The following is a 72089-nucleotide window of genomic DNA, read 5'->3' on the forward strand; positions in this document are numbered from 1 at the left end:
GCACTAACATTCGTTTCTTGATTGATCCTTTCATCTTAACGGCCATCTTGAATTTAGGTTTACAATATGCTACAGAGCAAGTAAATCCTTCATCTCAGATTGTGCACTACATCAAGATAAAATCATTCTGTGTAATCTCTAGACGGGGTCCAAAACTCAATCAAGTTGAACAGAAAATATTTCCTCGAATGCATTCTATCCCTAACCCCACACGGCCCCACACATGCTAGTGGACGACACAAGCTCAAACTGTCTTTTATCATGTCACTACAGTAATGTGAGGAAAACCCTGAAGCCCAACTATATTGGCTCAAAATATATAGAGATTGTGAATTCTCAAAGTGCAACGAATTGTAACAAAGTATATAATACTACATTTACCTAACATCCATTGTATGTTATACTTCTTTTCCTTTTTCATTATTATTATTATTATTGTTATTATTATTACTCTTTCTTCATGTACTCATCGCTACTTAGTAATATATAGTGCTGACAAAATATACCGCAACAACACACGGGGTATTATTTAGTTTACCCAAAAGTTGACAATCTTTTAGACAAATCTGCTGGATGGACGGCTCGTCGACGAGCTGCAGAGCAAGATCACCAAGAGATGGAGGAAATGGAGCATATTCAACATCCTCTCACTTCACCTAAGATCATGATCGAATCCGATCCGGGTATGTGCATTGAGAAAGATGTGAGAGATAGGGCCGTAAGAGGAAAGAAAGACACAATCTTTCATTCATTCATTTTCTCTGCCTGGTCATTCTTCAATTAAGATGTACTTTACCAACCAAACTGGCGCATCCGGTCACCTTTTAGAGCATCGACAACCAGACTTGGCAAATCCGACCCATCAAATGCCGGGCGCGTCCGCGGACAGTTACCAGTCACGCCTCAAAAAATGCATTCCACATTCGGATATCTCAAATTAGGAACTTCAAATCCATATTATTACATGCAATGTGAAACATAATCTAAGCGAAGCTCGTCCAGTTCCGCTCGCCACTCGCTCGGCTCCGCCCTGGCCATGTCTGGCGGCCGGCTGCGCTCCTCAGAGTGTTGGTCCAGTCGCCGGCAAGGTAGAGTAGGGCATGGGACACGAGCAGGCTCACGGGACTCAAGGCGCCGCCGTCTCCCATGCCCTACTCTTCCTCGATCATCAGATCCCGAAACCCGGACAGTGCCGGGGGACGTCAGATCAATAACAGATACGTCCGGAAACGAGTTGCCGGCGTCCACCACGATGCGGTTGCATCGTCCGGATGATGTCCCATACGGTGCACTTTGTACGAGCCAGTTGGTCTTCACGGTAGCAAAACCACCCACACCTAAGCCACTTAAGATGGTCCTGGAAAAATATAAGCATGAAAAGCCCAAAGCCCAAGAAAAGTGTTGAAGCATGATGTCTTTGTATTTATTTCCGACTGATTCTCCTATTATCTCTAGCCTTGTATAGGTTGATTTCTAGAGATATTGTAGGGTTAGTTGGCTTGTCATGCAAGACACCACATGTATATATTGTAACCGACTCCGATGGAATACAATGAGTTGCATCCTATAGTCTTCTACATGGTATCAGTTTTCTACCGATCTCTCTCGCTTCCGCTCTAGGCCGCCGCCGCGTCTAACGCCGCCGCCGCCCCTCTCTCCCTGCCGCCGCCGCTTGTTCCACACGCCGCCGCCGCACCAAACCCTAACCCTCCCGCGCCGCCGCCGCCGCTGCTACTTCTCCTATAGCCGTCGCCGCCGCCGCCACACCAAAACCCTAACCCTTTCACGCCGCCGCCGCTGCTACCTCTCTCATAGCCACCGCCGCCGCTGCTACCTCTCTCATAGCCGCCGCCGCCGCATCACACCCTAAACCCTAAGCCGCCACCGCTCCTCTTCTCCCCCTGCAGCCCTGTTGCCCCTTCCCATCACCCGATGCCACCATGTCCCGCTCCAAGGCCGACCCATCCGATGCCGGTTCCTTCGCCGGTGCCATGTTCACCTCTGACCGTCTCAACGAGCTTCACATCTCAAAGACCACGTACCCGTCGTCCTCGACCTCGACTCGCCATTGTACAATGCGTGGCGCATGTACTTCGCGCTGTTGTTCTGCTCTTACCGTCTCCTCGAGCATGTTGACGGGAGCGTTGACTTCCGCAACATGAAGGACGATGACGAGTGGCTGGCTGTGGATGCCTGCATCTTCAAGTGGCTCTTTCTCACCATCTCCGGCAGCCTCTTCAACATGGTGAACGCCCGTGACCCGTCGGCGTACGCTATGTGGACGCGGCTGTGTGACCTCTTCCTTGACAATCAACTTCAACGCCGCGTCTTCCTTCAAGGGGATTTCTTTACCATGCAGCAAAACGATCTTTCGATCTACGAGTACTACACGCGGATGAAGGTTCTCGCTGATGAGCTATGCGACGTCGGCATGATCATCGACGACTCCGTCCTCCTCACCAACCTCCTTCGCGGCCTCCACCCCGACCTCGGCCAATCCGCCGCCAACCTCTCCCTCATCATGCCGACATACGCCAAGGCGGTCACATATCTTCGCATGGAGGAGAAGCGTCTTCGTCACGCGGCTCGGCAAGCACCTCTCGCCGCGCTCCACGCCGGCACCGTGAAGGGCCCCTCCGCCCTCCCACAGCCTCCACGCGCGCCGGCTCCACAGCCGCCCGCCGCCCCTAACTTGGGGATACAGACGTTACTCTATGAGCTTGGGATCAAAGCTCCACAGGTTGCGAGATTATGGTGTGATAATGGTGCAACCTATCTCTCAGCCAATCCGGTCTTTCATGCACGCACAAAACACATTGAGGTTGATTTTCATTTTGTCAGAGAAAGAGTAGCTCGAAAGCTACTGGACATTAGGTTTATACCTACTGGAGATCAACTTGCCGATGGGTTTACAAAACCTCTCACCATGAGAAGGTTGGATGAGTTCAAGTACAATCTCAACCTTAGAAAAGTTTCATAAGGTTTAGATTGAGGGGGAGTGTTGAAATAGTTGGTTAGTTAGAGATAGAGTTGTATAGGGATATATATCTTGTTTAAATCTTGTACCCTTCTCTATCAGCTCTCCCTCGTAATCCTCCTGTAACGATCGATCTCTATCGATCTCATCTTGTAAGCCACGACATTGCCTCTATATGTACAAGTGCGGCCCGAGCAAAGGGTTCTACGCTTCCCATATCGTTTCACAGTACAAAACGCCAATATACATACAGGAACACTAAGAGCAGGTCCCCCCCCCCCCCCCCCCCCCCCCGCCCCCCCCCCCCCCCCCCCCGACCAATCCACGTTGGTAAGATGGAGACAGATAAGGAAACTGTTGTTTAACTGCATCATGATGAATGAAACAATAGTAAGAAAAAACAAATGTCTCGGTGTGCCAACAATTAAAAGAATTGGTGAAACATGAGTAAACATATCTTTGGTTATAAAACGGTATGCCCTGATGGCAGTCTCAGTGTCATCCTGTTGTATTCGTACTGAAACTCTTTTTGATGACCAAGCGAGCAATACTCTTGAATCGGATGCTCTAGAAATAGAAGAAATATTTCTTTGTGGTTAATTAAAGAAATTGAACGAGAGAGTATCTTGAGAAATTATTGACACGGTCAAAATTGGATGACCCGATTCTAAATTGGAGACCTCAATTGATTCTGAGGCCTTAAAAATGAGGGAGCATGGTGGATTTAGTAGGAGGGTTGAGCCCGCTTCATCGCAAATGGTGGTGTTGTTGGAATTTTATAATTTTTATTTGTTATTCGGCTTGGTGCATTGGAAAGATGATGCTTGCTATTTTTTTACAGTTCGGTGTTTTGGTTTGCTTTCTTGGCAATGTGATGCGGCATTATCTACTAATCAATTCATACTTATGTGGGTAAGTTTCTTACTCTGGTGGCCGCATGTATAATATTAATGTTAGAGTGCCACATGTTGATGCTTTTTTTCTAGGGGTGAGAAGATGTGATGTGTTTTTTAGGCTGGCTGCTGCCGATTAATTTGAGAAATTGTTGACCCTATCAAATCATGAATCAAATTCGAAATTGAATACCTTAACTGAATGAGAGAGCTCCTCGAGAAATTCTTGACCAATCAAAATCGCGAACCAAATCCAAAATTGAACACCTCAATTCAATGGGAATGCACCAAAATTAGGAAGTATAGTGCATTAGATGATATATTTGTGCCCTCCAAAACATTTAATCAAGTTTTTTTGTGATCACCAAGCAAATACACGTTAGCAAATTACTAGGACAACCACCAGGAGTAGGAGTAGTTGCCTTGGCTAAACTGCCACAATAAAGTAGCTTCTATTGGAAATGTTAGCCAACACGGTAAAGAGCAGGTGTGACTTGCCTTGGCGAAGAGGGGGGATAGGAAAAACATAGAATTGAAATCCTGTCAGTCATTCCTAAATTATAATTAGGGGGCAATTGCCCTGTGCCCCCTCCCACACATGATCTCTATTTGTTTCAATATATTTCTTTTGGAACACTTTTGTGTTGGGCTCTAAGTAGTTCCAGCGTTTCCTGCACTACACCTCCTCAGTTCCGCACTGCCCCTCCTCTGTTTGCTCGACACTTTCGAGTTTGCGACACTCGCGCCCGCAACATGGGTGCTGGATGCTCCTTGCTTAAGGTGGTCGAGGTCGTCCTCACGACAAGGTTTGGGGGCGCCGTCGTGGGAGGACTATGCTTCGGAGCGTACCATATGATCAGAAGTTGCCGGGAGGCGACGGCGACGACAGCCGCAGCTCGTCTGCTACGACCGTCGTCTACTCCGTTTTTCGCGGGAGCCGTCGCAGCTCCTCTGCTTCCACTCTACAGCCGTCACCTCCTCCCTTCTCTGCCGGAGCAGCCATCAGAACTCCTCTACTTCCACTCTACCGCCGTCAGCTCCTCTGCTTGATGCCTTGTTTTTTTAAGACCATGGGAGGGGGGGGGGGGGGGGGGGGCAAAGCCCCCCACCTAGCTTTGCTGCCTTGCTGCCTTGTAACAAATAGGACAGTTTCCACTATACACACTGCCGTAGTGGGAAATTAACAGCTGAGTTTAGGGCATGCTTGAGACTTACTTTGATGGTTGCAATGTTTGGTCTTGCTGATGTTTAGAATATAATGCAGGTCATGGGTTGCTGGCAGGAGATAAGAATTACAGGTATCAATCAGATCACCTAGCTTATGTTGCTTTGTGGATGTGCCCGGCTGTTGGCTTTTAGTAGTTTATAGGCTCTGGTCTGAGTGCCCGTCTTCCTTTCTTTTTCTCTGTTTTCGGTTGTTAACAAACTTTTCCTTGTTATAATACAATAAATGCAGCCTTTCTGCGTGTTCTAGGAAAATGGAGAGAAGGCAAAGCACTTCCGAAAGACCCCCTCGCCACGTATGAAATGCACAACCTCCCACGGGAAAATAGGTAGGAAGCTTCGTAAAGGCGCTGAAGGAATCGGAGATGCCTGGCCTGGCATAGACGCACTCAGTAAAGGTGCCGCTGGTTTCCTACAACTTGAAACAGCCGTATGTGCTTCATAGAAAGAAAGGCAGGCTGGCTTAATCCTGCTTCCTACTCTGAGTCCTGCTTTTTGAAGACAGTGGGATTTCACAAGTATAAGGATAACAACTTATACCAGACTAGTCTTCTGTGTTTGTTTCAAACTGTTTGGTTGCCTATTTCAATTGCTGTTGCAGTAGCTCCCTCTCTTCTTTCACCAGCAGAGCACCACTCTTGCTGCACTTCTCTCAATATGTTGGGGTATCAAAAAGTTGGGGTTAAATAGGACTAAGGGAAACAGCTGTTTTACAGGGTGAACGCTTACTTTTTCATTTGTCTGTCTTGCCGTCCTGCTGGGAGTATATGGTTTTTTGCCTTCACACAGTATACGCGTCATCGAGGATGTCGGTATTTGGCTCGCTTCGTCTATTCGTTAATGCTAGAGACACTCAGGAAAAAACATATGATTTAAGAGCAGGCGGCATCATCAATTTTGTATGCAACAAGGAGAAGGTAGCATCATGAGTTTAGCATAACAACAAGCAGCAGGTAGCATCATGAAGTTAAGATATGTTGGTATCATAGCTTTACACCTCGGTACAACGGCAAGCGGACAAAGCTGTGAGCTCACCCGGGACCAAGGTTGCTTCTTCCTGGAAGCTTCCCAGAAGCTGTGATGCTTGACTCATGTAGCTTGTTAGGCTCCCCTCCCTCACTCTCATCCAAGATAGTTAGCTTCATTTCTCTCCTCCTGCTCCTCCTCCTGCACTTTTGACAGTGAGCGTTCCTCCACGCCAAGCAGCACCGATCCAGGTGAGCAGCCCCCTCTTGAACCTTTTGCTTTCTTCTACTGGGTTCCACATACCATTTTTTGTTTTTGTTCCTGTGTGTTGTTAAAAGTAGAATCCATTGAGCTATTTTAGCTTACAACAAGCCTTCTTTTTTGAAGAGAAATATCCGGGGAAATTCAAGAAAGGTGAGGAAGACAGAACTAGAGCAGAGAGGAAGCGGAACAGGACACTATGTTATGAAGATGTGAAGTAGGTGGTGAGTATGATTTGGTCATTTCATGTACAGCTTCCAGAGTCGCGTAAATTCATAAAATTAGGGGCATCCCTTTCATGTTTCAGCTCCATCATATTGCACGTGTTCCATTTGTTCCTGCCCAGGCTATTTCTCTCAGATCCATATGTGAATAAATCTCACTTGATATCCTAGTGTATATGACTTCTAGTCAAAGTAAAGTATCTTTGTTAATAATTGTAAAAGACAAGTTTATTTCACTTCATGTAACTAATTTCATAGGAATTTTTGGTGGAAACGTATCTGCAGTAAACAATTACCTACGATAGTCGGTTTGTTGTATACAAATAGCCTGCTTGTTAAATACTTTGACTGTAAAATTTACTTACGCAGTGCTAATTGCGTATCACTGTTTGGTCGCAGGACGACACCATAACTCCAGCCACCATGAGCTTATCTTCTGCCATTGGGGCTATCAGTACCTTCAATGAGTGTGTCACTTTCTGGCAGTGGGCCAGATCTGCCATTTCATCACTGCACTCTCAATGGAGTGGCTCACAGGAGCAAGAACTCCAGGGCCGTGTATTGCAGTTGGAGAGTGGCCTACAAGTTCTGAGGGATACTCTTCCTGCAATGCACGACCTCATTAACAAAGCAGAATGGAGGAGCCACGATGATGCTGTGGCAAAACTCCTTCCCAGTCTCAAGGATGCAGTGTTTGATGCCGAGGACCTTATTGATGAGTTCAGATGGTATGAGAAGAAGGTGCAAGCGGAGGGCAATGCAAGCCAGTCTCCTTTCATTGACTTCTTTGACACCGTCATCCAAGGAAGCTTCAACAAACTGAGTGTTGTCCAATCAAGGTTGAATCATCTTTCGGTTCAGCTGGAGAAAATGGAGCTTCGTGGAGTCGCACAACGCTTTGACACATTAGTCAGGCCGGAGACCACCTCTTTGCTGATTGAAACAAAAATATTTGGTCGTGACAAGGAGCTGAAGCAAGTATTGGAATTTCTCAATGTGCCTATAAATTTAAAACGCAAGAGAGCAACTAGTTCAGTCAATGCATCAACAAGCACATCAGCAAGCAACCATGTTAATAGTGAATCAGGTCCTCCTGTTTTGGTGATAGGTGGAATTGGTGGGGTTGGAAAGACTACTTTGGCCCAACTTATCTGCAGCCATCAACCAGTGAGGTCACACTTTAAGAAGATAATTTGGATTTGTGCCTCGGATGACTTTGATGTGAAGAGGCTAACTAAAAAGGTCATACAGTCCTGTACTGGAAAGGAGGCTAAAACTGATAATTTGGATTCTCTTCAGCATGCTCTTTCTAACCATGTGAGTAATAAAAGGTTATTGATAGTCCTTGATGACGTGTGGGATGATGCCTTGAAGGAAAATGGGCAGTGTTGGAAGAGGTTTTGTGCACCTTTTAGAAGTGTCCAAGAGGGAAGTGCGATGCTGGTCACCACAAGATGTTCAAATGTTAGTGAAGGGGTGCGCACAATGGAGCCCGTTATATTAGAAGGCCTACAGGACACCATCTTTTGGAATTTCTTCAAATCATGCGCGTTTGGATCTGAGGGTTCTAACAATGATCCCGAGTTAGAGTGCATTGGTAGAAGTATACTTCCTAAATTGAAGGGCTCTCCTTTGGCCGCCAAAACTCTGGGATGCATATTAAGCATGGACCTTCAAGCATCACACTGGAATTTTATACTTGAGAGTGAACTGTGGGAGTTGAAACAGAAGGAGACTGACATTTTGCCTGCCCTTCGGTTGAGCTACATGTATTTACCATACTATTTGAAGCGATGTTTTGCATTTTGTGCTGTGTACCCCAAAGATTACAAATTTCAGAAGGAGCATTTGGCTGAACTTTGGGCCGTAGAAGGCTTTGTGGAGCCTGAAAGTGGTGTTCCCATTCAAAGCATTGGATGTCAGTATTTTGAAGAACTCGTGGCACGGTCTTTCTTTCAAAAGGTTAGTGGTGGATACGTGATCCATGACTTGTTGCATGACATGGCACAAAAAGTTTCAGAGCACGACTGCTTCATCTTAAGAAATAAGAGTGATTTTGATAAAGTTCCCCCAAATGTTCGTCATCTGCTCATACACCCCGTGGGTGACATTGACCATTCCAACTTGCTGAGCCTATGCAAGTACAAGAAGCTGCGTACCCTACTTTGCGATGAGGTTTTTAATGAAAAGAAAAATCCTATAATGGGTAGCTGGTGTACTGAACTTCTCCATATGCGTGTGATGTCTTGTCTCTACACAAAAAAGTTACCAGATAATATTGGCAACTGGAAGCATCTTCGGTACCTTCAAATATCCGGACCTTTCTCTTTGAAGATTCCTTCAACTTTTTGTTGGCTATATAATCTGCAGATTTTATATGCCAGGGAAAGCAAGCTACAAATCTTGGCCCGTGACTTTGGTAAGTTGATCGGTTTACAGAAATTCGAAACGCAAAAATTAACTCTGAATTCAGAAAATCAACTGGGACCAGGAATAAGGTTATTAAAGAACCTAAAATTTCGTGGAGCCTTGGAGATAGCTAATGTTGGCATCCTAAGTAATCATCATGCAGCAGAAGCAGAACTAAAGAACATGATATATCTTGAGGAGTTGAAACTGAATATCCAAAACAGAGAAGTGGTTGAAGTTCTACAACCTCCTATCAGCCTCAAGTCTTTGTTCCTCCAGAATTATGGCGGTTCCTCACTCCCAAGCTGGTTTCAGCCACAAAACTTGCCAAGTTTAGAATCACTTCAAATTGAAAGTTGCGGTGGACCCGAGAGCATGAGCTTAAATGAGATACCCGCATTCCTGTCCCTCGTAGACATGACAATTAAATGGTGACAAGCCTTGAGCATTTTCTTCTTCCAGATTATGTACCAGCCATCAGGAGAATAAGTATTGCCGATTGCAAGATGTTAGTGTCAGTACCAACTGAAAAGTTTGGGGATTTTCATTCCCTTGAACAACTACACGTATGGCGCTGTCCAAACATCCGCCTCCAAAGATTGGTTTCGCGATGCCTTAAGAATATCAGTCTATGGGATTCTGGTTTCTTTTGCAATATTGACTGCTGCTCCCTCACAGACTTTAGTTTAGACTATGATTTTTTCACATCCATCCAACTGCAAACGTGTAGTCTTCCAGCTCTACAGAGATTGGATATTAGGTGTGAATCTCTTGCATCTAATAGTTCCATTTTTGCGGGAACCGGCAGCAGAAGAGCATTCCCGTCCATTAGTGCCATAACAATTTCTGGCTGTAATAAGTTGTCAATCCTTGATGACCTCCTAGCACAAGAGTATCTACCTGCTATTGAGAAAATTAAAATCAGACATTGTTCGGATTTAAAGTCCCTGCCAGCTGAAAGGTTTGCGAATTTTCCTTATCTAAAACATCTGGTGATTGATGGGTGCCCAAGTCTCCACCGTGAAAGGGATTTGGTGCTGCCGCCATCTCTCCAAAGTCTCAGCTTAGAGAAATGTGGAGATATCTCTTCATATGTTCCCAGCTGCCTACAGAACCTCACATCCCTCGTCTCACTTCAAATTGATATGTGCTATGGTATAAAATCCATTCCAGGCAACATTTGGCGCACTAATCTTGTATCACTCAAGAAATTGGTGATTAAGGATTGTGAAGACCTAGTTTAAATTGGTGGAGCAGAGGCAGTTGCAAATATAAAGGAGTTGCAGATACGCAAGTGTCAGAACTTAGCGAAAGAGGAGCGTATCAATAGATGATCCCGCCAAAGGTATCTGTGCTAACATGTGTTTTCTGTCCAGCTTTTACTTATCTAATGTTTGGAATACCCTATAAACTGGAAATAACCGAAGTTTTAAATAGCCGGCTATAGCCCCGCTATAGCTCCGCTATAGCTGTTTGAGTATGTTGCCGCTAAATGATTTCATGTACAATTTGCCGCTATAGCCTAGCTATAGCCCGCTATAGCCCAGCTATAGCTGTTTTTAAGGGTCGCCGCTATTTGCCATAGCCCGCTATTTAAAACATTGGAAATAACCCATGCGTTATGTAGTAAAAATCCAACTTGTATCGTTATTACTAAAGTACTCTGAACTTACTTGTTGATCACATCTGCCTGTATTGTTAGTTCTGATGCTTAATTAGTCCAAGCTGAATCCTGATGGTTTGAGTAATTCAAATACATGTGACATTTTGAAAACAGTTGCGAACCTGTAAATGTACTAGTGGTGCCGTGTTGTGCGCGTTAAGTAGAAACTTTCCCTTTTTATTTGTCAAATTTGCTTTGCTTTATTTGGGAGCCAAATTTGCTTTTCTGACCATGTTTTCCTCTTCAAGTACAAGGAGGATTAGGTGACAGGCGATTGAGCTGGAACCAATAGTTGGAAGACCTGAGGACAATGGGACGTCGTGTATTTCCCTGCAGCACAAACTCTCCTAGCTACGGTTCTATTCCATCTGCAGTCCATATTTGCGGTCCTCCTTTTTTTTACGGTTCCATTCCATTAATCTGTAATCCATATTTGTGCTGATAACTATCAGTTCCCAGTTTGCACAATCGTAGCAAAAGTTGTTGTAACTTCTGAAACAATAGTCTTTTATGTGGGGGTCAACAGTACTATTAGGGAGAAGGATTTGAATATGGTAGGGTTTTTGACCCGGAGGCCCACCATATCCAAGTCTGTTTACACTCCCACGTTGTGCACCTACCAGACGTTGTATTTTTATATGCATTTTGTGTGTTTTGGGGCATATTAACTCTGGAATATATTTACCTGCCATGGCATTTTTTCGATAAAGGGCGACTTTATTATCTCAAAATGTAGCATCAAGCGGATACAAAGCATTATGAGTAACACCCGGCCTCTGCATAACTAAGATGCACGCAGCCAAATCCAGAAGTATGACAAAAATTCATGAAATAAAAATCGACAAATGGCAACAGTAGAGTCCTTTAGACCGACACTATGCCTACGTCGAAGAGGGTGGTGGATCGATCCGTAGGTTATGCTGCCACACATGTTGGGAAAAAACCTCCGTAGCCACCTGCTCCAATCGCATACACACCGCCATGAACAGCGATTGGTACTCCGGCCGTTGTAGCATAGACCACGTACATAGTGAGTGCGTACACCGAAAAATAACCTGTAGAGGAGAAGTATTTTTGTCATTAAAAACCAAATCATTTCTACATAGCCAAAGCGACCAAATTAAGGCATACGCTCCCACCCTTATTAGCGTTTTGAACTTATTTGTAATACCGTCCAACCAATGACCAAAAATATTGGCAACACTTGTGGGCGGATACAAATTTGACGCTATTTGGATGACTGACCACGTAGAACGTGCAAACTTGCATTGGAAAAAGAGGTGTTTGATTGTCTCGTCATGAGTACAAAAAGAACACTTCTTACTCCCTCGCCAGTTGTGTCGTGCGAGGTTTTCTTTGGTTAACACAACTCCCCTACGGAGATACCACATGAAGATTTTTACTTTTAGTAGAATTTTAGACTTCCAAATTTTCTTATTATTACTCGTTGGTACCTCAGAATGCGTGAGTGCATGGTACATAGAGTCTACTGTGGAAGACCCCGATGTAGTAAGGTTCCAGCAGAACACATCCTGACCTTGTGTCAGGTTAATCGAATCCAGCTGGGATAAAAGATTATGCCATGACACAAGTCGGGGCCAATCAAATCCCGCCTGAACGAAATATTCGGCGGGGAAGAACCGAGCACGTGCGCAATAGTATTATTCTTATCGCGAGCGATGTTATATAAGGCTGGATGTTGTTCTCTGAAACTGGCATTGCCTAGCCAGATGTCTTCCCAGAAATGAATCTCTGACCCATACTTTATCGCGAAAGACCCAAAGCGAAAGAGATGTTTCTTTGCCGCCATTAAGCCAGCCCAAAAGTGCGAGTCGCCAGGTTTTCAATATGCCTGGGATACCGCCTTTTGGCCTAGATACTTGTTGCGCAACATGGTTTGCCAAACACCATCCTCAGTAAGAAGTTTAAATAACCATTTACTGAGAAGGACCTCATTCTTGACCTGCAGGTCATGAATTCCAAGGCCACCTTGGTCTTTAGACCTACAAACCACACTCCATTTGGCCAGTCTGTATTTTTTCTTTTCACCGTCTCCTTGCCAAAAGAACCTGTATCTAAAGTAGTCCAGTCTTGGCAGGACCCCTTTTGGGAGTTGGAAGAAAGAAAGCATATAGAGAACCATATTTGTGAGGACGGAGTTAATCAAAACCAGCCAACCACCAACTGAGAGTAGTTTTCCTTTCCAACTGCTCAACCGTTTCTCTAGATGCTCCTCCACATGCTTCCACTCCGCAATGGTGAGACGCCGCTAATGAACCGGTATTACTAGATATTTAATCAGGAATTGACCAAGTGCGCAACCAAACAGGTCAGCATAATCGGCCGCCGTCTCAACGGCTTCTCCAAAGCAGAACAATTCGCTTTTATGAAAGTCAATTTTGAGGCCCGGCATTTGTTCAAACGCTGAAAGCAATAGCTTCAGATTTCAAGCTTTGTCTAGGTCATGTTCCATAAAAAGAATCGTGTCATCAGCATATTGCAAAATAGAGAGGCCACCATCCACAAGGTGTGGCACTACTCCCGCAATCTGTCCATCCTGCTTGGCGTGCTCAATCAGAATAGCCAGCATGTCAGGAACAATGTTAAATAACATTGGGGACATGGGGTCACCCTGTCGTAGTCCTTTTTTTGTCTGAAAGTAATGACCTACATCATCATTGACTTTGATGGCCACACTATCTCCAGTTACAAAATTTTGGATCCATTTGCACCATTTATCGGAGAAACCTTTCATCCTTAGGGCCTGTTGGAGAAAAGACCACTTGACCTTGTCATAGGCTTTTTCAAAGTCAATTTTGAATACCACTCCACTCATGTTTTTTTGGTGCATCTCGTGGACGGTCTCATGAAGGATAACTACACCATTAAGTATATTCCTTCCTTGCATGAAGGCCGTTTGAGATGGCCGGACAACATGGTCAGCTATCGAGTTTAACCTATTCGTAGCTACTTTGGTGAAAATCTTGAAGCTGACATTAAGGAGGCATATGGGTCTGAACTGTTGGATCCGTTCGGCCTCCTTAATTTTCGGTAAAAAAACAATCCACCAAAATTTAGCCTAAATAGGTCAAGTTGGTCGGCATGAAGACACTTAAACAACTCCAGAAGGTCAGCCTTGATGATATCCCAGAAATTCTGATAAAATTCTGCAGGAAAACCATCAGGGCCTGGAGCTTTGTTGTGTTCCATTTGGAACACCGCCGCTCTCACCTCCTCTTCCGAGAAAGGTGCCGTGAGGATATTGTTCTCTTCCACCGTGACTTGTGAAATATCATCTATTCGGGCCTCATCAAGGGTGACATTCCCTTCATCTGGCACCCCGAAAAGAGATTTGTAGTAGCTGGTGATATACTTTTTGAGCTCCTCCTGACCTTCGATCCGCCCCTCATCCTGTTGGAGACTATGAATACATTTCTTCCTATGTCGACCATTGGCGACCAATTGGAAGTATTTTGTATTACTATCTCCCATTAGGATGAAGTTAGCTTTGGACTTATGGTAGTATTTGATCTCCTCTTCACGCAATAGACGGGCAACCTTCTCATTAGATTGATTTTTCAATTCAATCTCTTTTTGAGATAAGGTACGTGTCTCTGCAATTTTATCGAGGTCATCAATGATGGTACAGAGGCGCTGCTTTTCTTTTTTTGTACAATCTGATGGTGTGTTTAGCCCATCCAGAGAGGTGTTGCCTCATAGCCCTTATTTTATAATTCCATCTCTGAATCGGTGTACGACCAACGGCGGGCCTCTCCCAAACACTCTTTATTATGTCTACAAAACCATCCCGATGCAACCATGCCAATTCAAATTTGAAAGGGCGACGAGCAGAATGACTCGTAGAATTAGAATCAAGAATGATTCGTGCATGATCCGACAATGCCTCGATTCGCTCTAGGGCCCGCACGGTTACCATAGGAAATTTAAGCTCCCATTCGGTATCCATGAGTACCCTATCGAGCTTCTCATACGTCGGCACAAAACGGTAATTAGCCCAAGTGAACTGCCGCCCCGACATACCTCCCGAAGATCCAAACTGTCAATCACAACATTGAAAAGGAAAGGCCAATGAGTGTCGAAGCGGTCATTATTTTTTTCTTCCTGGTACCTAAGGATATTAAAATCCCCTCCAATAGGCATTGCATACGGGTTATCCTTAGCCAGGTTCACTAGTTCACGGAGGAAAGCTGATTTATACTCATCTTGGGCAGCCCCATAGACTGCGACCAGGCTCCATGTAAAATTATCAGCCCTGTTTCGTAGGTGAAATTTGATATGAAAATCACCGGTCGAAAAAGCCAACAAGTCCATGGTCGTGGTCTGTATCCCAAGAAGGATTCCTCCAGACCTTCCACGAGCTGGTAGACTATGCCATGTGTAGTCGAAACCACCTGATAGGTGATCGAGGACGTGTGGGCGAAAGTCACATTTACCAGCCTCGGAAATTGCCACAAAATCCAATTCGTGTTCTCACACACAATCACCGATGTGTTTATGTTTAGCCAAGTCTGAGAGACCTCTGCTATTCCAAAACATGCATCTCATGAGAAAACTCGAATTTGTGTGGAACTTTTCGCCTTCTTGGGCGGTTTTTGTTTCTTTTTAGAGGAGTGCGATTTAGATTTCCGCGAAGACATTGTGAAGTCACAAAACATTGACCCAGGTCTTGCATCATCTAAACCCACCTCGGTAACCTCACCAACCAAATGGGAGATTAGCGAACCATCATATTTGGCATCCGCTTCATCATCGTCCTCGGTTTCGGGGTTTGGTAGGGCGTTATTACACTTCAGAGAAACCTTTAAACGGTCAATCTCCATGTGTTTAAGTGCCCCAACCGACAGATTAATTTCATTATTGTTCTTTCCCATAGATACACCAACATTCTTTAAGCTACTAGTAATACGAGTATCTAAAAAAGAAAGAAAAGATTGAGCGGACAAGTTACCTGGCGTGGGTTCCAAATTCCTCAAGGCCTGGCGACGCATGCCTTCGCAAGGGAGTGCTATCAGTCGTAGAGGAACCATCAGCAGCAAGGGAGTGAGGGTTACTACGTCGAAGGGGCGCGGTCATGCCACCAGACATAGTACCCACCGGCGTCGATTGAGTAGCGGTTGGCGTAGACTTTAACGATGGCGGAGATGTTTGTACAGTCCTAGCGGTCGGTGAGGATGAACGAGGTGCTGAGCCCAATGAAACCACGGCGACAGCCGCACGAGCCGGTGATGTGGCTGGTGGCGTCCTCAAGGATTCCGTCCTGCCAACCGGAGTAGGATGAGCCGAGGGCGCAGCTGGAGGCGCAACGGGACCCATGACCGGCTCTATTCGCGCTGAAGCCATGGCAGAAGCATGCGCAGCGTCGGGGCAGCAACATCTAGCTGCTTGAGCACCAGGCTCGTGTGGGTGACTCGGCCACTCTCGGCGAGTGGTGCATGGCGCATGCAGCCAAGAGCCATATGCCGGCCCTGATCCACAGCCGCTGCCTGTATGGCACATGCAGCCCTGAACCGCGCCTGGTCCACTTCATTCACGTGAGCAGCAGCAGCTATGGGCAGTCCCGTTGGTGCCACAATCACGTCCGGCCGGCCGGCCGAACAGCCCGGTTCCACTGCATGTACTGATCTCTGTAAGGACTTTGTAGAAGCCGCTGAACTAGTTTGAGCATCCGACGTCGTATTCTCACCAACAACTTGGACATTTTTAGACCTTTTGCTAGCATCTCTGTCAGGCATATCCTCATCCTGGTTACCGCCGTCCTCATGGCCATCATCATGATTTTCCCAAATTCGTGGGATAAAGTCAAGATCCGGGACGTAGTCCTCCTCCTCCAGAACAAACCGAAGCAGATATCCATTAAGTTTAACATAGACATCTGAGGAGACCGAAGCATCAACAGATCCATCCTCTTTGGAGAAAATATTCAAAGAATGTACAGCCACCTGAATTCGCACAATACCATGCCAGCGCAAAGAAACCAAATCAACATCTTGTGTGGCTCCTATAACTGATCCAACCGCCCACAAACTGAGGAAATGGAGGAGAGGTGGTAGAACGCCGGTGACGTGAACCCATACCGGCTGCAAAGGAAGAACGGACATGACCTCCTCAGCTATCAATTCACTGAATGCAACCTTCACGTCGTGTGATTTAACATTGTACTCAAAAGCTGCCACACGTTTCAAAATCTCGAGGGACGGGAAACAAACTAGGAAAGCATTGTCTCCATGCGGCACGGCTTCCCACTTCCATGATGTCTGGACTGCGGCGATCTTAGCAACCTCTACCTCCACCTCAGCAGCGCACAAAGAACCACTAGAGATCGTGACAAGAGCAGTCGGCAGTGTTGGTGGTGCGAGATGTTCCTTGAAAAGCGAGTCAGGAAGCTGCACGAACATAGCGTTTACAAGACCACATCCATCGAGCGACGCCATGGGCCTTGGTTGCTTTAGCACAGGACAACGGTGCATAGGATGTTTGTAATTGTTGCAAATATGACAATAGTGTATCACCGTGCAATCCTCGGAGAAATGATCAGCTGAACGACATTTGAAGCACCACATGCCGGTTTTCTTTCTTTTAGGGCCCTGTCCAGCAGTGTCCGTCGAGGCCGCAACTACCGGTGCAATTTTGGTAGCCTCAGGAGTCAGCATTGCAGGGGCGGTGCTGATAACCGGTGGTGGCGGCATCACGGCGTCCCCCTTGCGCTTGTGTTTGTTGCGGCGAGCAGGAGCTGCGGACGCTGGTTGACTGGTAGCCCCGAAGATGGCAGGCGCCGGTTGCGGTGCTGCAGCCCGTGGGACAGATGGTGCGATGTACGCCGGTGGTATGCCAAAGCGCAGTGGACCGGCGGCAGCCCCAAAACCGGCTGAGATCATCGGGTTCGTCGTTGCTGTCCAGGCCGGCGTGGGTCCCTTGGTACCATCGTTGTTTCGGCCAGCCATTATCGGCGGCGAGGGTTGTCGCAGGACGGCGGCGTAGGAACCTTGGCCGACGTTCCCAGACGCGATTCCTTGGTGGGAAATCCCACGTCCTCCCAGAATTCCTGGACAATTGCGCCTTTGATTTCTTCCGGCGAGCAACCGTCGACCAGGGATCCCCTGACCCATCTTGATCTTCGCAGGAGAGTACGGCATTGACCGATTGAACCGGCACCGATGTCTCCTCAAACTGACCAGCTTCGTCTTCGTCAATTTGCTCGTCAGCTAGGATCTTGAATCTTGATCCGGAGCTCGGAGACCCCACTGCACGGGAGAGATCACCCGGAGCCAAGGTAAGCCGCCGTCGCTCTGGTAAGACACGACCACCGACGCGTACGACACAATCCAGTAACACCATCTCAGTCCCGCTCTGAATCCTCTCCCCTGTCCGTAGATGTCGACCTTCCTCGATCTTGCCGTCGCCATTCCGCAGAAAGCAGAAATCAGGCCGATCTAGGAAGAGCGAACCGGGCCGCCAGTCCGTCCTGCCGTCGAGGAAGGCCGAGGAGAAAGTCGCCGCCCAGCGCAGCGGCGGCGGCGGATCGGGCGACCTCACCATCTTCGCTGGTCCTTAAAAATCGGGCACTAGTTTGTAGTTTATTATGTCATAATATCATATACTCCCTCCGTTCCAAAATAGATGACTCAAATTTGTATTAACTTTAAATATAAAGTTAATACAAATTTGAGTCATCTATTTTGGAACGGAGGGAGTACCTGCCATGGCATGCATGAGCACAACATCTGCATCTGCCTGTTTGTGATTTATCCTTTTATTATGTAGTTTTTGTTGTTAGCTCTGCTTGTGCTCTCTTTCTTTGTTGGTTTCCCCTATCTCTCTGTTTCTCCCAATATATACCAAATAATGGCGCGTACCTGAGAAAAAAATTGAAATGATCTTAGCTCATATGAAGGAATAGACAGGCAGATGGTCTTATTTTTCAAAAGCAAATAGAAATGTATTACGTAGCTAGTTTGCTGTAGGATGTTGCTGGGCAGATTTCTAGGCTTCCTCTGAAGGGTTAATTAGTACTGTATTTCGGACTAAGTGACCCTTGTCAGCACTTGTAGATATATGTAGGCTGTACATTTGAGAATAAATGTGGATTAGCTTGGACAAGGAGCCTCCTCTGATGGGTTCAGACTAGCTGGTCTCTTGTGGTAGTTTCAGATTACTACAACCAAGTTGAATGGGCCTTGTGGGAAGGAGGGACACACGATTTGAAGTTTCTGAAACAGACAAGCACTAGTAGCCTAACGTTTGATGTGGGAATGGAGCATCTGCTGTTGGTCGCCGCCGTCTAGGCAGCCACGTTGCGGTGTGCCTCTGCCTTTCGGCGGAGTGGTGGGGTTGATGGCGACACGGTGGGTAAAACAAGCCTCGCACGCCACGAGTCGAGCCCATTTTGAACCGAGCATACCCAAAACAGGGCCCAACCTCTAATAGCATCTCCAGCCGTTTGGCCGCCAAAAAAGAGCCGCCTGGGGCCGAACCGGCGCTTCCTTGGCGTGACTGCATTCCCAGTCGACGCCCCCGGGTCGCCGCCAAAATCGCACGAATTCGACGGTATTTCATACAAATTTGTACAAACTCGGCGATCTGGCACAAACTCAGAGATATTTCATTGAATTTTGTACAAAAACTGATAACCATGCAAACTACACCTATCCCTGCTACGCCGCGGCCACCGCCCGCCATCTACATGCCAAGAAGGCTGTAGAAACGGGTGTAGTCGCCGCCGTCGTCGTCGTGCGCCGCGCCAGAGCCACCGCCGTCCCTACTGCACCGCTGGCCAGGGTCGCCGACACGCGGTGGGGGGTTGGACGGCCCGGCCTCGTCCTCCTTGTCGCTCTCGAGGACGATGACGCCACCCTCCTCGCGTCCGCGGCGCCGGGCCTGGAGCTCCGCGTATGCCCGGCGCTGGCGGAGCACCTACTCGCGGACGTAGTCCTCCCTCGCCCACTTGAGGGCGGCCTCGTCGTCGGGGGCCACCATGTCCGTGTGCTCCGGCTTCACGGGGAGCAGCCCCGGCTCGGGTTTCGGCACGACGAGGCGGAGGGAGCGCGGGGAGGGGCGGGCACCCTCGTTGATGACGAGGGCGCCGCTGCGGGTGCAGCGTCGAAGCGGCTTCTCTTCCGGCTCTGGCTTGACGGGGCGGAGCGCCAGCGAGCCGGAGGAGAGAGAGTCAGAGCCCGACGACGAGGACGTCCCCGGCTCCATTCGCCGCGGCGTCCAGGAGCTGCCACCGCGGCGAGAGATGGACGGCCGTGGCAGTTACTCGAGGCGCGGTGTGTTGCCGGTCTCGATGTGGTCGAGGACGGCCTCGAGGGTGCGGCCGGGCACGCCCCACCACTCGCGCTGCCCGTCGGCGTTGAGGCGTCCGTGAGGTATGATGCCGTTGGCGGAGGCGATCTTGTCTTCGCGGCGGCGCTCGAAGTACATCATCCACATCGTGTGGCTGTCGGCGGATGCGGGCAATCTTGGCCCGCCGTGCAGCCCCTTCGGGCACCGGGACACCGCCGGCGCTCAACTTGCACGACCCCGGCACACGCATGTCCGAGGGCGCCGGATTGTCGGCCTCGTAGAGGAGGCGCGCCTTCGGCTCTTGAAGATGGAGGTGGCCGAAGCCGTTCGTCTCCGCGCCGTCGCCTGGGTACCTCTCAGCCATTGCTCGTCAGCGGGAAGAGGGGCGTGTGTTGCTTTGTGTGGCGATGCAGGCGATGTGTGGCAGTTGTGGTGTTCACCGGCTGGGAGATCGGCTTTTATAGCCGCAGCGGGGCGGCGAGAGCCTGCATGCCGGGCGACGCGTGGCGGGAGTGGGCGGGACGCGCGTCGGTGGCTCCTTCACTGCGCCGCCCGTGAGGCATCAATGAAGGCAGACTGGCGCAGCAGCCTTGGCATTGATTCCCGCAGGAACCGGCGTGGGAGCACTCGCCCCGGAGCAGGATTCGCGGCGGGGGGCGGAGGGGGCCGTTGACGCGGCAGGAGGACGCGAAGAGACCGGCACCTCCGACAGACTGCTGGATCTGGCCAGGCCCGGCACCGAGGCCGGCAGGCCCCATCCCTCACTGCCACGCGGGCTTGAGCAAGCGGAGCCGGAGGATCTGGACAAGCGCGAGCGCCCCATGGCTGCAGCAGCGAGGGCACGCCTGGCACGCGCCGGGATCTGGTGGCCGCCGCGGCCGGAGCGGCCAGCGGCGCGGGGAGCGGGTTGGGGGTGGGGAGCCGGTTCCTCAGCTATCCCCTTCAAGTGCCATTGTTGCTGCATTTCTCTCAAAATATTTATTGTATTTATAATAACTGGGTTTCGGAAAGAAGTTTGAGAACTAAACGCAACAGGTTGGTTTGCAATTTTTCTTGTTGCCTTGTACTTCCTTCGTCTCAAAATAAGTGCCTCAGCCAACGATGGATCTAACAGGGGGACTTTGACAAGCTCAAGCCCCCCCTCAAAAATTTTTAAAGACAGTGTAAGAGAAACACTTCAACAGGCGACAGTTTTTGAAGACAGTGTAGTATATGGAGTATCAGAAATAAGAGAAACAATTTGGAGGTGTACCGGCCACACATATAATATATCAATTTTGAGGGCCCGTGCTTTCCGTTCCGGCCACCGGTCCCGCGGAACGGTGATGCTTAGCTAAGGAGATTTTCTTTTTGCAAACAAAGGACAATGAGGCAAGAGGCAATGCTCTTTGGCGTGGCAACAAATTAAAGGTGGCTTACATGCTCCTCGGCTCGTCCCAACATGGCTCTCCGCTATCAGAGCATAATCAGTTGTATAGTAAATAAAGAGGTTCTTATAAAAAAAAGTAAATAAAGGGGTTTAAGGCTACACAAACTTTTCTTCATAAGCTAAAATGTGTTTTTGGCGGGTCCTCGGCTCTCAAATTATTATATTACTCATAAATTAACTTTTCTAAGACAAACTCGTAAGTTCAAATGTGTTTCAAGCCAGGTGGGCCTGGGCTTAGTGCACATTTACGCCGACTGCGGCCGCCACCACTTCGCCTTCCCCCTGTTGTGGTTCCTACTTGACGGTTTACATGGAGACTTGCAAAGTACACGTGTGTGAATCATATGCTATGATTAGATTGTATATATGTGAATCTTGATCATGTGATGGTTCAACAGTCTGCATAGCTGATCCCGCAAAACAAACCAAGTTCTTCCACAATGTGATGTTCCAAAAAATATACGTATGTATATATAAAATTTCAGTAGAGTCGAACTCTATTAATTTCTTTTTTTTTAGAAAAGGAGGATGACCCCCGGCCTCTGCATCTGGGAGATGCATACGGCCACTTTATTGATTATTCTCGAGGACCTTACAATGTATTACAACAATGTGCCTGAATCCACCATCTTGACAACACATGCCGCTACTCCTATCCAAAATGATGAAGGGGTGCTAGCTGGGCCACTACCCAAACCACTCACCTAAGCCTAACATTAAAAGCCGGAAGCTGAAACATATTCGGGAGCCCCAGCTGAGCCTCATACCGGGTCTGGGACACAATCCGGTCAGACACACTCGTGTGTCGTCGCCGCCATCTTCCACAAGTCCGTCTTTAGGTCATATTGAGGCTTCTACCTTGTCTGGCCACTCAGCCATCGACGTCACCATGACGCCAGACAGCAACCTCCTCCTGCGCGAGTCCATCTCCGCGCATCAGACGCCGAGTCTCAACAGCACCACGCCGCCGAGATCCGCCACCTTCAATGGGAAAGATGAAGCACCGCTCCACCAGAGTCGCTGTCCTCTAGTCCCTCGAGCCCGTGTGCACCTCCAAGAATGACGTCCCCATGGGGGAAAACGACACCAGAGAGCCGTCGTCATCCGATCTACTGATCTAGGGTTTCCCCCGGAGATAGCAGAGAGTGGCCTTGAACATCTCCACGACGATGCCTTCAGGAAGGGAACGGCGCAGACAGCGTCGCCATCGCCGGCCTTGGCAATAGCCAAAAGCAGGTTTTCACCCAGATCTGATCGAAGACCTCCATCTCTCGTGCACGGGTCGCCGCCGTCCTTGCCGGGATCTGGATGATCCCGCTTGGCAGATCTCAGCACGGGGAAGCCCCCCCACCGAGACCCGCCGACCGAGCAGGGGAGGCCGAGGCCGCGCCCACAGCTCAGATCCGCGATGGATCCAAGCCCGCGCCGTCGCTCCGGAGTCAGCCCCGCGCACAGCCGCCACCGCCTGCCGAGGCTCGCCGCCGCGTGCCCCGTGCCCCGCCACCGCTCGCCGAGGCCTACCGCCGCAGGACACCGCCGCCTGCGGAAGAAGGGGAGGCGGGAGAGGGAGTCCCCCGCCGCCGCCGTCTACCACGCGGGTTTCACCCAGCGGCGGGGCGAGGAGGGGAGAAGGAGAGGGCGGCAGCGGTGCCTAGGGTTGGAGGCCCCCGAGTCGCCCAGGGCGGGGGCGACGCGAGGGACCTGGGTGTTGCCTTGTTAGCAGAAAGGCCTCACCCTATTAATTTCTCTACTGTAATATTACTTCCTCGAGTGAAACACCGCATCAATTATTCCCCTTCACAAGCATTAATAATACGAATAATTCCACGTTTGAGTTAATAAACAATAATCATATTGAATAAATGTTAAAAGCCACATAAATATCCAACATCTCTGACCGTGCCGGCACCATCGTGCCCGCCCCTGAACCCGTGCTGCGTGACTATGCCATCCTGGGCTCCTCCACCGATGACCGGGTCCGGATGCGCCTTGTCAACCCGGTCACCGGTGAGCAGCGTGCGCTCCCTGCCATCAGCACCATCCCCTGCATCGCCGAGCAGCATCAAGGACGCATTGGATGTTTGCAAGTACCATGTGTGCCGTGCCCAAGAAATGCAGCAAAGCAAGTCGTCTTTGGTTTGGACTCCTTCTGCCGCAAGGTCGTTCACTCCAACTCCCCGCCGTGCCCCGCCGCAATGCTGATCACGGGCACTCTGTACGGCCGTGGCCTTCGCCACCGCATCATAGGCCAACTCTGCATCTGCCTGCCTGTTGATGATCAAGGTAGATGTGAGGGGTAGGGTCTTGAGAGGGTACATTACTGTACCAAGCGAATCGGTGGCATTCGGTTTGCATTGTTAAGAAAGCATTTGATGCCTTTGATTATTGAACAGAATCAAGCTGTTGTTTTTGCCCATTTCGGTTGCTGCTGGAGCAGCATCCTCTGCTTTTTCTTCACCAGCAGAGCATCTGTAAGACATATCGTACCTGTTGTGTATCTTTACTCTGGATTTATTGATTGAGCAAGCCAAGGTAGTGTACCTTATTTAACTCACTAATACTACAGTTTATGCATGCGCTGCTGGAGCTTGGAACCTGAAGCCTGCTTACTGCACATATTTCCATGACAGTTTTTGGGGTTCAGAAGTGAGGAAAAGAATTTGGGTTGCAGGGTTCAGGCTTCAGACTGCTCTTTTGTGTTTGTTTGTTTTACCTTGCGATTGTTTCCGAGTTTCAGAATGAAGGAAATAATAGCTAGTTTAATGTTGCAGTTTTGCAGGGCTCAAATTTTGATGTCTCCGATGATTATTTCAGTCCGCTGCTGCACAACTTAAGTTGAATGTCCAGGTCACAAGTCTGTCAGTGTTGATGATCAAGATTTGTTGTTTGGAAGTGATGGATGCAACTCAAATGATGACGGGACGCTTTCAAAATAGGTGGCATTGGAAGGAATCAAGCTGACATTTTTGCACATTTCTGTCGCTACTGGACTAGCCGGAGTAGCCTCCTCTGCTTCCTCTACCAGCAGAGCACCATCCTTACTGCACTGACGAGGTTTGCAACTAATTTCCTGCTCCGCATCTCGAGCTGCAACGGGTTCACTGTTCAGTTTATGGACGGGGTATATTACTTGTATTGTCGCCAGGATGATGATGAAAATGGCCATTTTAGGACTGTCGGCTCGAGGCTCCTTGCTTGAAATACCCAAGCTGCACATGTTCTTCAGGATAGATAGAACAACCCTAGCTGCATATGTTCTTCAGGATAGAAGGGATTATTTCAGAAGGAAATATGAACTGCTTCTGAGAATGAGAACCTCTACTAGCCCTCCCTACTCCACATTTTTTTGAGGGAAAGCCTTCATGCCAGCTATATTCATTGTGTAGAGCCTGGAGTATGAGAAATAATTGGTTTGCATTGCAGGGTTAACACTTCTTTTTTGGGCTATCGTGCCATGAATTGTTTTTTTCACCGAATGCAATATATTCGCGATCGAGGATGCATTCGATCCATTTGTTTTCGCGACCATGTCCAACTTGGAAAGTTACAATGCAATTTAAGATACGACAAGGAGCAGCTAGCATCAAAATTCTAAGATATGATGATAAGCATACCACCTCGCCAAATCGATGGCGTCCGTTTCATCTCCCTTTTCTTGAGCGAACTATGGTGGGCAGAAGCCGGCCTGACATTTGATTCCCTTGATCATTCAAAGGAATCATACTTGGCAGTTTTGCCCATATCTGTTGCGGCTGGAGTAGGGCAGCATCTTCTGTTTCTTATACTAGCACTAGCAGAACACCACTACTCTTGCTGCACTTATTTCCTTCTCTGCATTTCAAGCTGTGACAGATTAACAGTTCAGTTTATGTAACGGTTCGTTGCTGCCGGCGTGATGAGATGGCCATTTTTAGGACTCCATAATCCTCATTTTTTAACATGTACGACATTATTCCTGGGAGTACTTTGTTTTGTTTTCACGAATGCAGTATACTTGTATTCGTTTCATTCCGTATTTGATTCAATCGTTTTCACGACTGGGTCCAACTTGGGGAAAAAAATACTCCTACAATTTAAGAAAATATATGCAACAAGGAGCATCTAGCATCAAAATTGTAGGATACGATGATGACACAGCACCTCACCTCGCCAAGGAGAAGCCAACAAAGCGACAGTGGTTGGTGGTTCCGCCCACAATTTGTATGTATGTGATGTGAGGGTTGACACTTCCCAGGAGATTGCCAGTGTCAACCTCCTGAGTGTTGCCGCCAAGGAAGGAGAAGCCAACAAAGCGACCACGGTTGCTTGGTTGGTGCTTCCGCCCACAAGCTGTATGTATGTGAAGGCTCGTCCTCACATTCAGACCCATCCAAGATTTCTCTCCTCCTGCTCCTACTGCTGCTGCTGCTGCTGCGCATTTGGAGGAGTCGCTCATCGACGGCAAGCCGCACCGATCCAGGTCAGCTTGAACCTTTACCTTCTTAATTTCTTCTTCTGCGTTCCACTTATATCTTAGCTCTGAAAAAACCAGTTTTCAAACAGGAAAAATCAAGGGAAATTTCAGCAAGCTATGTTAGCTCTGAACCACCAACCTATTTTTAGCTCTGAACAAACCAGTTTTGAAAGTATAAAAATCAAGGGAAATTTCAGTAAGCCGAGGAAGAGAGAAGTAGGGGCGGGCAAGCAGAACGCTCTGTTTTATGAAGGTGTGAGGAGTCAGAACAAGATAATTTGGTATTTACAACATGCAGTGTATATTTCACGTCACGACATCCATATATCGAGTATAACATGCATTCCACGTACATGATTTCTAGTCAAAGCACAAAATGTTTGCAAATAATTGCAAAGACATATTGAAACTAAATGATTTTATTTGCACCGCAAGTGCCAGAGATCATTGATGATGTTTCTCTAACTTGAATTCTTCCTGATGTATCCACTGAGGACTAATGCCATGGGTGGAAATGGATCTGGACAAAATAATTACTACAATAGCCGGCCTGTTGTATATTCTGACTGCAACAATTACTTCCACGATCCTTATTCTGTCCACTGTTTGCTCACAGGACGAAGACAGATTCCATCTCTGCGCTCCTGCAACCATGAGCTTGTCTGCCGCCGGGATCATCAGTGCCATCAATGATTGTGTCAGTTTGTTTTTGTCGGCCAAATCTGCCATTTCATCTCTGCGCTCCCGATGGAGTGGCTCACAAGAGCAAAGTCTCCAGGATCAAGTACTACAATTACAGAGTGATCTACAACGTCTCTGTGACATTCTTCCTGCAATGTATCACCTCATTAATGGAGCAGAGTGGAGAAGCTATGAAGAGTGTGTGGCCAAGCTCCTTCCGAGTCTCAAGGATGCCGTGTCTGAGGCCGAGGACCTTATTGATGAGTTCAGATGGCACGAGATGAAGGTGCAAGTGGAGGGCAATGCAATCCAATCTCCTTTCATTGACTTCCTTGATAAGGTCATTCATGGCAACTTCAACAAGTTGAATGATGTCCAATTGAGGTTGAATTACCTTTCGAGTGAGATGAAGGGTATGGGGCTTCGTGAAGTTACACATCGCTTTGCCAAATCAGTCAGGCCAGTGACCACCTCTTTCGTGTCAAAGGAAACAAATATATTTGGTCGTGAGAAGGAGGTGAAACAGGTATTGGGATTTCTTAAGGTACCTACACATCCAAAACGCAAGAGAGCAACTAGTTCAATCAACGCATCAACAAGCACATCATCAAGCAATCATGTTAATGGTGAACCAAAAATATCGAGTCTTCCTGTTTTGGTGGTAGCTGGAATTGGTGGTGTTGGAAAGACTACTTTGGCCCAACATATTTGCAACCATCAACGAGTGAAGTCTCACTTCGAGCTAATAATTTGGATTTGTGTCTCAGATGACTTCGATGAGGAGAGATTAACTAAAGAAGCCATAGAATCATGTACCGGAAAGGAGGCAAAGATTGATAATTTGGATTCTCTTCAGCGTGCTATTTCTAACCATGTGAAAAATAAAAGATTATTGATTGTCCTTGATGATGTGTGGGATGATGCCTTGAAGGATAATGGGCGGTGTTGGGAGATGTTTTGTGCACCTTTTGCAAGTGCCCAAGAAGGAAGTGCGATGTTAATCACCACTAGATGTCCAAATATTACCAAGGCGGTGCACACAATGGAGCCTGTTATAGTTGAAGGTCTAAAGGATGATGTGTTTTGGAATTTCTTCAAGTTATGTGCGTTTGGATCTGAGGGTTCTAGCAATGATTCTGAGTTAGAGTGTATTGGAAGAAGAATACTTCCTAAATTGAAGGGTTCTCCTTTGGCAGCCAAAACTCTGGGGCGCATGTTGAGCATGGACCTTCAAGCATCGCATTGGAGTTCTATACTTGAGAGTGAACTGTGGGAGTTGAAACAAAAGGAAACCGAGATTTTACCTGCCCTTCGGTTGAGCTACATGTATTTACCATTCTATCTGAAACAATGCTTTGCATTCTGCGCCGTGTATCCCAAAGATTACAAATTTGAGAAGGCATGCTTAGCTGAAATTTGGGTAGCAGAAGGCTTTGTGGAGCCTCAAGGTGGTGTTCCCATTCAAGATATTTGCTATCAGTATTTTGAAGAACTTGTGGCGCGGTCCTTCTTTCAAAAGGTTTATGGTCGATATGTAATCCATGACTTGCTGCATGACATGGCACAAAAAGTTTCAGAGCATGACTGCTTCATCTTACGAAATAAGAGTGACTTTGATAAAGTTCCCCAGAATATTCGCCATCTATACATACTCCCTAGCAGTGAATTTGATGATTCCAACTTGTTGAGACTATGCAAGTACACGAAGCTGCGCACCCTAATTTGCAAGATTAATTTGGGGAAAAGAACATGCTTTGTAATGGACCACTGGTGTACTAAACTTACACGTATGCGTGTGATATCTTGTGCCTTCACAAATGAATTACCAGATAGTATCGGTAATTGGAAGCATCTTCGGTTCCTTGAAATCTCCAGACCTTGTACTTTGAAGAGGATTCCTTCAACTTTCTGTTGGCTATATAATATGCAGGTTTTATATGCCAAGAAATGCAAGCTACGGAGCTTACCCGCTGGGTTTGATAAGTTGACCAGTTTAAAGAAATTTGAAGTAAACGAACTAACAATTGATTCAGCCAACAATAATATAGAAGTACTTGAAGGTCTGCCACCTCCTATCAGCCTCAGGCGTCTCTATGTCAAGTATTATGTCAGTGTCTCGCTCCCAAGCTGGTTTCAACCACAAAACTTGCCAAGCTTAACATCTCTTGATTTTAAAGGTTGTGTTGGACTGAAGTGCATAAACCCAAATGAGATTCCTGCAATTGGTACTTTCTTGTCCTTGACAAACCTATGTATTGATGGGTGCAAAAATTTATCAAGCCTAGAAGATTTTCTGCAACCAAGTTATGTACCGGCCATCAAGGAGATCCGAATTCAAGATTGCAAGATGTTAGCATCTGTACCAACTGAGAGTTTTGGGGGGTTTCATTTCCTTGAAAAACTGTGCATAGTTGATTGTCCGAACATCTGCCAACAAAGATTGGTTTCGCCATCCCTCATGGAGCTCCATTTGTGTCGTTCTAGTCTCTTTTGCGATATTGACTGTTGCTCCCTCACCTCCTTTCATTGTCAATGCGAGTTTGCCATGTCCATACAACTAGAAACGTGGAGTCTTCCAGCTTTAAAGACGTTGTTCATTTGGTGCAAATCTCTTACATCCATTGGAGGGTCCCCTAATCTTTCCATTTCTACAGGCACTAACTGCATTAGAGCATTCCCGTCCCTTACTATCCTACAAGTTCAGTCCTGTGATAAATTGTCAACCCTTGATGGCATCCTAACACAAGAATACCTACCAGCTATTGAGAAAATTGGCGTCGAACTTTGTCCTGAGTTACTGTCCCTGCCAGTCGAAAGGTTTGTGAGTTTTCCTTGTCTGAAACTTCTCGTGATTAATAATTGCCCAAGTCTCAACTGGCAAAGGGGGCTGGTGTTGCCATCATATCTCCAACGTCTAAGCTTAAGTAACTGCGGGGATATCTCTCCATATGTTCCCAGCTGCCTACTGAACCTCACATCCCTCGTCTCGCTGAGCATTTGTGGGTGCAAGGGTATAACATCCATTCCAGGTGACATTTGGAGCAGTAATCTTGCATCACTTGAGGAATTGAAGATTACGTGTTGTCCAGACCTAGTTTCAATTGGTGGAGCAGAGGCAGTTGCAAACATAAAAAAGGTTCAGATATTCATATGTCCAAAGTTAAAGAAAGCGGATCAGATATCTAGATGACCGCCCAAGGTACCAGTGCTTACACTTATTTCCCGTCCAGCTTTTACTTATATTTTGTTTGAAATTCCCTATATACTGGAAATAACTGATGCATTAGGCAGTAGCAATCCAACTTAAACCATTATCTGTAAAGTACGCTGGATTTACTTACTGATTTTTTCGACAACGAGGTTAAAACCCCCGGCCTCTACATCATCAATGCGCATAACCATCTTGTTTCTGCTTGTTACTTCCAATGCTTAGTCTGTATGGAATCATGATCTGTTAATATTTCTGGAAAGAAAAGTCCGTATGCAATCATGATCTGTCAATATTTCCTGAAAGAAATGTTTGATGTTTGCAAATTGCTTGCATGTACATGTATTTTTATCACTAAATTGTTAGGTCCAATGTTTAGTTCGTATAGAATATTTGATCTGTTAATATTTCCCTGGAGGAAAACCGTGTGTTGTTGTGTCGTGAAACTCTCCCTTTTGTTATTTGCCACATAGGCTTTACTGACCTTGTTTTCTTCTTCAATGGCAGGCGAGCAGGAAGACATAGCTGCATTATTTGGAAAATTGGAAAACCTGAGGACAACGAGACTTTATGCCTCCGGTCTCCCCCTAGGAGCCTCTCCCTTTTAGCAGTTTTATTATCCAATCAATAATTGCATCTGCAATCCCATAACTATCAGTTCCCAGTTTGCACACTCGTAATCTTGTTGTAACTTGTGAAAACGACAGAATCACTGCATCTGCGACTATCAGTTCCCAGTTTGCATCTCTTGGACATGTTGTATCTGTGTTTTGGTCATCTCTTGGACATGTTCTATTTGTTGTAACTTATGTGTTTTGGTGCATCTTATCTCTAGAATCACTGTATCTTCGACTTCTTGTGTGGTTTCTGTTCTTAGCTCGGTGCTTTCTGTCTTTCTTTCTTCTTTTGTATTACCTTTTTCTCAGGCCTGTGTGACGAGTGACGACCTGCGTGGCCATATCGAAGGTTTCTCCTGCTAGAAAATGAGTTGCACACTACTGGAATCGACATATATGCTGAGTGCCATGGACACTTGGCAAAGGGCCAAAACCCGCCGGCAAAGCCTTTGCCAAGTGCTGCACTCGGCAACAGCCACCTGGCTTACACCCCTCAGGCAAACAGAAAGGATACGGGCACTTGGCAAAGTGTTTGCCGAGAGCCAAACAGTAGCACTCGGCAAAATAAGGTAGCTAACGGACAACAGACGGGACGGCGGTTGCCACTTTGTTGGGAGTCCAGAGAGGGATTTTTTTTTGTAATCTTAGCTAGTCTGAATAACAAGCAGGCAGGCAGTTGGTTCCGGGTTTCAAAAGAAATATTTACTAGTTTGATGTAGCAGATTTGTATGAGCAAGATTTCGCCTTGGATGATTTTTCAGACTGCAAAAAATTCAAACTAAACTCCTTAGTAAGTGTATGGACAATGAACACTTTTTGCATGTTAAAGATCTGGAATGTGTTTTACCATGCATGGATGGGCACTGCGTCCGCATCTTCATCTTGATTGTTAAGCCCATTTGAAGTTTATTAAGCCATCTTGCATGTTAAGGATAGGACAAGGAGAGTGTTGTATTTTGGAGTTTATTAAGCCATCTATAGAAAACGAATAACACGATTCAGATTAAGGAGTGTTTAGTAGTTGTGTGCTCATGCAGGTACATGGTTTAGGTGTACGTGAATCTTTAAGCTGTTCCTTTCTATGAGAATTTCTAAGACTGTTTGCCGTTTACCCAAAGGTTTTGAAGCTTTGGGAGCCTGCGACTGGCTCGACGGGTGGCATCAGCAAGCGCCGGCCGGCCTCGGCACTGCTGTGGGTGGTTATATGGTGCGCAGAGCACACCATTGGGTTTCGATATCAGGGTACGGTGGCGAGCTAAATCCTCAGTCCAGCTTGGCTTTTTTTTGGTTCACGTTTTGTTACTGTTTTCCATTTGGGATTTCGCGGTGAGCAAACCTACCATTTGCAGTAGTTTGTTTGAGAAATTCATGTCCTGACATCAAATTTTGGTCGTAAGGTAAATCCTGCCAACAAGTCGATGCTATGGGTTTACTAGTTCTCTTAATATTTCTATGCAAATTATTGCCCCCTTCATTTTATTTGCTAGCAAGGAACTCAAAGACAGATGTGCATTTGCTCACGCGCATTCTACTCCTTAGATTGTTTGGGGCTTTGGGCAATACAGAATGAAAGAATTTGTTACTTTTGTATAGGTTTGGATAGAATGGCATAGTATCAACAACTAATTAATCTTCTCTAAAAAAACAACTAATTAATCTTTTGTACTCCCTCTGTTCCTAAATATTTGTCTTTGTAGACATCTTAAATGGACTATCACATACGGATGTATGTAGACATATTTTATAGTGTAGATTCACTCATTTTGCTCCGTGCATGGTCACTTGTTGAAATATCTAGAACGACAAATATTTAGGAATGGAGGGAGTAGTTGAAATCCTGCTCACATCTCTCGACTTATTATCTTGTCTGCTATCATGCACCATTATTTGATGAATGAAAATATGACAGTAAAATTTCGACAACACTAACTTTCCACAAATCTACAGTTTCTGTATATCAAGGTTCTCTTTCCATGATTCATTCCTTGTTCAAGTGCTGACACCACAAAATGTAAGGTTTTCTACTTACATTTTGGCATGCATGTTCAACAAAAATAACAGGAACAGAGTAGTCACGAGGAGCTGCAATGATATGTGTACATGTAACAGTTATTCAAGCTCTGGAACTTTTTCATAAATCATTGCTGAAGCTGTATGGTCATCCAGATGAGGATGTTGCAAAGGCTAACTGGAAATACATCTATGCAGAAACTTTACGGTCATCCAGATGTGCATTTTGCAACCTCTAATTGGAACTACAAATGTCTGCAGATAGGCTAGAGCAGTGTCCATCTCAAGATTGATGGGAGAGTGTTACACTACAGAAAGATAGTCTTGTCACTACAGATAGATAGTCTTGTCTGTAGATATTGAATATTTAGAGGCTACTTTCTCAAATAGCTTACTGAATTTATTGTCTGTATGATTGTGTATGACAAACTCAGATCGTGTTTGTTCATTGTAAACCGACCTAGTTATGTAATGAAATTCAAGTGCTTTTTGAGTAGTTCTCACGTAGCCCAGTGTATCAATGCAATACTTCTTATGTCTTCACAACAACTCACAAGAATATTTTTTATGTGTGGTCTACAGCTAATGAGTTGAACACAAAGAATCTTTTTGTGTGTGGTCAGCTAATGTGTTGAGCACAAGACGTGATGATCCGGTAGACAGTGCTACAAAACGCTGGAGGAGAATCAAAAGGAGGACTCCCAAACCAATAACTCAACATTATTTTCTTAGATACACTCAACAAGACACTTTTTTTTTGCGAGAACACTCAACAAGACACTTATTGATAAGCCTATCATCATTTGGTGAAAGCACACACAAATTAGAAGAATGAACTTCCAGTGGTACTTCTACAAGGAAATTTGACAACTGCTCACATGGAGTGATTTTATCGACATAATAATTCAAATGGTAAATGCATTGCACCCCCAATAAAATATTCACTATATCATGAAAAATATGGCAGTGAAATCTTGGCCTTGTTAAAAATTTCATTTGCATCCAGATATTTTGTTAGATGAATAACCAAAAATCGGCTGAATGACATGTTCCATATATGGCATACAAATTCAGAGTTATTCTATCTTCTTCTAGCATTGGCAGATTCAGTCAAGTTTCTGAATTTGCGCAAGCATCGACAGGTCGAGTGACTGCATATGATTGTTTTTGTTGCCTTGTTCTAGTCGGTGACACGAGCATCTCGGTATTGCAGCACCACCACTCCACACGTGCTTCCTCACAACACATTCTTGGTGGCGCTGCATCTGTAGAAACCCCTACACTATTAGTTCATACTGAATTAGTTGGTTCAACTAACATCTACAATGCAAGGATGCAGATCTTGCTGTAAGCAAGATAACATGTACGAAAGCCCATAGCAAAAGCTGATGGGTAAAACATCTAAAGCTACATGAGAATATAAGAAAATTTTGGTCTCTTTTCTCCAATAAATTTGGAATTTACAAAACTGTAATTGTCACAAAGAAGATTGATGAGATATTAACAAACAATAGTTCTTAATATGCAAAACTGGAAAAAGGTCATTACTTCTCTGTGTCAATAGTTTCTCAAAGAGAACATCTGAAGTCAACATTTTGAGAACACGTTGAACAAGAATATCTTCTCATGGCCAGTTGAACAATATGCCCAATAAAATCTGAGTCAACATAACAGAGGAGATAAAGCGACATCCAAGATCTAAAGCATTTAATTCCAAAACAAAATCGGGTATACTGGCAATTATGTGTAGTTTTTTCTTGATGACTAAATAATTTAGATATAAGCAACCATGTTTTAAACTATAATGCAGAGTTATTGACACAACCATTTCCCCTTTTTCTGTAAATCTATAAATGAACTTGTGATATATGATGCACCAGCATAACACAATAGCAGAAATCAAAATAAGGTTTCCCGTGTTTGTTATTGCCAGAAAGAAGAATGCTAAGAATTGGATAGTACAATGGCAAAAATACTGCTGTACAGTGGTAGAGAGTAGCGCATAGACCGTTAAGCTTCCCAATCAAATCAACTGAGTAGATGTGAGAGAGTTTAAGTCAAAACTATCAAATATATAAAATAACAATGATTAAGCTTCTTCTTAAATCCAAAGTATACCTAAAAAGATTAAATATATTGGCCTCTTTATTCTACAAATAAGTTAGTCAGTAGCCTCCATATGCGATTGTGTAGTGCTGATGGAGTCCTGCAACCGAATTAATTGGATATTCGGAAAACATCATGTTTGTAACACATTACCTCAACTTCTTCATGTCAAATAGACAACAACTTTTTCACACTTGTCCACTACATAACACACGCAGGAAATACAGAGAAATCAAAGTTTTAGGGGAGAACTTTCCTACATGGCAGGTATATATCAAGATTGAGAGAGAGAGAGAGAGAGAGAGAGAGAGAGAGAGAGAGAGAGAGAGAGAGAGAGAGAGAGAGAGAGAGAGAGAGAGAGCAGACCTTTCCTCGGTGGCATATAGCAAAGCGTTAGTGGAGAACTTTCCTATGTCAATAAATTTCTCTCTTCACTTGAAAAAATTTGATCTAGTTTTTGAAAAAACCAAGCGAACTCAAAATCTGATTAGGATGCAGAACTGAAATAGAACAAGGTGACTGTACAAACTGAGAATCAAATTAGCCTTCACACATGTTATGGAAATTTCTATGCAGCACTAAAAACAAAAGTAATTGACTGTTAAACTCTGCTCCCACAACAAAATGAGCTACTGATACTTTTGCTGCCGATTTCAGAAAGATAATGCATCGACTTGTTCTAACATTGTAAGACCTTAGCATAAGAATTTTTATTTATCATAACATGGTCATTTCGTTCTGCTGGCATTACAACAGGCAAAGTGATTCACTGTCCCATCACAACTTACCACCCCCATTTAGATGCCAAACTCATAACACACGAATTCTGACTGACTCTTGTCAAAACAAAATAACTTCAGTGTTGAAAAATAGATAGGGATGTCACAAGGGGGGGATGTGCCCTGGTGACCATATTCAAGAGAGAAAGGGGCGGAGCTGGAGCTCATGGGCACATGAAGTAGGAGCCATTGACCAAACTTGAAGAGGAGGTCGATCATACCTAGACCATGACGATTCAACGGCAGCCGGTGAATTTTGGATCCAGATCCAATCATCGAGGTAAGGATGGGAGAGGAGAGACATGAAAATGGCTCGAGCGTCGCCGGAGTGCGTGGATGCGCCGAGCGCCGCCCTGGCGCTGAGATTGCGGTCCAACTTGGCGCTGCCACTTCAGTTCAGCTGGACGCCGCCGGCTAGACGACATCTTCTCTTCTGCAAAGCCACTGGAGCCGGTTCTGGGCCACAGGATAGAGCGAACCACTCCGCTAGTCTATGGGGAACCGTCATGGCTGCACGATGGACAAATCAGGGGTAGAGCTGGTGGATTGCAGGAGAAACGCGTGAAAAATGGCGGAGCCCTCCCACGATCCATGGAGTTGGTTTTCTCCTGATTCGGGAGTAGAGACAAGAGGTAAATTTACCTCGCGGTGTTCTTTTCACGTGGGGTCCCCATGCTGTAACTTTACGATTCATGCCTGAGGTAAGTTTACGTTCGCGCTTTACTCTACTGTAGCTGTGGCGTCTGGTTCGAGGGGCGGCTAGGGTGAGGAATAACAATTCTTCACCATGATGACGAATAGCACGACCCTATATATAAACTCTTTTATCGCGGATCCACCGATCCATAGCGATGGAGCGAAAGAAGGCCGCCGCCGCTGCCGCCAGCCTCCCGTGGAGATGTAGCCAAATCCAGGGCTCGCTCTCGACGCTTGCCTTCGCCGCCGTCTTCGTGGCTCGCGCGATGGCGTTCATGGCGGAGGCGCGTGTCTGTCCAGACAGGCGCGGGCCCGGAAACCGCCATCTCTAGCTCCCTGCGCACGCCACGACTTGCGCGCGGGCCCAACATGGCATTCTCGGCTCCTCCTGCTTGCGGGTTGGTCGTCACCGCCGACGATGCGGGCCCGGCTGTGGCTCGTCAACCCGGTCACCGGATCGGGCCCGGCTGTGGCTCGTCAACCCGGTCACCGGCCATCGACACCATACCCGGCCTCTACGCCCACCGCAGGCGGCAGGAATTCACGCTCCACGTGATGAGGTTTTTAAGGGGGCCGCCGCCGTACCCATACCGCACCATGGCGATGAGAGCCGAGGAGATGCGGCACTCCCTCTACCGCAAGGTCGTTCTCTCCGACACCACCGACGTCGCCATGCTCATCACCGGGACGCACTACGGCGTCGTGGCCTTCGCGATGCCAGGAGACGACGCGTGGAGGATGCCGCCCCCACCCCCGCGTGACGGCATCAAGCCCGTCACCACATCCGAGGGCGGCTCCAGCTCGTGGAGGCTGCACTCGCGCAATGGCGTCGAGGACGCGGTCCACCATGACGGCAGGTTCTACTCGATTACATACTCCGGCCAACTGGAGGCATGGGAGGAGTGTGACGCCTACACCCGCGACGTGTACACAAGCATGGTGATCGCGGCGAGGCTGCCGCTGCCGGCCGACTCGGACCACCGCAAGTACCTTGTGGCGGCGCCGGGCGGGCGGCTGATGGTCGTGCTCAGGGAGTTCAACGGTCGGCAAACGCGCTCCTTCAACGTGCAGGTCCTCGACACCGACAGGGAGGGGTGGAAGGAGACGCGCGACATCGGCGACACCGCGCTGTTCGTCGGGGTGAACGGTTCGCTGTGTGTGCCGACGAGGGAGCACCCGGAGCTCAAGGCTGGCTGCGTCTACTACTACAACAAGGATGATCCGGGGGCGTGCAACAGCAACTACAACTACAATGGCGTCTGGGTGTTCAGCCTCAAGAATGGCATAGAGGAGAAGGTCGAGGGGCCTTGGGCTGTACCGGAGCTGGCCACCGCCGGCATGGTTCATGCCTTCCATCCCATGATAATAGATATATATGGTGACTGATTTCATTGATAGCTTGTGTGCGTGGTAAGTAATTTATATTACTCCTAATGTGCATTACAACAATATAAGTAGAAAATTCAAAAAAAACAATATAAGTAGTTGCAGTAACAGGCTTGTGAATTAAGGAAACAGTTCGGTTTGATTTTCAGTAAAAAGGCTTCAGAACTCAGTAAACAGATTGATTTTCAGCTTCTTCTTTTCGGTTTCAGATTGCGGCACAGCAAACAAAGGTGGCCATGCCTGTCGATGATCAAGGTTAGTTTGAACAATGAACTGGCAGATTTGAGGGGTAGGGTTTTGATGCCTTTGATCATTGAATGGAGTTAGCAGCAGAGCAGACTTTTCTCAAGATATACACACATAAAGTTCGATGTAGAGGCTTAGATGTATACATTTGAACCTGCTGCATGGAGTTAATTTTCAGGTCCGATGGTTGCAGAGGCATTTGAGTTTAATAATTACGTACAATGCATTCATTCAAGAGCACTAGTATGTTGTTAGCTGTATATAGTTTGAGCAATGAACCGGCATTTGAGCAGCAGACTGAATTCCTCGCCTGCTCCAAAAAACACTACTTATTTGTTTTTCACCTGCATTTTTTCTCTCGAGATATTTATGTGTGTTTATATAATAGTTGGGTTTCGGGGAACACAAGCGGTTGGTTTGCAACTTTCTTGTTGACTTGTAAGTATCTATCGACATCAAACTGCAACGGAGCTGGCTTCAGACTTGAGGCTGCTTGCTACATGTTCTTCAGGATGCTGCGGTGTGCCAATGCAGCTGACGTTGGTGCTGGACTGCTGGTGCAGAGCAAGCAGGGTTCAGACTACTCTTCTGTGTTGGTTTTGCATCAGTTTGAAGAAACAATCAGCCTCTCTCTCTCTCTCTCTCTCTCTCTCTCTCTCTCTCTCTAAGACATGGTGACTGCCTATGTCTGCATATTTTTGTATCATTTTGCAGGCGAGCATAATTGTTAGAAAAAGAGAGTCGGAGTCCAAAATAATTGTGTCAATAGTAACATAACTTTTTGGTTATATACCCAAAAGTCGACAGGTTTTCAGAGGAATCTGCTGGATGGGCGGCCCGTCAATGAGATGCAGTGCAAGATCACCAAGAGACGAAGGAAATGGTCATCTTCAACTCCCTTGCCTCGCTTCTTCTATGGTCATGATCGGATCCGATAATCCCGTCCGGTATATAAATATATACACTGGGAAAGAAGCAACCTTTCTTTCATTCTTTTGCTATGCTTTGTCTGGTCATTCTCATTCCTTGACAAGAGGGAAACTCCAGACTAGACCATCTTCTTCAGTCCAGATGTACATTAGCAACCAAATCAGTCCATTTCACCTTGTTAAGTAAGCATTTGATCCCCTTGATTATAAGGAATCAACTGACGACATTTGCCAATTTCTATCGCTACTAAGGTAACGGCGACGGTTTATGTTTTTCACTTTGCAATAAGAGCGGTGCTCTGCTGGCGGAAAAATAAACAGACATTCTTACTCGATTAGCGATACAAATCGTAATAATTAAGCTGCGACAAAGCTGGCTTTCTGTGATTAGAGCATCTCTACTGCATCCCTTATAATTTAGCCTCTTAGATGACCACTTATACCTTCACTCCATACATGTACGAAGTTATTAAACAAACACGGTTTCTAGTTGAACTCCTAAAACTTGATTTCCTGGAAAAAATTCTTCGTCAATTCTTCTAAGTTTTTGTTTACATACTACATTCCACCTACATATTTGCACACATATTACATTATTACATCTAAACTTGATTATAATAGTTCACACAATTCAAGAATATTAAAAATTTGAACTTTATAAATCATTGTTTTTGATTCAAACACACGAAAGGATCCAAATAAAGTAAAGAGCATAAAAGAAGCACGACAATCAAGTGTTATGGAGTGGCCACTGACGCTTACCAATATCATCATGGAGCTAGATATGAACTTCTTGGTTCTTGATGCTTCGAAGCGCTGCGAAGAATCTATGTATCATGTTTGCATTGTGTTAACAGGATTCCCATTGAAGATGTACCGAAGGTTCTCTAGCATCCCTCTCTCTTCTTCACTGCTCATGTTACACAAGACGATGCAGCATTTCATTATTTGCCATAGGACCTCTGGGTTTTAATACTCGGCAGTGCCATGAATAATGCCAAAGTGCTTCTGAAGCACACCGAAAGCTCTCTCAACATCATTCCTTGCCGACTATTGACACATTGCAAAGTGGGGTCTCTTGTTGCCTTGAGGATGTGGGATTGTCAGTCACAAATTTGGCCTGTGGAGGATAGATGTCATATGCAAGGTAGTAACCCATCATGTACTGATGACCATTGACAACATAGTTGCAAGAAGGAGTATTTCTGACAACAAGCCTTCCGAACAATGGTGATCTTGACAACACATTCAATTCATTATGAGAGCCAGGCAATTCAAAGTATGAATTCCAAATCCATAGATCCTCCGATGCAACAACCTCAAGAACGATTGTTGGGTCTTTGGAGTGCCCTTTGTACTGAACTTTTCATCCCACGTGACAATTCTTCCAGTTCCAAGTGCATGCAATCAATTGAGCCAAACATCCCAGGACATCCTGGTTCTTCACTCAAATCTAAGAGTCTCCCGGTGTCTTGAGGCCGATCCAGTATCATTCGCCATAGGCCGAGGGGGGGGGGGTCTCAGGGGCCTAGTCGGGGGGGGGGGTTCCAGCATGTAGGGCACCCCCGGTGTAGTGCACCGTCCTTTGCCATCAGCATGATGGGTTAGTATATACCACCTCATCAAAATGTACAGGCCGACAACAGTTTTTCAAGCCCTAGCAATCATAAAATGTACATCATCATCGTCATCGTCGCCAATCATCATGTGTGTCGTCACCACCACCGGAAGCAGCACTAGTAGTAGTGCTTGCCTAGTCAGGTCATGAGCCAGATCACCCTATGGGCGCCCCCCATGGCAACGATCCCAACACCCTGTGTCGAATCGTCTAGCAGGTGGCTAAGAGCAACCATCAGAGGCGCCAGACTGAAGCCACCTTGATCGATGCCGACGGTGTATAGCTCGGGGTGGACGGCGAGAAACTTGCTCTCCCTAATGCGGTTGCCACCTCCTTGACGAGGCCAGTCATGCCGCTGAAGGCGCTCAGTTCCTCTTCCATCAAGTCGCCTATCTTCCTCATCATATGAAGCACAAGAACATGATCACCACCTTTATCAGGACTACTTTGTCCAAACATATTTGCATCCATTTCGACAACTAACGGTGTCAAATGACACTTGAAAAGACATTTTTACCCCTGATGCAAGTTGAGACCAAAATTATTCACATGACCAGAGAAGCAATAATATTTTTAATGGTTACATGTACAATCAAGTCAAGATTTGGCTCAGGCTAGAGATGGGCGGTTCGACCTCTTTTTTTTGGTATGGCATAGTCGTACGGACATGGGCAATTTTGTCCACGTGAAAAAATAGACAAGAATTTAACGTCCAGAGTAACAGAAGTGGCGAAAGTGTCACAAAGCACAATAGACATAAATTTTAGACTTAGGGTTGTTGTTTTCGAAACCTTTGACGTGGTTCTTTGATGTGCTTTGTATGCATTTTTTGAACTAGTTGCTCTCTTGCGTTTTTGGTGTGTAGGTCACATTAAGCAGATCCCATACCTGTTTCACTCCTCTGGCGACCAAATATCTTTGTCTTCCTTTGACAACAGATGCCTACTGATGTTGGCAAACGATGTATTATACAAGCACCAATACCCTTCACTCGCACTCGAAAGATATATAACAACCTACATAAGATACATTCATCTTTGTTTTGAATGTATATAATGACCTTATCAGTATATGCTAGAGTAGATTGGAAGTTTATGACATGACCGCGGAATGTTCCAAAAAGATTTCGTGTTCTTATTTATGGCTTACGTAGATCTTAATACTGATCTCATCGTATATAATTTATATGGCATCTTCTGTCTCAACTTGCTATCACTCAGAGAGGCAATTTCTTTGTTACATCCTTGTAGACTCTGAGAAGCCGGTACCTTAGGCTTTACAGTGCCTAAAGCTTACATATTAGGTTGACGTCTCATGCTCCTAGCTCCACACTATCTGGACGACTAGTACTGTGCTCGATCATACATCTCTAATATATCTACTGCCAGATGCTCCTATAATATCAAGAATTTTGTTCACGCATCAGGCTCTCGAGTCTCGTCTCTGCCACTTACATGATCTGGACGATTCTGGTGCTGCCGGAGCTGACTATTGCCAACATCCAGAGAGGCCGTCAGCCTATGATACCTCTCGAATCATCCCCTTTTCGTACTCTCGCATTCTCGAGACAACGAGCAGAGCACGTGCTCGACTCATCTAAGTTCGACTGCGCCCAGCGCTGTAATGTGCGTAGCACGAGACCACAAGGCTTACCTATCTAGCTGTGCAGCACGCAGCACAGCGCTGCAGCCGTGAGAGTGTAAGCGGCATCCCGCGTGGTCTTCTCCTGCCCACCCTGTGACCGGATCCGAATTACTTATCGTGCGAGTGAGATAACGTCTACCGCAAGTGCTTGTTTCACGCCGCAGTGCGACTCGTGCTGAAAAGCAACTCTTGGTTTGCACGCTTCTGAGCGATGACACGTGACAACGCATTACGACACGGCGATAGCAAGTATTAGACCTAGTTCCCTGTCAGTCGGAGGACGCTGATATACCACATTCACATCACGATGCTATCATGGTTTTGCAGTTGCTGTCTGCTCGTGAGGCATAGATACAGACCGATATGCCATACAGCAGGAGCGTTGATACTGATAATTCTTGATCTCTCTGTCCGAATCCGTTCGATCTGCCGAATCTTCGGCAGCGGTCATATATGACTCCAGCTCGGTTGTCTTTGCCGCGATAGCTGCCGCACTGAAATCTACATACGCAAGAAAGTCAAGTTTTAGCAGAGCAGTCCACTCTCCGACTGCACTCGCATAAGCCATTGGGCACCATTGCTCGCTCGTCTACGACTAACTGGATACGAATCAGTATGCATCGTCGATCTCGAGCAGGTATTCTTTTCGCCAGTGTATTGGATGTATAGCTAGGACATTGCTTCGCTGCGTCTGCTCATCGGCTCTCACAGGCCGGGACTGAAGTCGTAGACAATCTCATCGTTTGTTATGCCGTCAGGCACCTTCGAAGAGCCTATCTGAGCTTACGAGGATCCGACCTGACGGGCTACGAATATACACTACATGTTGTAAATGAGCTATATTATTATGCTCCTCTTCCACAGAGCGTCAGTAGCTCTTCTTTATGTTCCTCGACATCTACTTTCGTAACTGACCGTGCGTGGGATTTGGCTTGGGGGTGGACGCATTATGTGCAAGTACCGTTGGTGACGCCGTCGGGCAGGTCGGCTGAGTTTGTCAGAAGCTACTACAGCTACAAGTGCTGATATTAAGGTGCATGCACCAGTACGAGTTGACATACCAATATAGATGGCGTTGCTTTGGTCACCTGACAAGTCGAGTGCGAAAGCTAATGGATTATAGTGCAAGTGAATTACGACGAACATCAGTGCTGACGCTAGTCACTGTGTTCTCGCTTGTGTCACGGTTTTCTGATGCTTCGTGCTCGACAGTCGAGTTAGCTGGAGGATTGTGCGTGCTCCTTGATTCGTTACACTCTCATTGAACAATTCGGTCGCTGTAACTGCTCTCCCCTCAACGCTAGGCAATGTGTCAGACTTGACGTGCGCTAGTTAGCCCTGGCCTCAAGGACAGCAGGAGGAGAAGGTCGAGGGCCTTTGCGCACTGGAAGAGATAGCCGCCGCCCGCGCATTAGGTTCACTCTTCTTGCAACCTAGCCGGCATGCATCAGAGACTTGATTTCTGTCTGTCTTCCATAAACAGCTTTGGTGGGTTAAAGTATGCTAGCGAACGTGTCAGATGCAGGAGTACTTTATTCCGAACTTATGTTCGCGTTTTGATTAGTTTCAGAGTCACGCACGTTATAGCCTAACACAAGATGAACAGGTTGGATGGTGTTGAGCTTGTCTATTCGCGCTCACATTCAGATGCGTCGTCGAAGTTCCACACCCTAATGAGTTTGGTGCTCCCTTTTGGTGGTGATGTGACTGAGCAGTGATCAGTTGGTGAATCAGTTGTTGCTATGAGCTACAGAGCGTTATTTATGCTGCTAATGATGATTGCTAATCCGCAGTTTTTAGTAACTAATTATTCCGTGTGAGAAGGTTTGTATAGATATAGGCGTGACAGAATTATAATAGATAAGCTATGTGAGGAAGACATCCAATAGTGTGTCCAGTGCTCGCTCTCTCAGAGATAGGCTTTCAAATGCTGACTCCATTCTATTATGCTGCAGCATGCTCGTGGGGGTGACGCGCAGGCGCTCGCTATGTAGCATCGCGAGGAAGGTATGCGCTAGATTGCGACGTTATATGCCTCTTGTTGGACTAGCAAGCATTTGCATGATGCGTTTTGCTAGTTATATCTCAAAGGAATACAAGTTAAGCAACTGTCATTTTCTAATGAGCAATTTTCCTGGTAAGTGTGAACCTTCTATCGTGTCTTCATTACAATAGTGTGTTTTGCGTGTATACAGCCATACATCTGCTCTGTCTTTTGTTGCCCATTTCTCGCTTGTGCGATGATTTTAAGACAGTCGCCGATGACTGATTTTTATGTCATCTATTGTGTCATCATTTCGCTTCTCTTACTCACAGTGTCCACGCTATGACTTGCGTATCCGCTAGTGCATCACTTTATATGATATGACTAGTCATTATGACCAGTGTAATTTCTAAAATATAATTTTAAAGATGATGAACAAAGGGTAGTGTGCAGGGTTATTAGTCTTTCCAATATAAGAGTATATATCTCTTGTGCATTTTCTTGTGCTGTATGAGCTACTATGATGCTTTGACATGAACACGCGGTACAGGTGCTCAGATAAGTTCCTGTCGTGACTGGTTTTTGTCCTAATATGTCAATAGGAAGCTCACTTTGTATTCCAAGGCTACTATTTAACAGGGTGTAATTGATAAGTGGCCTAATTTACATTAATACTTAGTTGCGACGTCGTGTCAAGTGAAGGCTTTAGTCTTAAAATTTCTAAATTATTATGTGCAGCGTAGTAGTTTGCATGCTGCTTGAAGCTGACAGGCGCTGCTGTAGCTGTCCCCTCTCTCATAGATATAAGACGCGTTTATAGAGTACTTTGACTTAACCACAATTCTCTATATTGGATGCCTCTACGAATAGAGTAGTTGTCTCTAGAAAATATTTTTTGACACGTTGACTTGTCTAAGTTTAGCTCCCTAGTATCTCATCGATTATACTGAATATTTATTCGGTTTCAAAGTAAGTTTATATATATTATAATAAATAGTCTTAGCTTGTGATTGTCTTCTACGAATTCAGCCATCGTTTGTTTTGTATACTTTTGTATATGTTGCAACAATGTCGGTTTGTTACATTTTTGCCTATTACTAGATAGTTCACTATCCCACGAAGTACACATCGCTTCTGTTTATTTTACACACTGGCTATATGAACTGGACTATGGCTCTCAAGATGTGCATATTAAGTGACAATACCGAGTATAGGCTCAATTACGTTTCTCAACTGAGCAAAAATATATTTGTGGAGTTTCCAACCGACGCATACATTGTCGATCTTATTATATATATTATACGTATCGTATCTTAATTCTCTTATTGTAATCTATCGACTACGACATGGGTCCAATAGTAGCTGCTCTGGTATATATGTGTGGGATTATCTCATTAATACTTCAGTCGAGTACTCTGACAGACTGCTTCGTCAGTTACTCCTCGCTTCTCAATACTAATTGACCTATAACTTACAAGTGTTACTACTTTAGAGTGTGATGACGATTAAGTTGCTGTTGAGTAATACTATGTTTAGGTAGCGGGGCACGCATAGTATCTTCGCTACTCCAGCAGCAGCAGAAATGGGTCAAACGCTGCCAAGTTTGCTAATTTTATGTCTTCGACTTATATGTGTCCTCCTTGGTTGATGGTCGTGCACTATTCGACTTTTGTAGCTTTTATAATATTCGCCTTCAGTTGCATGTCTCTTTTTTGCTCGTTCTTTTTCCAGCGTTGCTATTAAGGATTCGCGTGAGTGGTGACTGGTAAAACTCTATTGCCTCTGATATTCGATATGAATCATCTCAGCTCCTACTGCATGTTGTTGTATATATGTTTGCTATGGCCTGTGGAATTGATCTGCTCCCGAGTAGATCTCATAACCACGATGCTGACATGAGAAACCCCTTCAATGGGGCCATTTATTCCGTGAAATTTAACATCTTAGGATAGCTATATTCAGGATGAGCTAGAGCTCTCTATATTCGATAGCATGCAAAGCAGATATTACGTGAGGACTCCGCAATCGACTGCTCGACTACGGGTTGAGACGTTCCCGGAAGGAATGATCCCTCTGGTTGTGACATAGCTCTCACGCACAGGATGAGCGAACGCGGACGCGAACGATCTAGTTTGCAATGCAGGACAAAATATGGTAGGATCGAATTGATGCCCTGAGATAATATCAGGGTAAGGAGTCACTGGAAAATGAAGGGCGCTCTACATATGGCATAGTTGCATACAGTGTGTGTGTGTGTGTTCGCTGCTGGGGGCGTGGCTTCGAGATGAGCCCCGTAAGGTTCCACCGTAGAGAACGTGGGAAGATTATATCTACGGTAATATTGTATACAACAGTTTCAGTAGAATCGCAGATGATATGAGTAGTGAAGCTAACTGTTATATTAATGTGAGTAGCGTCAGTAGAACGAAAGTTATTGCATCATTCCTTTCTGTCTTGGTCGCTCAGCATGGCGCTCTGAGATGTGGGATGGTGTTCGAGAGAATGTCATTGTCTATCTTATATTACGGATGAACTCCTTACATGCTGTGCACTTACGTATTCTAGCATATATGTGATACTTTGCAAAGTTCCTATGATTATAATATATAGCTTAGTTATATGCCAAGCTTTCGATTTTTCAAAGACAACCAAATTTCTATTACTTTCTTAACATATGACCCGGCGACCAGTGAAAACGATGCGACTCTCGCTGGCACTTTTCTCAGTAGTGATATATCGATCGTCGAGGTTTCAGTAACCACTGTACAAGAGACACTCTGAAGGAAACAAATCTATAATTCCAGAACTATGCAACCTAAGGCAGCCAATAGCTTAGCTAGGCGCTAGATGTCTCCTGATATGTAAGATACTTAGTTGCATGCCTCACATGCAGTACATGGATTGGTGCTAGATGCTTTGTGGTGATTTTAGCATCACTGAATTTGGGCCTGAATTATTTTAAAGACGTGTCGGACAATTCACGTAGGCTAATTTTTCCTTGATCAGTGAGTAGCCTCTATTTATATCTATTTCGCTGTCATTGATCTGCCTATAGTGGTATATCAATTTGTATTACTACATCGGTGATGTGGCGAAGCCATGTAATTGTTGCCGTGTCTCTATTGTCCACTAGAAGACAGCCGCACACCATCTGAACATACTCTCAAGATGTATAGTAGAAAATATGAGCATTGGACATGAATATTGTGTTGTCTAGTTGTTATAGGATTGGACCTCTATGATGTATAGCTAGAGTAATTTCTATTCAGGGGGCAATAGCCTATGGTGAGACTCCACACGAGTCACAGTGTGTCATATCTATGTTTCATGACACTATTTCTCGATACTCTAGCTATCGTCCTTGTTATCTATTACTATGAGAATCCCAGATGGTTTCTCAGTATATCTATCATACATAAGCCGAACTCACATCATCAGTAACTACCAAGAACACAGTTGGATCTCTGTCGAGTTTCTGTGAATACTCTAAACTGTATTATTAGTAACGGCTCACAAAGATGCACTGCAGTACTTACAATGTTTACAGATCACGGTTGGCTTTTTGTACAAAGATGCGTAAGTGACGAAGTCGATCTTTTTCGGATCTAGTTTTTGCCTACTGTATAAAAGCCGAAATGATAAGCGTTGATTGTGTAGTATATTACTCAGTATAAATTTACAGACATGGCTTTCGACTATACTTGATGCCGTTGTACACTTTATCAGTCATCTCTACTAGATTCATACCGTTCTGTGAGACTTACAATCCTAATCAATCTATGCAGAAGTCTCGAAGTAATAAATAATTTGCCTTTGTCGAGTGGTCGTGCTAGCATAGTTTGTGTGCCAAGTAGTTTATAATGTCTTTAGGCGGTGATTCAGCCACTAGTCGTTGGCCATTCACGTCCTAAACTAATATGCTGTTGCCTAAATCTTCGATTCAGGTCCTAACATTAGCCTACTTTCGTCAGTCTTGCATCCACTGAGCACTGTGTGCTGTGGATAGCGAGCAGATGAGAGAGAGAGTAGATGAGAGAGATGAGTTATCCTGAGAATGCAGTATTATATATATCGTGCCATTGTGGACCTACAGCGTTCAGAGAAATCTCCGGAATACCTTTGTCCGCAAGACTAGAGAACATAGAATATATCCTATAATTCTCGTAAATGTGTCGCTTGACTGACGCGAACCTATGAATGCCATGTAAGTGTAACTCTAGACAGTCGACCTTTGCTGATGTTTTTTGCATCGTCATCAGGATGCTTTACACTGCCACGAACTGGAGCACGACCGACGAGTGCAGTTGGATTGTTCTCTCTAACTCCTGACTCGACTTACCGATTCCATTGATCTGATTAGTGATACTCATTACTTTCTTTCTTCTACTGATACTCTTCACCATTCTGCTCATGTCTCGCTGTGAAAGCTTCCTTGAATGTGAGGAAGGTGAGTGAAAGGGATCGATTTGTCCGTTTCGTTAGTCCATGTCCTCACTTGTACTTCTTTCTGTTTGTGCTCTCACTGACGCATCCCTTAAATGCTGCAAGATAGGCTGCGTCTCCCAGTGCCTCCATCACAGATCTTCCAAAACAGCGGTCGATGATTATATTGCTTGATGTGAGAAGAGCGTTAAAGACCCAGCTGCTGTTAGTGTAAGGCCTGTAGTAACTTAAAGTTTCGCTGGTTCCATATGTGAGGTATGCAGACTAGAGGGAGACATGTATGATGCTGTGAGAAGTTCACTCCAGTCGCTCGGCTAGTCGCGATATCGGATTCCGAGGCGACGTGCATAGTCTATGCTTTCGTGAAGATCTGATTTTATGTTATCTTCGTTCTGCTTGATCTATCTCACGAACGCTCCTTAGAGTGAGTACGATAAGGTTAGATGCGATAGGATGTACTCTTCGCCCAGCTGGTAGAATCCAGAGTATTGACACAATTCCCTTCCGCTACTCCATTGCGCAAACCCCCCCCTCTCTCGCACACAATACACAGCTTAATTTCCACCAGTCAAGTTACTCATGGTATTAGGGGTCTTGGCCAGGGTCTTTATATTTCAGGACATATATATTGACGCAAGCGTTACACAATTTCATGTCAAAGCAAAGTAAGTGCAAAGAGATTGATGCTCATCTAACTTCTCATGTATCTGTCGAAACTAATTCCATGGCAGCTTTTGGTGGAAACATACCTGGAGAAAATAATTACTTCAATATCTGACTTGTTGCATATCACATTTTACTTCCTATGCTAATCACCTCCACTGTTTGCTCGCACGACGAAAACAGGTGTCCAGACTCCAGCAACAAACCATGAGCTTATCTGCCATTGGAATTATTAGTGCCTTCAATGAATGTGTCACTTTGTTTCAGTGGGTCAAATCTTCCATTTCATCTTTGCACTCCCGATGGAGCGGTTCAAAGGATCAAAGTCTCCAGGATCAGGTACTGCAATTACAGAGTGACCTACAACGTCTTAGCGATACTCTTCCTGCAATGTATGACCTCATTAACGAAGCGGAGTGGAGAAGCCACAAACAGCATGTGGCCAAGCTCCTTCCAAGTCTCAAGGATGCTGTGTCTGAGGCTGAGGACCTTCTTGAGTTTAGATGGTACGAGAAGAAGGTGCAAGTGGAGGGCAATGCAAGCCAGTCGCCTTCCATTGACTTCCTTGATAAGGTCATTCAAGGAAACTTGAACAAACTGAATGATGTTCAATTAAGGTTAAATCATCTTTCGAGTCAGCTAGAGAACATGGGGCTTCGTGGAGTCACACGATGCTTTGATAAATTAGTCAGGCCAGAGACTACCTCTTTGCCAAGTGAAACAAAAATATTTGGTCGTGACAAGGAGCTGGAGCAGGTATTGAGATTTCTTAATGTACCTGCAAATTCAAAACGCAAGAGATCAACTAGTTCAATTAGTGCATCAACCAGTGCATCAGAAAGAAACCAAGTTAGTGATGAATCAAGAATGCTAAGTCTTCCTGTTTTGCCAGTAACTAGAACTGGTGGAGTCGGAAAGACTACTTTGGCCCAACATATCTGCAGCCATCGACGAGTGAAGTCTCATTTTGAGCTGATAATTTGGATTTGTGTCTCAGATGACTTTGATGTGAATAAAGCATTTGATGCCTTTGATTATTGAACAGAATCAAGCTGTCATTTCTGCTTTTTTTACCAGCAGATCACCACTCTCACTGCACCAACAGTGCATCTGTAAGACATGTCGTATCTGCAGTGCATCTTTACTCTGGAATTGTTGATTGATTATTTCGAAAGGAATTGCAGTGTGCAGTAGAGCAAGCTAAGGTAGTGTACCTTATTTAACTCACTAATACAGTCAATATATGCACGTGCTGCTGGTGTTTGAAATGGGTTGAGAACCTGAAACCTGCTTACTGCACATTTTTCCAAGACAGTTTTTGTGGGTTCAAAAATGAGGAGAACAATTTGGCTTGCAGCAGAGTTCAGACTGCTCTTTTGTGTTTGTTTTGCGTTGCGATTATTTTAAGCTTCAGAATCAAGGAAACATTAGCTAGTTTAGTGTAGCAGTTTTTCAGGGCCCAAAATTTGATGTCCGATGATTATTTCAGTCTGCTGCTGCAGAACTTAAGTTGAATATCCAGGTCACAAGAGTCTTGTCAGTGTTGATGATTATTTCAGTCTGCTGCTGCACAACTTAAGCAGGCAGGCAGTTTGAGGTGCAGTGTGTTATCTGCAAGTGATGGATGCAACTCAAATGATGACGAGATGCTTTCAATGTCCAAATCGTCGGCGTTCGTTTAGCCTTGTTAAGCAAGAATTTGATCCCCTTGGGCACTGGAAGGAATCAAGCCTGACATTTTTGCACATTTCTGTCGCTACTGGACTAACCAGAGTAGCCTCCTCTGCTTCTTCTACCAGCAGAGCACCATCCTTGCTGGCGTTCTTTCTATAAACCACTCTTACAAAGTTTGCAACTAATTTCCTGCTTCGCATCTCGAGCTGCAAAGGATTCACTGTTCAGTTTATAGAAGCGGTATATTACTTGTATTGTCGCCAGAATGATGATGAAAATGGCCATTTTAGGACTGTCGGCTCGAGGCTCCTTGCTATGCAAAACCCTAGCTGCAAATCTTCTTCAGGCATGTTCCCATTTCATGAGCGAACTATGGTGGGCAGAAGCTGGCCTGACATTTGATTCCCTTGATGTTTGAAAGGAATCAAGCTTGGCGGTTTTGCCCATTTCTGCTGCTGCTGGAGTAGCGCAACATCTTCTGCTTCTTTTACTAGCACCACTACTCTTAATGCACTTGTAAAAAGATCATGGCTGAGGTTTCAGTAACTAGAGAGAACAGTTTGGTTTGCAGCTTATTTTCCTTTCTGCTTTTTGAGCCGCAGCAGATGAACAGTTCAGTTTATGTAATGGTTCATTGCTCGTTTGTATGGTCGCAGCCATGATGAGATGGCCATTTTTTAGGACTCCATAATCCAAAAAATTTAACATGTATCCGATTATTCGTGGAAGTACTTTGTTGTTTTCACGCATGCAATATACTCGTGATCGAGGATGTTGGTATTCGGCTCATTCCGTATTCGATGAGTATGGGGAGTAAATAGCACTGGCGGTTTTAGAACTTGCACTGCGGGTGCACTTTAGTCACACAACTTGCAAACCGGAAAAACCCGTCACAGAACTTGCATTGTGGGTGCAATCAAGTCACACAATGCAAGTTCAACTTGGAAAAAAAAATACTACTACAATTTAAGAAAATATATGCAACAAGGAGCAGCTAGCATCAAAACTGTATTATACGATGATGACAATGACATAGCACCTCATCTGGGCGTTCTCGCCAAGGAGAAGCCAACAAAGCCACAGTGGTTGGTGGTTCCGCCCACAATTTGTATGCACGTGAAGGTTCACACTTTCCAGGAGATTCTCATTAGGCTCGTCCTCACATTCTAAACCATCCAAGATTTCTCTCCTTCTGGTGCTACTGCTGCAGCTGCTGAGCATTTGAAGGAGTCGCTCATGGACGGCAAGCCGCACCGATCCAGGTGAGCTTGAACCTTTACTTTCTTCATTTCTTCTTCTGCGTTCCACTCATATCTTTGCTCTGAACAAACCAGTTTTCAAACAAGAAAAATCAAGGGAAACTTCAGCAAGCTATGTTAGCTCTGAACCACCAACCTATTTTTAGCTCTCGTCATGGAAGAGTTTGGGGTCCAAAGCCACACCTTCTTTCCCCCATAGGAACAGAGGTCAGGAGCTGCCGGCAGGGCACTGCATTCAATCTGACACACCAGTTCTCAAAGAATAAAATCCGAGGGAATTTCAGTAAGCCGGGAAGGAAGAAGTATGAGCGGGCAAGCAGAATAATTTGGTATTTATGACAATAAGTTGCTATTTTGAAACAAGAAAAATCAATGGAAATTCCAGCAAGCTATGTTAGCTCTGAACCACCAACCTATCTTACGAAGGTGTGAGGACTGAGGAGTCAGAAGAAGATAATATGGTATTTACAACATGTAGTGTATATTTCACGTCACGACATCCATATATCTTGAGCATAACATGATTTCTAGTCAAAGCACAAAATGTTTGCAAATAATTGCAAAGAAATATTAACACTTAATGATTTTATTTGCACCGCAAGTGCCAAAGATCATTCATGATGTCTCTCTAACTTGCTTTCTTGCTTGTGTATCCATTGAGACTAATGCCATGGGTGGAAACGGATCTGGACAAAATAATTACTGTCATAGCTTGTTCGTGGCTTGTTGTATATCCTGACTGCAAAAATTACATCGTGGCTTGTTGTATATTCTGACTGCAAAACTAATTTCTTCGTGGCTTGTTGTATATTCTAACTGCAACAATTAGTTCCACAATCCTTATTCTGTCCACTGTTTCCTCACAGGGCGAAGACAGATTCCATCTCTGCGCTCCTGCAACCATGAGCTTGTCTGCCGCCGGGATCATCAGTGCCATCAATGATTGTGTCAGTTTGTTTCTGTCGGCCAAATCTGCCATTTCATCTCTGAGCTCCCGATGGAGTGGCTCACAAGAGCAAAGTCTCCAGGATCATGTATTGCAATTACAGAGTGATGTACAACATCTTTGTGACACTCTTCCTGCAATGTATCACCTCATTAATGGAGCAGAGTGGAGAAGCTATGAAGAGCATGTGGCCAAGCTCCTTCCGAGTCTCAAGGATGCTGTGTCTGAGGCTGAGGACCTTATTGATGAGTTCAGATGGCACGAGATGAAGGTGCAAGTGGAGGGCAATGCAATCCAATCTCCTTTCATTGACTTCCTTGATAAGGTCATTCATGGCAACTTCAACAAGTTGAATGATGTCCAATTGAGGTTGAATTACCTTTCGAGTGAGATGAAGGGTATGGGGCTTCGTGAAGTTACACATCGCTTTGCCAAATCAGTTAGGCCAGTGACCACATCTTTGTTGTCAAAGGAAACAAAGATATTTGGTCGCCAGAAGGAGGTGAAACAGGTATTGGGATCTCTTAATGTACCTACACACCCAAAACGCAAGAGAGCAACTAGTTCAATCAATGCATCAACAAGCACATCATCAAGCAACCATGTTAATGGTGGACCATTAATATCGAGTCTTCCTGTTTTGGTGGTGGCTGGAATTGGTGGTGTTGGAAAGACTACTTTGGCCCAACATATCTGCAACCATCAACGAGTGAAGTCTCACTTCGAGCTAATAATTTGGATTTGTGTCTCAGATGACTTCAATGAGAAGAGGTTAAGTAAAGAGGTCATAGAATCATGCACTGGCAATGAGGCAAAGATTGATAATTTGGATTCTCTTCAGCGTGCTCTTTCTAACCACGTGAAAAATAAAAGGTTATTGATAGTCCTTGATGATGTGTGGGATGATGCTTTGAAGGAGTATGTTGAGCATGGACCTTCAAGCATCGCATTGGAGTTCTATACTTGAGAGTGAACTGTGGGAGTTGAAACAAAAGCAAACCGAGATTTTGCCTGCCCTTCGGTTGAGCTACATGTATTTACCATTCTATTTGAAACAGTGCTTCGCATTCTGTGCCGTGTATCCCAAAGATTACAAATTTGACAAGGCATGCTTAGCTGAAATTTGGGTAGCAGAAGGCTTTGTGGAGCCTCAAGGTGGTGTTCCCATTCAAGATATTTGCTATCAGTATTTCAAAGACCTTGTGGCGCGGTCCTTCTTTCAAAAGGTTAATGGTCGATATGTAATCCATGACTTGCTGCATGACATGGCACAAAAAGTTTCAGAGCACGACTGCTTCATCTTACGAAATAAGAGTGACTTTGATAAAGTTCCCCAGAATGTTCGCCATCTATACATACTCCCTAGCAGTGAATTTGATGATTCCAACTTGTTGAGACTATGCAAGTACACGAAGCTGCGCACTCTAATTTGCAAGATTAATTTGGGGAAAAGAACATGCTTTGTAATGGACCACTGGTGTACTAAACTTACACGGATGCGTGTGATGTCTTGTACCTTCACAAATGAATTACCAGATAGCATCGGTAATTGGAAGCATCTTCGGTACCTTGAAATCTCCAGAACTTGTACTTTGAAGAGGATTCCTTCAACTTTCTGTCGGCTATATAATATGCAGATTTTATATGCCAAGAAATGCAAGCTACAAAGCTTACCCGCTGACTTTGATAAGTTGACCAGTTTACAGAAATTTGAATTAAACGGATTATTTATTGATTCAGCCAATCAAAGGGGACAAGGAATTAGGTCAATAAAGAATCTGAATCTAATTCGTGAACACTTGGTGATAAATAATCTTGGTATCCTAAGTAAGGACCATGCAGCAGAAGCTAAACTGAAGGATAAGAAATGTCTTGAGAGGTTGATATTGAATATGCGAGTTGCTTTACGCTCCGCTGAGTTTTATATCCACAATAATGATACAGAAGTGCTTGAAGGTCTGCATCCTCCTATCAGCCTAAAGGGTCTCTTCGTCAAGAATTATGTTGGTGTCTCGCTCCCAAGCTGGTTTAAACCACAAAACTTGCCAAGTTTAACATCACTTGGTTTTGAAGGTTTTGTTGGGATGAAGAGCATATCATTTCCCATGATCTCACAGACCATAAACCTAAATGAGACACATGCAATTGGTACGTTCTTGTCCTTGACAAACATAACCATTGAGATGTGTGAAAATTTATCAAGCCTAGAAGATTTTCTGCTTCCAGATTATGTACCTGGCATCAAGAAAATATATATTAAAGATTGCAAGATGTTAGCATCTGTACCAACTGAAATTTTCGGGGGTTTTCATTTCCTTGAAAATATGTCAATAGTTGATTGTCCGAACATCTGCCACCAAAGATTGGTTTCGCCGTCCCTCAAGGAGCTCATATTGTGTCGTTCTAGTATCTTTTGCAATATTGACTGTTGCTCCCTCACCTCCTTTCGTTTTCAATGCGAGTTTGCCACGTCCATACAACTACAAACTTGGAGTCTTCCAGCTTTAAAGACGTTAAAAATTGAGTGCAAATCTCTTATGTCTATTGGAGGCTCCCCTAGGTTTTCCATTTCTACGGGCACTGGCAACATTAGAGCACTCTCGTCCCTTACTGTCCTAGAAGTTACATGGTGTGAGAAATTGTCGACCCTTGATGGCATCCTAACACAAGAATACCTGCCTGCTATTGAGAAAATTGACGTTGGGTATTGTCGCGAGTTACTGTCCTTGCCAGTTGAAAGGTTTGTGAATTTTCCTTACCTGAAGCATCTGAGGATTACTGACTGCCCAAGTCTCAACTGGCAAATGGGGGTGATCTTGCCGTCATATCTAAAGGTGCAGATATCTGAGTGTCCAAAGTTAGAGGAAGTGGATGAGATCAATGGAAGATCGGCCTGAGGTATTTGTGCTAACGCTTGTTTCCTGTCCAGCTTTTATCCCTCCGTTGCTCGAAATTCCCTATATACTGTAAATATTTTACCCGTGTATTATGCGGTGATGATCCAACTTAAATCGGTATCAATGTCTAGTTCGTATAGAAATCTGGAACTGTTAATCATTTCCATAAAGAAATTCCAGTATAGGGCGACATTTTAAACAAAACTTGTCCATACGAGTTCTGCCGTGTTGTGTGCGTTAAGTAGAAAACTCTTGTTTGTTTTATTTGGCCAAATTTGATAATATTGATTGTGTTTTCTTCTTCAGGCTTTGTTCGGTTACACGTCCTCACAGGGGGATTGGGGTGGATTGGAGGAGGTTTTGACTTATAGAGGTTGTAATCCCTGCCAATCCCTGCCAAACCCCTCCATTTTCCCTGTCAACCGAACAGGCCCTCAATGAACGATAGCTGCATTACTTGGAAGTTGGAAGACCCGAGGACAAGAAGATATCATGCCATTGTTTCGCCGTCTCTATCTAAATTGCTGTGGACCCATATTTCATGTATACTGGTTGTTTCTCCTTCTTTTTTTTTTACAGTTTTATTCCATCCATCATTTCCCACATTTGTTCTGATAACTATGTGGTTTACACAAACCATAGACTTGCTGTAATAACTTATGAAACGACATAGAGTCGCTGTGTAAGGCATGTGGTATCTGTAAGCATTTGTGTGCTATGTTGTAGGAGTATCTTGACTAGTCTGAACAGTGAAGAGGCAAGCAGATGTCGTTTGCTGTTGTAGTTTGCAGGGGACGGATCTGAATGTCTGTGATGATTATTTCAAACCGCGGAGAGTTGACTAAATCAAAATGCCCTGTTCAGGTCTGATGGCAGGGAGAAAGCTGGAGTTTCAAAGGGAACTAACTGCAAAGTGTTCTTGCCTGAACTAGAGATAGAGAGCCTGCTTACTGAACATTTTTCAAGACAGTGTCTGGACAGAACAATTACAATTTGGTTTGCAGCAGGGTCGCAGACACTAGTCTTCTGTGTTCGGTTTGGAGAGGAGAGGTTCTGGACCATGGTCCGTCCGAACCTATGGCCACTGCCGTTCGATCTAGTACTGCTCTCCATGTGGATTCGAGCCTGATTAACAATCAAATTTCTCAATTTAGCTTAATCCTTGTCTTGGCTAGCTTGCTCATAGCTTGCCTAGGTTCGCCTTTCCTGAACAAGATGGGCTGGAACAGTGGCACATGCCCCTATGAACTGTAGCAGTGTGTAATCTGTTTTTTATATCTATTGTTGTCTCATATGATTATGGATGATATATTTTTTGACAGGTTATGGATCGACATTCTACATGCGCTAGAGAATGACTATTCTTAACTAAATATAGATTTCAAGTATATTAAACATGCAGACTTACACCACAATGACACACAGACTTTTGTTTTCTTATTTTCTAAAAAAAATGTAGTCTACAATGGTATCCATATCAATAGTGAACTCGTTGAAGAACAAGAATCTTCATCTTTATTTGCGATTAAAGAGGAGGAAATCTAAAATATTCTGAAGAGGAAACAAACTTCAGAACTACCAGAAACGGCGACTAAGCGTGTGGGGCCAACAGCCGTCAGGAAAATAAAACTGGCCGTCAGGAATATAATTCCTGTCGGCCAACCGACAGGAACAACCGACAGCCATAGCCTGCCAGGAATGAAACAATATGCCTGCCGGTCGGCCCACAGGAATATTATTGCTGTCGGTTATTCCTGACGGTTGGCTCACACGAAAGAAATGCTCTGTCAGATTTATGCCTCCCGGAAAATACATATTCCTGTCAACCACCTGTCAGGAAAGGCCGCCAGGAAATTTGTACTAGGAGGCATTCCTACCAACTTATACCTGTAGGTTCAGCCGACAGGAATTTGTGCTAGGAAAGCTGCAACGTTCGTGCATTCCTGTCAGCCGTTGGCCGTCACTGTTGCATCATGATGTTTTTTTTTCATATTCCTGCCGGAAAAGCAATGTGCTTAACCCAGATGCTACAGATGTTACATTATTTCACAGAGACCATGTGAGAATAGATTTATATGACAACATCAGACTTCATATATCATCATTAGTTCCATACATATAGATCAACAAAGTACACTACAAGGCTACAATGGTACCATCCACAAAAGGACCTTCCAATTAACCCAGATGCTACAGATGTTACATTATTTCACAGAGACCATGTGAGAATAGATTTATATGACAACATCAGACTTCATATATCATCATTAGTTCCATACATATAGATCAACAAAGTACACTACAAGGCTACAATGGTACCATCCACAAAAGGACCTTCCAACTACAACAATACTAGCAAAATACGCCGGCTTGCAACTACCACCAGATGTCAGTTCTCATTCCTAAACCATACTGGATACACAAGTCCACAAAAGAGCGTATGAAGACCACCTACAGTCTGATGTTATCATGTTGTTTGAGCAATCAGTTTCCGCCATGGTTGGCTGCTGCGTCAACGATCTGATCACCGACATTCCCAGTGGTGTCGTTCTCCTCGCTCGACTCCATGACATCATTGTTGCCATCAACCGCTTGTGAGCCGGCTTGAGACGAGTTATTTGTCCCCTGAATCAAGCCCAAGTAACCAAATTGTTATTTAATCTGATTTAGAACAATAAAAACACAATACTTTGTTGGATAATAAGTGGAGACAACAGAACAAAATAATTTCCATTTATTGATTAATGCTTGGCACCAAGAATGGATTTTCTTTTCATTTACATGTCCAGGCTACTTTGAAGTTCCAAATATCTTGATATAAAACATGAAAAAAAAATTGGGCATAACAGCTAAAGAATCTTATGAGAGTAGACAAGCTCACAGATGCAAACAGCCAAATATCTTGATATAAAACATGAAAAAAAATCTCATATGCAACATAATGTTGATATTGTAGCTACATCAGCGTAGACAGGTCAGAAGGAATGCACAAATTCAAGTTGAGTAGTGGACATCACACATTCATCCATATGATATAGATAACTTCAAGTTTCTCATACACTTACTTCTGGTTGCGAAACAGCTCCATGGCTTAGTATATGTAGTATATGCGCTGGCAACTCTTTTCCTATCTCCTTGAAAAGTGCCTGCAAAAGGAAGAAATGTTACTCGAGTTGATAATTGAGAAGTTGAGATCCATTGGTTTAGAATTTGGGCGTTAATTTGTACATACAGTTATGAGCTGCACATGCATATCTACTTTCTGCTGTAGCATCTCCTTAGCACGCCTGAGTTCTGCATTTTCTTCATTAGCACGCCTTTGCAATCTATCTTTTAGAGGGAGGTACCGCAAAACTTTACGTGGGATTTTCTTTTGGCCTTCCTCGTAACGAGATGTGCCACAAAAGTCACACTTCTCTTTATGTTTGTTATCTTTGTAATACAACATGCAATTATTTTTGCACACATCTATTTTGACATATGGCATCCCAAGACCTTCTAAGAGTTTCTTGGATTGGTAGAAGTCTTCGGACAAATTAGATTCAGGAGGCAAAAGTTCATGGATTATTTTTAAGGTATCATCAAAATGTGCAATGGACATGTTGTATTGTGATTTCATAGCCAGCAAACGAGCTACAGCAGAAAGACGTGAGTGTTTTGTGTTCTCATGTACCAATTCATCGGCACTACCGACCATCCTATAAAAAGCCTTGGCAGAGGAGGTTGGCTCCTCAGTAACCGGTGGAAGATGGCTACCACCTAAGTCAACCAACATATTGTCCATTCGATCAGTTTCATTACAGCCCTCTTGATGTACTAAAGGGACAGATCCATCAGCAGCAGCTACAAAACTCTCACCATGTTCTGTCCAGGTTTTGTAATTTGGCTTATACCCATGTTTATACAAGTGTTTCTCTACAATGTGCCTTTCTTGCGGAAAATAATTCCGACATTTGGCGCATGGACACTTAATTTTACCACCTTCAGCTACGGAAGAGAAGGCCCGGTCTATAAATCGTGCAGTTTCTTCAAGCCATATATTAGAAGGGACTTGACCAAACACCCATCCACTATACATCCAATCACGGTTCTCCATTATTTAACCAAGAACTCATACTGAAATAAAATTCACAGAAATGGGGCTATTTCAGAAAAATAATAGCATACTAAAGGGCAGCAGCACAAATAACAATTCACAAAAAGACAATTGTTTCAGACATAAATTTAAGAGCTCAAAGCTATAACTTACCAATATACTTGTTCAAGCTGGGAAATTACGGCGTCGAAAAGGGTGGCCAGCCAACTCCCCTAGCTGTTCACTGATGTTTCTGGAATATGAAAAGATAAGATTATTCTAGGATTTATAGATCTTAAATTCACTTTAAATAAATAAATAAATAGCAGGTAGGTGTCACGGAAGCTACAACCTAGAAAAAATGAACAGTTAGATGGTCATGTACATAAGCTACATGCTAGCTGTTCACTGATGTTGCTACAGAAGCTCCAACTTACGTCTAAGAACAATCAAAACTAATCTGTCCAAATCAACTTGCACACCAAAGAACTGTACATGGTCATGTACAACTAGTTTTGCGTTGGAACCCATAAAAATTGGTGTTTGAACTTATCCAAATCAACCGTATACTAATCAGATGTGCCTAAATTAGTTCCAACGAAGCTTGTACGCTACACAAGAAATAGAGCAAACAAATCGTAGATCTAGGAAAAGAAGGTAATATATTACCAGAGATATGGAGAATGGGGACTTGTGAGGCAGCGAGTAGAGGAGTACAGGCAGCCGGAGGTGAAGACGTGTAAATCTGAATGGGGGGACAAGTACGGGAGCTTGGTGGGGAGCAGATGCTGGTGCTCCGGCGGGTGGCGAGGCAGAGACCGGCACTACGCAAGTGGTGAGGAAGATGCAGGCGGAAGGACGGCCTTCCGCAGGGAGGGGAGGCAGCCGCGACGGTAGATGGGAGGATGGTGTAGCTGCTGCCACGGCGGTGGACCTGCGGATGGTGTGGCGGCGGCGGCGGTGGACCGGAGGATGGTGTGGCGGCGGTGGCGGTGGACCGGAGGGTGGTGTGGCGGCGGCGGCGGTGGACCGGAGGATGGTGTGGCGGCGGCTCCGGCTGTGGACCGGACGATGGTGGCGGCGGCGGTGAAGCGCAGGACTGGATTGGGGATCGAGAGGATTCTGGAGACTACGACTGAATTGGGGATGGAGGCTGTACGTGTTTGCCCTCTCCTTTTGTATTGGGCCTAACTCTGTGAGCCCAAACACACAGGAAAATAGACAAAAGGGTGGGCCTCTCCGAAAAAATGCGCGCGCAATAAAAACCCGATGGCGCGAAGGGCCGAATGCGATTCCTGTGGGCCGCGACGCACAGGGATATACTTTTCCTGTGCGCCTGCTCAGAACCTACATGAATATGGTAAAAAAACCTGTCGGTCAGTGTCTGGCCCACAGTAAAATGACATTTTTCTCGGAGTCTACGCGGGGCCGACGGGAATATATGTTGGCTCACAGGTTTAATCACGATTCTGGTAATGGCATGCAACAAAAACAAAACATAAATAGTTGAAATGTAGCTGAGTGCATGTTAGACATGGGGCCAGTCAAAACTGTGGAACGAGGCAAATAAAAAATTGTGAGCTGGCCTAGTTGAATTAAGTACTGATCAATCATGGCTACCATGCAGCTGACCCGCGACACGATGCATTAAACAATTGTAACAGTGGGGATGCATAGGATCCGGTCCACTATTTTATTCCCTACTATTTTAGCAGTCGGTAGGTTTATCAATTTAGGATCCTTCCCGCCATGAGCGTTGATTGTTCCCGCTTAGTTTTACCACTCCTGTCATGCACAGATCTCAAAAAATGTTGGCATGTGATGTGTAGAGCCGAGCGTAGGTTTGGGGGAACCATGGTCCTACTCAATATTTTCGGTTTGGTTTGCCATGTGATTGTTCCAAACTGCTGCTGCAAAAAAAAAATTCAGTGTCTTTGCCCTTGTGCCGCGTTCACCCACTATTTTATTCCCTACTATTTTAGCAGTCGGTAGGTTTATCAACTCAGGATCCTTCCCGCCATGAGCGTTGATTGTTCCCGCTTAGTTTTACCACTCCTGTCATGCATAGATCTCAAAAAATGTTGGCATGTGATGTGTAGAGCCGAGCGTAGGTTCGGAGGAACCATGGTCCTACTCAATATTTTCGGCATTCGATTGGGGACTGGAGAGAAGATGGGGCAGTCTGCGTGGTCTGATTGGAGATCAACGGTTCAGAAATCGACTAGCCTTCATACCCTAATAACTTGGTTGTCAAACCATCTAATGGTAAAGTTCAGGCGCACATCATGTGGATATGGAAGCCGTAATCTCTATGTGCAAACACAACAGGACCGCCATAATGCCGCCCTGATATCTTTTTTTTCCTTCTATTTGTGCATCAACTAAAAAAATAAAAATCCAATGAGTTAGTTTGAGGAATTAAAATCTCTATCACGCAGTACCTCTTAGTGCCCATGCCATGCTTGAAGATTTTGCCTAGGCAGAAGCCTGATGCATAGGCCTCTCAGCGCTCATCCTATGCCTCCTTAACAGTGAGATGGAGAACACATGATGGAAGATATGAGTTGCGTGTGCAAGCTCTCTCCTGCAGACGCGTGATCAGCTCGTAGTCGCTATGTGAATCAAACTTGATGGCGTGTGTTTTCGAATTTCAACCCGACCACTCATCGAGGGCAGGATCCTCCTTCGCGGCCTGCAATGCACAAAGGCACAATTCCCTCCAACCGCACAACTGATTTCTCTCACTCGCCGTTGGAGTGTGATCCAATACCAATGCAACCGGTGGTTCAGATGTGTTGATCAAGTAAAACTAGCACCGCCAAATAGATATTGCCCATCAATGGTTATGAGTCGGTCATCCAACTGCAACCAATATTTTAAATAGCGGGCTATGGCATTTAGCGGCGACCCTTAAAAACAGCTATAGCTGGGCTATAGCGGGCTATAGCGGAGCTATAGCGGCAAATTGTACATGAAATCATTTAGCGGCAACACCCTCAAACAGCTATAGCGGGGCTATAGCCGGCTATTTAAAACTATGACTGCAACTCAAGAAAACAAAGTTCGAACTGCTTTTAGAAGCTTTTGTCTGTCTTTTTTTCCTTTTTCTATTTGTTTATTGAATAATTTTAATCGGTTATTGATATTTTTCTTTTTTGTATTCAGTTTTTTGTTTCATTTTTTAAATACGTACAGAAATTTTCAAATACGCGTTTCAAAAATTTCATATAAATGCACATACACGTTGAACATTTTTATAAAATACATATTAAACATTTGTGAAATACACATTGAACATTTTTTACACACATTGAACATTTTCTTAAAGCATGCAATATATTTATTAAGTTTTAGAGCATTTGTTTTAAAAAGGTTACTATTTTTTTATTGACACAAAAATTAAAAAAAAAATATGAATTTATATTAAAATTTTAGAAACGTATTTTTTGAAATATGCGATTTTTTAAATGTTTGAAACATTTTTCTGAATTACGCAAAGAATTTTTAGACTGTATAATTGTTTTTTAAAATTTGAGGAACATATTTTTGTAACACATGCCCTTTTTTTGGAATGGTACGGAACATATTTTTGTAACGCATGCCAATTTTTTGGAATGGTACGGAACGTATTTTTGTAACGCATGCCATTTTTTGGAATGGTATAGAACATATTTGAAAACTACACTAATATTTTATAAATGCCAGGAACATATATTTTGATATGCATGATCTTTTTTTTAAATGTGCGACGAATGCTGTTAAAAAGTGAAGTAAAATATTTTTTGGAATATAGATATTGGGAACATAGATACCAAGCTTTAGGGGGTGGGGGGTTATATCTATGCATTGTTTCAACCTTGGGGAGGGGCCATGGCTCCGTCCCTGAGGAGGAGGTTGATGTGGATGCGGTAGGAGAAGTGGAGGTGAGCGGGAGTGGGTGAACGCGGCACAAGGGCAAAGACACTGATTTTTTTTTTTTTTTTTTGCAGCAGCAGTTTGGAACAATCACATGGCAAACCAAACCGAAAATATTGAGTAGGACCATGGTTCCCCCGAACCTACGCTCGGCTCTACACATCACATGCCAACATTTTTTGAGATCTGTGCATGACAGAAGTGGTAAAACTAAGCGGGAACAATCAACGCTCATGGCGGGAAGGATCCTGAGTTGATAAACCTACCGACTGCTAAAATAGTAGGGAATAAAATAGTGGACCGGCAGTGACCATAGGTTCGGACGGACCATGGTCCAGAACCTCTCCTCTCATCGAATGCTGCGGAATCGAACAGAGGCCGCCGCCGCTGGCGTCGCCGGACTCCCGCCGGACATGCTAGCCAACATCCGAGAGCGCCTAGGACTCCTCGACCTCCTTGCCTTCGCCGCTGCCTTCGGCATGCCGGAGGCGCCGTGCCTCGTCCTGCCTGGCGACACCCTGAAGACGGCTACAATCTTCTCGCTGGCGCACCGCCGCTCTGCCGTCGTGCGCGCCCCAGGGCCTGACCACCACGTCCTGGGATCCTCATTCTCCCGCGGGTGGCTCGTCACCGCCGATGCCTTCGCCCGGCTGCGCCTTGTCAACCCGGTCACCGGCGAGCAGCGCGTGCTCCCGGCCATCGAGACCATTCCCTGCGTCGACGCCCAACATGGGGGCTCCGTCTTCTCGTTCGAGGAGAAGCCGTTCATCAGGAGGCCCCCGGCTCCATGCACCGCTACTTCTACCGCAAGGTCGTCCTCTCCGACTCCACCGCCATTGCTATGCTCATCACCGATCTACGGTACGGTGCCGTGGCCTTCGCCACGGCGGAGGGCCGTGTGTGGAAGCTAGTGCCCTCGCACCATGGCATCGCCAAGGCCGGGACCAAGTGTGCCAGGGCCCAGGTGGCCAAGGCCGCCCTCGCGCGGCAGCATCGAGGACGCCGTCCACCACAAGGGCAGGTTCTACTCGATCACTTACTCTGGCGAGGTGGAGGCGTGGGAGCAGGATGCCGATGGTACTGGCGTGTTCACCAGCGTGCTGGTTGCGCCAGGGCAGCCCTGGTGCGACCATCGCAAGTACCAGGTGACGGCGCCGGGTGGTCGGCTGATGGTCATGCTCAAGCAGTCTGATAAGATCACGCATCGGTTGACATTCAAGGTGCAGGTCCTTGATGCTGGTGCCAAGCAATGGAAGGAGGTGGACGACATCGGTGAAACCGCGCTGTTCGTCGGGGTGAACGGTTCGCTGTGCGTGTCCACGAGGGAGCACCTTGAGCTTAGGGCCAGCTGCGTCTACTACACCGCTGACGATCTGTCGCTGTACTACCCCGAGAAGCAGCGTGGCGCCGGGGTGTTCAGCCTCAAGGACGACAGGGAGGAGAAGATCGAAGGCCTTGGGCCACACCGGAACAAGCCGCCGCCGGCGTGGTTCACGCTTTGCATCCCGTAATAGATATGGTGTCTGATTTCATAGCTTCAGTAAAAAGCTTGGCGGTTTGATTTTATGCTGGGTGGGTTAAGTACTAGTAGTAACAGTTCTGTTTGATTTTCAGTAAAAAGTTTCAGAACACAGGAAACAGTTTGATTTTCAGCTTCTTCTTTTCGCCCTTCAGATCGTGGCACCAAACAAAGGTTTTCTGAGGGAACAGTCTAATCGGTACGTGTTGCAGGGTTCAGACTTAATTTTATGCTATGATGATTGCCACCCAAGCTTCAAAAAAAAAGATCATTGTCTCAGTATGCAGGTTCTGGACGTCCAATTCCACGGCCATATTGAGAATTTATGTGCAGACGTCAGCATGTTGAATTGACTTTCACGTTCTTCTCCCTCTCCCAAGGCCATGCTGCCGCCGTGTGCTCCCAAGGGCCCGATCGACCACGTCGTCCTGGGCTCCTCCTCCTCTGGCAGCTGGTTCGTTACCGCCGCCGACGCCCGACGAGGCCCGTCTGCACGCTCCCTGGCATCGACACCATCCCCTGCCTATGTGCTGCGGCCTGCGGATGATATTGCTGCTGATGCTTGGGTGGCATTTTTTTTAAGACAGTGGGGTTTCAGAAGTATGAAAGCAATTTAGTTTGCAGGGTTCAGACCTAGTATTAATTTGGTGTTTGTTTTCTCTTGTGATTGTTTCAAACTGCAACCATGTTATACTTAACATGCATCATAAACCAAATCTGCATCTGCCTGCCTGTTGATGATCAAGCTAGATCTTTTTGTTTAGGGTTTGAGGGTTGATGATCAAGGTAGATCTGAGGGGTAGGGTCTTTTAAGGGTACATTACAGTACCAGGCAAATTGGTGGCATTTGATGCCTCTGGTTATTGAATAGAATCAAGCTGTTGTTATTGCCCATCATCTGCTTTTTTTTTACCAGCAGAGCACCACTCTCACTGCACTCAAGGTGCATCTGTAAGACATATTGTACCTGTGGTGCATTTTTCCTCTGGAATTATTGATTGATTATTTCGAAAGGAATGCAGTGTGCAGCAGAGCAAGCTAAGGTAGTGTGCTTTATTTAACTGTCTAATACAGTATATGACCTGCTGCTGGAGCTTGGAATGGATTGTGAACCTGAAGCCTGATTACTGTACATTTTTCCAAGACACTTTTTGGGGTTCAGAAGTGAGGAGAACAAATTGGCTTGCAGCAGGGTTCAGACTGCTCTTTTTTGTGTTTGTTTTCCAAGTTTCAGAAGTGAGGAAATAATAGCTAGTTTAATCAATGCTGCAGTTTTGCAGGGCTCAAATTTCAATGCCTCGGTCACAAGAGTCAGTCAGTGTTGATGATCAAGATTAGTTGTTTGGACAATAAGCAGGCAGGCAGTTTTGAGGTGCTGTGTGTTATCTGGAAGTGATGGATGCAACTCAACTGATGACGAGACGCTTGCAAAATCGGCGGCGGTCGTTTCTCATTTGCTAAGCAAGAATTTTATCCCCTTGGGCACTGTAAGGACTTACCAGAGTAGCCTCCTCTGCTTCTTCTACCAGCAGAGCACCTAATTTCCTTGCTGCTCCGCATCTTCAGCTGCAATGGATTCACTGTTCACTTTATGGAAGCGGTGTATTGTCGCCAGGATGATGATGAAATGGCCCTTCTAGGATTGTTGACTCGAGGCTCCTTGTTCTTCATGATAGAAGAGATTATTTCAGAAGGAAACGTGAACTGCTTCTGAGAGTGACAACCTCTACTAGCCCTCCCTAGTCCACATTTTTCAAGCATTTGGGTTTATTCATTGTGTCGAATAGTTTCATCGTCAACAAGTTGCGTAAAAAGAAAAACAATTCCTCTTTTGAGGGAAAGCCTTCATGTCAGCTTTATTCATCGTTTAGAATAGTTTCATAATCACCTGGGTGTTGTCGCCAAATCGATGGCGTTCGATTCGCCTTGTTAAGCAAGCCGACCTGACATTTGGTTCCCTTGATCAATGATCACTGAAAGGAATCAAGCTTGGCGGTTTTGCCTATTTCTGCTGCTTCTTTTACTAGCACTAGACACTAGCAAAGCACTTATAAAAAGATCCTGGTTTGCAGCTTGTTTCCTTTTCTTCCTTTTGAGCCGCAGCAGATGAACAGTTCAATTTACGTAATGGTTCATTACTCACTTGTATGGTTGCGGCCATGATGAGCCGCAGCAGATAATCCACATTTTTTAACATGTATGCGGTTATTCCTAGGACTACTTTGTTTTGTTTCCACGCATGCAATATACTCCCTCCGATTTCTAAATATATATAAGTCTTTTTAGAGATTTCAATATGGACTACATCCATTTTGCTCCGTATGTAGTCTATATTGGAATCTCTGAAATGACTTATATTTAGGAACGTATGGAGTACTTGTGATGATCGAGGATGCCGGTATTCGTCTCGTTCCGTTTTTGATTCCTTCGTTTTTCACGACTGTGTCCAACTTGGAAAGAAAAATACTATATGCAACAAGGAGCAGCTAGCATCAACATAGCACCTCTCGTCAAGAAGAAGCCAACAAAGCGACAGTGGTTGGTGGTTCCGCCCACAATTTGTATGTACATGAAGGTTGACACTTTCCAGGAGATTTTCATTAGGCTCGTCCTCACATTCTCACCCATCCAAGATTTATCTCCTCCTGGTGCTACTGCTGTTGCTGCTCCTGCGCATTTGAAGGAGTCCCTCGTCGACGGCAAGCCGCACCGATCCAGGTCAGCTTGAACCTTTACTTTCTTCATTTCTTCTTTTGCGTTCCACTCATATCTTAGCTCTCAACAAACCAGTTTTCAAAGAATAAAAATCAAGGGAAATTTCAGCAAGCTTTTTTTTTTAGCTCTGAACCATCAACCTGTTTTCAAAGAATAAATTCCGAGGGAAATTTCAGTAAGCAGGGGAAGGGAGAAGTATGGGCAGTAGAACGCTCTGACTTATGAAGGTGTGAGGAGTCAGAAGAAGATAATTTGGTATTTACAACGTGCAGTGTATATCATCCATATATATTGAGTATAACATGCATTTTTAGTGCCAGAGATCATTCATGATGTTTCTATAACTTGCTTTCTTGCTGATGTATCCATTGAGACTAATGCCATGGGTGGAAACGGATCTGGACACAATAATTAATACAATAGCCGGCTTGTTGTATATTCTGACTGCAAAAATTACTTCCACAATCCTTATTATGTCCACTGTTTACTCACAGGACGAAGACAGATTCCATCTCTACGCTCCTGCAACCATGAGCTTGTCTGCCGCCGGGATCATCAGTGCCATCAATGACTGTGTCAGTTTGTTTCTGTCGGCCAAGTCTGCCATTTCATCACTGCGCTCCCGATGGAGTGGCTCACAAGAACAAAGTCTCCAGGATCATGTACTGCAATTACAGAGTGATCTACAACGTCTCTGTGACACTCTTCCTGCAATGTATCACCTCATTAATGGAGCAGAGTGGAGAAGCTATGAAGAGCATTTGGCCATGCTCCTTCCGAGTCTCAAGGATGCTGTGTCTGAGGCCGAGGACCTTATTGATGAGTTCAGATGGCACGAGATGAAGGTGCAAGCGGAGGGAAATGCAATCCAATCTCCTTTCATTGACTTCCTTGATAAGGTCATTCATGGCAACTTCAACAAGTTGAATCATGTACAGTTGAGGTTGAATTACCTTTCGAGTGAGATGAAGGGTATGGGGCTTCGTGAAGTTACACATCGCTTTGCCAAATCAGTCAGGCCAGTGACCACCTCTTTGTTGTCAAAGGAAACAAAGATATTTGGTCGTGAGAAGGAGGTGAAACAGGTATTGGGATTTCTTAATGTACCCACACGTCCAAAACGCAAGAGAGCAACTAGTTCAATCAATGCATCAACAAGCACATCATCAAGCAACCATGTTAATGGTGAACCAATAATATCGAGTATTCCTGTTTTGGTGTTATCTGGAATTGGTGGTGTTGGAAAGACTACTTTGGCCCAACATATCTGCAAGCATCAACAAGTGAAGTCGCACTTCGAGCTAATAATTTGGATTTGTGTCTCAGATGACTTCGATGAGAAGAGGTTAACTAAAGAAGCCATAGAATCATGTACTGGAAAGGAGGCAAAGATTGATAATTTGGATTCTCTTCAGCATGCTCTCTCTAACCACGTGAAAAATAAAAGGTTATTGATAGTCCTTGATGATGTGTGGGATGATGCTTTGAAGGATAGTGGGCGGTGTTGGGAGATGTTTTGTGCACCTTTTACAAGTGTCCAAGAGGGAAGTGCGATGTTAGTCACCACTAGATGTCCAAATGTTACCAAGGTCGTGCACACAATGGAGCCTGATATAGTTGAAGGTCTAAAGGACGATGTCTTTTGGAATTTCTTCAAGTTATGTGCGTTTGGATCTGAGGGTTCTAGCAATGATCCTGAGTTAGAGCGTATTGGGAGAAGAATACTCCCTAAATTGAAGGGTTCTCCTTTGGCAGCCAAAACTCTGGGGCGCATGTTGAGCATGGACCTTCAAGCATCGCACTGGAGTTCTATACTTGAGAGTGAACTGTGGGAGTTGAAACAAAAGCAAACCGAGATTTTGCCTGCCCTTCGGTTGAGCTACATGTATTTACCATTCTATTTGAAACAGTGCTTCGCATTCTGTGCCGTGTATCCCAAAGATTACAAATTTGACAAGGCATGCTTAGCTGAAATTTGGGTAGCAGAAGGCTTTGTGGAGCCTCAAGGTGGTGTTCCCATTCAAGATATTTGCTATCAGCATTTCGAAGACCTTGTGGCGCGGTCCTTCTTTCAAAAGGTTAATGGTCGATATGTAATCCATGACTTGCTGCATGACATGGCACAAAAAGTTTCAGAGCACGACTGCTTCATCTTACGAAATAAGAGTGACTTTGATAAAGTTCCCCAGAATGTTCGCCATCTATACATACTCCCTAGTAGTGAATTTGATGATTCCAACTTGTTGAGACTATGCAAGTACACGAAGCTGCGCACTCTAATTTGCAAGATTAATTTGGGGAAAAGAACATGCTTTGTAATGGACCGCTGGTGTACTAAACTTACACGGATGCGTGTGATGTCTTGTACCTTCACAAATGAATTACCAGATAGCATCGGTAATTGGAAGCATCTTCGGTACCTTGAAATCTCCAGAACTTTTACTTTGAAGAGGATTCCTTCAACTTTCTGTCGGCTATATAATATGCAGATTTTATATGCCAAGAAAAGCAAGCTACAAAGCTTACCCGCTGACTTTGATAAGTTGACCAGTTTACAGAAATTTGAATCAAACGGATTAACTATTGATGCAGCCAATGAAGAGGGACAAGAAATTAGGTCAATAAAGAATCTGAATCAAATTCGTGAACACTTGGTGATAAATAATCTTGGCATCCTAAGTAAGGACCATGCAGCAGAAGCTAAACTGAAGGATAAGAAATGTCTTGATTGGTTGACATTGAATATGCGAGTTGCTTTACGCTCTGCTGAGTTTTATATCCACAACAATGATACAGAAGTGCTTGAAGGTCTGCAACCTCCTATCAGCCTCAAGCGTCTCTATGTCGAGAATTATGTCGGTGTCTCGCTCCCAAGCTGGTTTCAACCACAAAACTTGCCAAGTTTAACATCACTTCGTTTTGAAGGTTTTGTTGGGATGAAGACCATATCATTTCCCATGACCTCACAGAGCATAAACGTAAATGAGATACATGCAATTGGTACGTTCTTGTCCTTGACATACATAACCATTGTTAGTTGCAAAAATTTATCAAGCCTAGAAGATTTTCTGCTTCCAGATTATGTACCAGCCATCAAAAGAATAATAATTTCTGATTGCAAGATGCTAGAATCAATACCAGGTGAAGTGTTTGGGGATTTTCATTTCCTTGAAGTATTGCGGATATTCGATTGTCCAAACATGCGCCTCCAAAGATTGGTTTCTCCGTCCCTCAAGGAGCTCGATTTGTGTCGTTCTAGTATCTTTTGCAATATTGACTGCTGCTCCCTCACCTCCTTTCATTGTCAATGTGAGTTTGCCACGTCCATACAACTACAAACGTGGAGTCTTCCAGCTTTAAAGAGGTTGGAAATTCGGTGCAAATCTCTTACATCTATTGGAGGCTCCCCTAGTCTTTCCATTTCTACAGGCACTGGCAACATTAGAGCACTCTCATCCCTTACTGTCCTAGAAGTTACATGGTGTGAGAAATTGTCGACCCTTGATGGCATCCTAACACAAGAATACCTACCTGCTATTGAGAAAATTGACATTGGATATTGTCACGAGCTACTGTCCCTGCCAGTTGAAAGGTTTGTGGGTTTCCCTTATCTGAAGCATCTGGAGATTTGTAACTGCCCAAGTCTCAACTGGCAAAGAGGGCTCGTCTTGCCATCACATATAAATGTTGAGATATCCCGGTGTCCAAAGTTAGAGGAAGTGGATCAGATCAATGGAAGAACAGCCTAAGGTATTTGTGCTAACGCTCGTTTCCTGTCCAGCTTTTACCTCTATGTTGCTTGAAAATCCCTATATACTGTAAATACTTCACTCGTGTATTATGCAGTGATGATCCAACTTAAATCGGTATCACTAGACTAGAGTATGCTGGACTTACTCATTGATGACACCCACATGCATTATTTGTCTTGTTTCTGCTTGTTAGTTCCAATGTCTAGTTCGTATAGAAATCTGGATCTGTTAATCATTTCCATAATGAAATTCCAGTATAGGGCGAATTTTTTAAAAAAACTTGTCCATAAGAGTGCTGCCGCGTTGTGTGCGTTAAGTCGAAACGCTTGTTTCTTTTTGGCCAAATTTGCTATACTGATTGTGTTTTCTTCTTCAAGGAACGATAGCTGCATTACTTGGAAGTTGGAAGACCCGAGGACAAGAAGATATCATGCCATTGTTTCGCCGTCTCTATCTGAATCGCTGTGGACCCGTGGTTGTTTCTCCTTTTTTTTACAGTTTTATTCCATCAATCATTTCCCATAT

At 45.0% G+C, this 72089-nt stretch overlaps 2 protein-coding genes and 2 pseudogenes across 2 annotated transcripts; all 4 read left to right on the plus strand.

Moving 5' to 3' along the window:
- Nucleotides 1-6113: 6113 nt before the first annotated feature.
- Nucleotides 6114-9539, plus strand: LOC125540490 (putative disease resistance protein RGA4). Its single transcript, XM_048704104.1, has 3 exons — nucleotides 6114-6311; nucleotides 6448-6545; nucleotides 6945-9539. Exon 3 carries the CDS (start codon nucleotides 6969-6971, stop codon nucleotides 9387-9389), a length of 2421 nt encoding a protein of 806 aa, XP_048560061.1. The 5' UTR covers nucleotides 6114-6311; nucleotides 6448-6545; nucleotides 6945-6968; the 3' UTR covers nucleotides 9390-9539.
- A 16915-nt stretch (nucleotides 9540-26454) lies between these two features.
- On the plus strand, nucleotides 26455-32588 carry LOC125538567 (annotated as a pseudogene).
- A 16138-nt stretch (nucleotides 32589-48726) lies between these two features.
- Nucleotides 48727-53658, plus strand: LOC125538570 (disease resistance protein RGA2-like). The gene is made up of 2 exons (XM_048701833.1): nucleotides 48727-49568; nucleotides 53203-53658. Exons 1-2 carry the CDS (start codon nucleotides 49020-49022, stop codon nucleotides 53656-53658), a joined length of 1005 nt encoding a protein of 334 aa, XP_048557790.1. The 5' UTR covers nucleotides 48727-49019.
- A 14684-nt stretch (nucleotides 53659-68342) lies between these two features.
- On the plus strand, nucleotides 68343-70917 carry LOC125534645 (annotated as a pseudogene).
- Nucleotides 70918-72089: the final 1172 nt, after the last annotated feature.

Source organism: Triticum urartu, chromosome 2, assembly GCF_003073215.2.
Source record: "Triticum urartu cultivar G1812 chromosome 2, Tu2.1, whole genome shotgun sequence".
In the NCBI taxonomy this organism is placed as follows: domain Eukaryota; kingdom Viridiplantae; phylum Streptophyta; class Magnoliopsida; order Poales; family Poaceae; genus Triticum; species Triticum urartu.

Coding starts and splice junctions, on each gene's coding strand:
- LOC125540490 (XM_048704104.1), top strand. CDS start 6,969: ATGAGCTTATCTTCTGCCATTGGGGCTATCAGTACCTTCAATGAGTGT.
- LOC125538570 (XM_048701833.1), top strand. CDS start 49,020: ATGAGCTTATCTGCCATTGGAATTATTAGTGCCTTCAATGAATGTGTC. Junction 49,569..53,202: donor GTGACAAGGAGCTGGAGCAG/GTATTGAGATTT, acceptor GAGGTGAAACAG/GTATTGGGATCTCTTAATGT.